The sequence below is a fragment of the Pocillopora verrucosa genome, chromosome 11, assembly GCF_036669915.1.
Source record: "Pocillopora verrucosa isolate sample1 chromosome 11, ASM3666991v2, whole genome shotgun sequence".
NCBI classification, from domain to species: Eukaryota; Metazoa; Cnidaria; class Anthozoa; order Scleractinia; family Pocilloporidae; genus Pocillopora; species Pocillopora verrucosa.
The window spans coordinates 9,531,559-9,586,075 of NC_089322.1; the positions used below are offsets into that span (position 1 = coordinate 9,531,559).

The following is a 54,517-nucleotide window of genomic DNA, read 5'->3' on the forward strand; positions in this document are numbered from 1 at the left end:
CGCTTCGCGTCATCGTGTGCAAAGTATTATTTTATTTCATATGCGCATATTTACAATTATGACCTTAAAAATTTATCTTGAAATTTAATTCACACGTATTAAATTGTGGTTTACCTAGCATACAATGGTTTAATTGGGATTTCGTTCTTCAATAGGTTTGCTGACTTATTAAATTCTGTTAAAAGGGTACATAAAATCTTCCTCCATGATTAAAATCCAATTCAAAATGTATGCTAATACCTTTCTGTCCGCATAATCCCTTAGATAAAAAAATTCAAAAAGTATTTCCGAAGCGCTTTTATAACAATTTGTTCCCGTTCTGTTAAAACTACGCGCCGTTATATTTGCAATAATTCAAGTTTGCAAGCTTTGACAAAAAATTATATTAACACAGAAAAAGGCTGATTTCAAGAACCGTTGAAATATTTCACTTTTTCCTTGGCAACTCTTTTATTCAAGCTGTTGAAGACTTTTATGCGACATATTTACTTTTAGCGGCTCATCTAAAGATTCTTTGGGTCATTTGATGGCACTAAAATATTCAAATATTACAGGTGTGTATTATATGCAGAACTGTCAAGTTATAAATACGTACCTAAATGTGAATTTAAAAAAAGAACTTAAATAATTTATCATTTTTTAAGTGATTAGATTGTCCTCGGCAATTATAATTGTGAGGTTTCCGCTCTTCCTAAATAATTAATATGTCACTTGAATCAATGTTTTCAGTAAACATGTTACAACTATCCTGCTAAAGGAGTCACTTGCTTCGGTATCGAGCACCAAATTTTTTCAAGGAAGGTGGACGAAAGAGGCACACAAAATAAGCTATTTGCAAGTAAAATACGAGCATTTTTTCCTTGTGCCAGTCAAATAATCCGACATTACATTACTCTTGCTTCATTTTGCTGATTGGTTTGGTCTCCGCCAATAACATTAAGGCTTTTTTCGATTGCACAACGGCCAATCGAAAAAATAGAAAATAACATCAAGAGCCACTGAGAACTCAAAGCGCGGGAAAGCGCGAGCGACCCAGTCGTGACTGGTTTTAGTTTGCATCTGATTGGTTGAGAGGGTGGCGCAAATTTTCTGGACCAATCCCAGAGCGAAGAAAGGCAAAACCATAGCAGTCCCGGATTACTTTAAACATTCAATTATGAAATGCTCAAGAGATCCGAACCAATCGCGGCATGGGTGTTATGTTCTCTCGCGCTCGAGGTTGTATACATGCACGATACTTTCTTACTGGCTCCTAATGATTTACCCTTGGTTCTGACTGGCTATGGTAATTGTTTGGTTTGGTTTCGCGACACTCGTGAAAAACTTACTTTTCGAAACATGATTCATGTGAAAATTCTCAGTGTAATCACTTTACATAAGTCAAAGCCCACTCTATTTTAACCCATTTTTCTGTTTTGTTGGTCAGCAGGAAATTTATAGTTTCAAAGTGGGCAAAATTGTGTCTTAGTCTAAGTTGAAATTATGCTCGATGGTGTTCATTAGAGACCTGGTAAGGAGCCACTGCGGAGGTAATAGGGACAACAATGACAGTTTTGATCTGAGGCCCACTCTACTTTTGCATGAAATGGAGGCTTAATATAACAGTGATGTTCGCGGGCTCAGTACCCTAATTTAGGCTGCCTTGAGAAGTATCATAATTTTCCCGTTCAGTTTTACTGCTCTTAAAGATGATCATAAATTTTTTTCGGAAGTAAATACTCATGACAAAAGTACAGGATAGTCTCTTTTTTATATTACGAGAACGAAAGGTTCAGGTCCTCATTTAGGAGATGTTTATTAGCTACTCCGTTTATATTTTCCCAAAACATTTCAGTGATTGAATCAAAATTCCCTGTGAGTGTTTTTTTTAATTTTATTCAAGTGCTAAGCAGCAGTAAAGATCTGTAGACGCCGGCGGAATCAGCTCAAAGTCTTATCGCAAAGAATTAAGAGCAAAATGTCAGTTGAACAAAAACCGCAACTCTATTACAACCCAAATGGCGACGACAAGTCCAGCGTTATAATGTTTAATACTCGATTTGTTGTCTCACGGGAGATTTTTGCATGTTTGAGTCTCTCTACGCCGGTCTTTACCAGACAAGATACGTTCTTTGAACACAAAGCATCGCAATGAAATGGTAAGAACATGATTTTTCTGAGTTCAATCAAAAACTTACGGCATTTAAAGATTCACCATTTATTGGCTTGACAATTTTCATTTACATAATTGTACAGAACAGCCGTGATATCGCACGAAATGCCAGTCCGTTTTAATCCTTGTTTTGCACGCGCGTCATGAAAATCTGAGAATGCATTTGTATCGAGTTAAATTCTAAGTGTTTTGTCAAAAATGGGTTAGTTTGAGTCGCTTCTTACCCATAAAATATCAAAACAATAGCATATTGTTTCAGATAACAGAGTTTGAAATCGCAATCTGCTTTTCGTCTCAAAGCCATTTGCGCGCTTTTTGTTAGTGAAATTATAGGGATTTTAGAAAAGAAGAAATGTCCACTACTGCATTTTAAACCGAATGATGTGAACTACAGTTTTTGTGAGAAGCTCAGAGTTAACCAAATGTTCGTGATGTTTACTTGAACAAAATATTTCGTAATGAATTTGTGGCCATTTTAAGTGAAATAGTCATCAGAATATCAAGTTGTATGAATATGTAGTCGCATAAATCCTGAAAAATATACTGGATGAAATGTCTCAATCACTGAGGTCCGTCAAGCTAGGAAGATATTTTCTCTTGGGTTTAATAAATAAGCAAGAAACACTCTTAAGCTGATAATAAAATAATATCGAAGCACCACAATCAGACAGGAAGAAGGTGGATTTTCCATAAGCTTAAAAAAAGCAAAGGAGTCCTTTTTTAAGGCGCCTTCGCTATCGGTTTTCTCATTATTTCTTCTTGGTTCAACATTTTTTCTGATCTGTTTTGCTCATGGAACCATGAAGCTGATATCATTGTGACTCGGTAGTTTTGAAAACTTGATTTTGTAGCAAGGCTAGTAAAAATGTTTTTCCCAGTTGATAATATTTTGATAAAAATTTTTTTTTTGTATTTTTAAAAACCAAGCTTTCTGATTCTGGAATGAAAGGAACCAAGAACGCCTACGGAAAATGACAAGGCAAGGATGGCTTTCTGTGCATGTTTGAGAAGTAATCGCCGAGGAGGTTGAAAAGCGAGCACGATTTTATGTCATTAAGAACACTGACAGATTGAGGTGTCTTATATTGAGTGTCGTAAAACCAAAAACCAAAGTAATTACAACGGCCAATCAGAGCCGAGGAAACTGTCACAAAAAGCCAATGAGCATTCAAAGGGTCCAAGCGCGGGAAAACGCGTACGACCAAGTCGCAATTCATAGTAGCTCTACATCTGATTGGTGAGGAGAATGACACAAGCCATTCAGGGCCAATGAAATTATGAACAATAAAAAAATTAAAGAGATCCCGAATAGATTTCGCTCTACAATCATATTATCTTAAGGGCGTGGTTGCGTGGTCAGGTTAAAATCGCTCCATTCAATGAAATGTTTCCTAGGTAATCACGCGTCGATAACGTTATGTCGCCGGATACTGCCACAAAGCTTTGTGCATAAAAAATATTGTAATGGTTAACATTACTATGCCAGCATTAGAACTTTTATGTCTCAGCGTAAGCCTTAGCTTACTTGGTCTGCGTCTTAGTTTTAATTTTAAATACCTCTCAAATCTTTATAACGATGTACCACTCTGTACTCCAAAACCTCGACCTATCTCAGACCTCAAAAAGTCAGTCATTTACCTAATGCGGTCGTGCCTTGAGATCTATGAAAGCTTAATTTCTAGAGGTGCAAGGCATCGGATTGCCTTGGAACTCGCTCTATGATTAGTCGCTTCTTCTGCTGCTGCTTGAGACTCCGATAATCTAGTTCCAGTCCGTAAATCATAAGCGTCGAGGTCACCGCCGGATTCAAACGAAAATGTGACCGTTCTGATTCTCCCTACTTGGATTCCGTCAAGCTTATTATTCCGCTTGCTGCTCCGATTTTTTATTTTCACCGGTGAAAACTGATCCTACAGACTATGCTCCGATGCTGTTGGTGAAAGAAACCAGATTTCTCTCTCCGACGTGGTTGAGCGCTAGCTTGGTTTGAATTTTGAAACGCTTATTTTCGTTTTAGCTTAAGCTTTACATCAGCATTGATGTCGAACGTTAGCAAAATTTATCTCTTAAATTCAGCTGGAGTGATACGATTTGGTTATTTCTTTGTCTTCTTCTACATTTGGGTAAAAAAAAACTTTAATATCCAATTGTAATTCCTTTGGAAACCTCACTGGCTTACTTCAGGTTATTAAATACAAAGCGTATTCTCGCAGTTTTTAGACCATAATGAAGAAGCCAAACCCTTTCGGAACTTACCCGACGTTCAGGGTAAGTAAAAAAAACAAAAACATTAAAACTATGTTTTTTCCGCCTATTGGTAAATTTCAGTTCTTTATGATCATTTGACGATCTTCTTGGCTGTCGTTCGCTTTTCAGGTATTCAATTATCTCTTCATAGCAATCTTTGTTGTGGTAAACAACAAAGAAATTGCGGTTCTCGTGGGATTGTTTTTTCAATAAAAACAGCTGGGTTTCTGGAATTCTCTTGGAACTATTCTACAAAATAGTTTATTGAATGGCCGTAAACGTATGTTTTGACGTAACTTGGGGCCATGAGCTCGAGGGAATTTTTACATAAACATGGCTGTCTTCCATTTTAAACTAAGAGAATGGGTTCTATGCTTTTACTTTTATTTCTAATTCATACTGATAACGTGCATCGAAACTGTCACTTTTGTTGGGTAAATTATGAGGATATTTATAATTAGCTGAGATTATCACTGATTAAGCGTGGTAAATCGTACTCAGAGATATGAGGCCACAGCCATACAGAATGATATCGTGCTTGTTTCAACCGCAGCGAGGAAGTTTAAGATGACACAACTAAACGAAAATGATATCAAAAACAAACCGAACGCGTCGTTGGAAATAAAAAAAAAATCGCCCATGCATAATTATTGAAATAAATAGGATTTGTGACTTCCAAATCGACTGCACGTACAGACCTCCTCGTAGCCTTCGTTTGGTTTCGTCGCAGTGAAATTAATGATCCTTCAAAACAAATTTTAAGTTTTATCGAGATACATCGCGTAGGGATGACGCTACTCACTGCATAATTTCTCACCAGCGAGATCTTTTACAACAACCTCTCTAAACAGTGTATAATATATACACCGCTAATTCTAGACACGAAGTAATACAACGTCGATATCTCAGGGCGGAAAATGTGTTACAGCAGATATATTCAGTGGTAAAATAAATGCCATATTTACTCACCGGCGCCAGGATCAATTTCAGACCATTTAAAGGACGGTTTGTAGCTATTAGCCAAATTCAATCCATTTGATTCAACCGCCATCATTGAGGACATGTGACCGTCATACTTCTTCTACGATTTCCAGCTAAAAAGTAATGAACCACCGTCATATTTCCGCTGTTTTGGTCCTTCTACGCATGCGTGAGATTCGGCCAGTATGAACCTTGCCCTTGTAACTTTGCACCGGCAGCTGTAGCCAGCCTTCAGACGTTTGTTGTTGTTTTCGTCATACTTCTCCGATTTCCAGCTAAAAACTAATGAGTCACTGGGGCAATATATATAATATATTTCCGCTGTTTTGGTCCTTCTACGCATGCGTGAGATTCGGCGGTTATAAACCTTACTCTTGTAACTTAGCACCGGCAGCTGTAGCCGGCCTTCAGACGTTTGTTGTTGTTTGCTAGGCTCAACTGAAACGAGAGCTTCCGTTCCGTTTCATTGAATACTAATAAATGAGTTGGTTTTCATAGCTTAGTTTTATGCCGATCAGTCTATATGATAGCAACAAAAGTCAACTGCGAATATTGATATTGATATAAGTGTCTGTGAACTATCCTATTTTTTATGAAAATAATAGTTATCCTTGCTTGTTTGTCTCACGATTTAGTCAATTCGAATGGAAATCACGACTTTTCTACTGTATATACTGGGTATACCTCACACTTCTCTCCGGCCCCATCGGTATATGTATCTCTTTACACTAAACGAGTTAGAGATCCATTCTGGAATTTACAAAACTAGTTTTTGAGTAAGTTACAAAACGAGTCATGAATCCGGCCGAGCGGAAAAAAGAGGTTCTGTAACTTACAGTAAGGACCTAGTAATACTATTTATCATATCAGGGCAAGAGAATATCAACGATTGATATTCTCTTAATCAGGGTAAGTATCTGAATTCAAATAGGGGTAAAATATTGCTATTCAAACAGACTTTTGAAATTAGCTTGCCGTGCAGTGAAATACAGCCCGCCAAACTGACAATTATGACGCTCCTACTATCTGTCAGTCACAGGGTACTTTGCCAATTGTTGATATAAAAGCAGATGGTGAATATCTTAATCTTTCGAAAAGTAAAACGATTTCAATCATTTTTATTATCGAAGTTATTTATTTTCCTTTTTTTTCCTAAATCAAGTCAAAATTGTCGATCTTAGAAAAAAATTAGCTGAAAATTTTACGTGAAAAAAATGGTTATTTCTCCTGACCTTAAAGTTTGATTCAGAAGTGATACGGTTAAGAAAAATTTGATGCTAGTCACTCTTAGAGGTTAAAGGGTTACGCGCGTAGATTCTCCTTTTCGACGCCTCAGGAAATGTATAGAGAACAGTATGGAGAATATGCATATTGATATTAGGATGTAAATACCAGAACGTGTTCGCACGCAGAACCAGTTTGATTATTTCATGCTGGAACGCTTCCTGTTACATTCTTCGTATCTACTTAAGCTGTAGCGAAATATCAACTAACTTGATAAATAATCAAACACAAGATACAAAAGAGAAGTCAATTTTGAGCATAGAAACTACGTTCATTGAAAATTATTAAAAACAAAATGCCGAAGCCGAAGTTCGTACACGGGTAGGGTGGTTGACTCAATTTCCGAGCTTTCGCGGTTTGTTTACATTAAAAGTCACGTGACACCACACGTGAAAAAGTGAATTCCGAATCTGTCAGAAAATTGATTATTTTATATTTACTTTTGACTGCAATGAGTAACTAATGAAGGCCTTCCATACAAAATATGTTTGTGTTACAGACATTACTTTGTGTTACGACCATCACTTTCTAATTGGACTTCGTCTGGATTTGTTTTGTTTCGTTTGGAATATCTAACATTGTTTAGCGCTTAAAAGGCATCTAGGCTATCTCTAATGTAAACCGGACCTGCGCTTAAGGAAAACATTATCAGTTACAGCCGATAATTGCACCTTTTATCTGGTTATCAGCAAGTAATTTCCTCGTTTATCAAGTATCCGAATTCCAAACTTGAAAAGGAAAGCGATATACCAAGTGATACTCGCTGGAACTCCAAGTTCATGATAACTGAGGGTATTTTGAATCAATCACGCCACGCAAACTGTCTGATAAACTCGTACTTGAAATCATGGTATCTCTATAGCCAATGGAAAGAAAGGAGAGAAATTATACCTAGAAAAATGTTCACATCTCGTGGGCGTTCGTGGAAGTTTTACTTTTTCCTTCCGTTTATATGATCATGATGACATAACTTAGCACTTTACACCGCAAAAATGAAATTAGGCGGCAGAGAGAGCCATTCGGTCAAAAACAGGCGAGATAATTTGACAGGGCTGAAAAATTGCCTGAAGGCTTAGCAATCGCTGTCAACAGACTGAAATAATTACCTCTTAAATTAGCACCTTTTACAAAAAAGTGATTTCTCTTTGTTTGACAGCCGACTTCATTCTAAACGAAAGTTTCCGGCGGAGACTGTTGTCATGGTGATCCGTGCTCGTACGACATCCATGCTCTTCTTCTTCTTCCAGTTTTCCTTCATTTTAATTTGTTCTTCGTTTTCTTTCTTGTTCGTAAAGGGGAAATATGCGAGTGCAGTTTAGGAGCAGGAATTCTACCATTTAGTATTCTTTCTCTAACGAGGCAACGGAGTTCCCACCTCCCCCCCTTGAAAAATGTAAAGTTTACATACCCTAAGGGGGGGGGGGATTTAGTCACTTGTATGTTTTACGCTTTATTTTTACCTATCTTTCTGAGAGGGTGGCAAAGGGTTCTTGCGTGACGCGTGATGGCCCCAAAATTTGCAAGGTGACGCGGGATTGAACCCAAATTATTCGCATGACGCGGGACCGGACATCACAACTTGATGCGTGATTTTCTATTTTACAAGTACGTGGCGTGTGATTTACAAGACTTACTTATTAGATTTCCGTGATAATGAACGCTCTTTGACCAAGAGGAAACCAATCATTCAAAGTAAATAGGGTCATAACAAAGATCGATAAACCGTGGCAGCCGTCACACTATATTCCGTTCTGTTCTTTTCCGTCCTTGGCTGACCTTCGCCTGACCTTTGATGTCTTTGATCTTCCTGGGTCCAAACAATCGTAACACAATGTGCATAAGTCAATGTAGTTAACATTTGCACAAGGACTATGATCTTCAGTGTTCTTTTTGTCGACCGCCTGGTTGTCTAGTTTCAACAAGTAAATCGTCTTTATTTGTATAACAAAAAGCAACATGACAAGTGAAACGCAATTCATTCCAGGATAAAATCGTTGCATGCAGTATAATTTTCAATAATACATCCGATAGGTTGAAATTTTACAGTGTTAGTTTAGTGTACCTACTCCTTTTTACATGACGCGTGATTGGTCAAAAAAATTACCCGTGATGCGTGATTTGATAGAGAAATTCAGCGTGATGTGTGATTAAATTAAATTTGCCACCCTTCTCTTACTTACTTATTTTTTTCGTTGTTGTCGAGCGTTTTATTCATGAACCTCGTTGCTCGGAAGATTGGGTGACTACTTCTCACGTCGTCGACAAGAAATAAATTATTACATTACGAGGTGTGGATTCCGTCACAAGTATCAGAAATTAACAGAAGGGTACCCCGTTATTTTAAGTAAGGAGACTGTTAGGAGACGGATAGAAAAATGAATTCATATCTCGAACTCCTCTCTCTCACCACCCATCTTCATTAGGACCTCCTTTTTTCCAGGACATGTGAGGAACCTGTGACGACAATACGATCTCTTTAAGGGCCTGTTTACATGGAGGTGGGGGACCCCAGGTAGGTGAGGTAACCCGCCTAGCCGTGGTCGAAAAATAAAACGCGTTTACTTACAATCTTACAACCCCGGGGTGCTGGGGTGAGGTTTCTTCAGGTTGTTGTTGCGCTTGCAATTAAGGAGTTTGAGCAGAGGCGTCCCAAGCTCACATCTCGAAAAAGACGAAAGATTAATTCTCGGACACACATGTATTTATTCATGAAAGCGTCACGCGTTGTGTTACGCGGTGTTTGGTTTCGCTAGAAACCGTTGACCTAATACGTTATACGGAATAGTTTGGAAAACCAAAAATGGTCGATTTACGACGCTAAATATTCCGAAATGTGAACATTTTACACTCCTTCTTTGTCCGTTGCGGTTTCTGGTGATTTCTGCCATGAGACGGTTGGGAAATGTACAGAGTTTTAAAACATATATGTTTCGCTTTTGAGCTTTTTGCCATGAACCGCGACCTCGGCTAGGCGGGTCACGCCACCTTGACACGTCTACATGGCAAATTGTCACCCCAGCTGACAGTGTTACCCTCCTTGGCAGACCGGGCAACCCGCCTAGGCGGTTCACCCCACCTATCATGTAAACGCGATCGAAATAAAACAAGAAATTATATGGACAGGCGGATTACCCCACCTAGGCGGGTTACCTCACCTACCTGGGGTCCCCCACATTCATGTAAACAGGCCCTAAAGACGAAGGGAGCAGAGACACAGGTGTGGCGCTTACTTGACAGGGGAGGACTTGACCTAGTTAAAGGCGCCGGAAACCAGACTGACCGAAATCCAATATGCCTCTCTTATGTTCAACATCTACTAAATGGGGTCACAAAATACCATTGTTCTGTTGTCATTTAAAACTGGTCGTTGACGGTTGACAATTTAATACAATTTAGGTAAGAGGCCTGCAGTAACCAACAGCGCTTACGCTGGACACGAAGGAGATGAACGCATCAAAGCTTGTTTACATCGCAGTGTTCTTGCTTCTGGCTGCAAAATTTGGTAAGTATGTTTTCTATCACGCTGTGTTCACCCTATTAAAAACGTGGCAGTCTTGTCCCGATTTGGTGTATTCGAGCGTTGCTTATATGATAAAACCTGTAAGCGTAATACTTCGCCTCTCTGCGACAGAGCTGTCCGTAGCGAAAACATTCGTTTCAGCACACAGAGAAGACTTTATAGCGGTAAAGAAATTCTCGGGTTTTCGAAGAATCACGACAAGACGGTATGAGAAACTTTTGAAGAAACGCGGACGCCATGAAGCGTGAATCAGCAGGGACGATAATACGTAAAAAATAAATATGCGTAGGTTATTACAAAATGTTGACCTCTACTCATTAATGTAATTAATTTGTGGCGTCTTAAAGTGGCCGTTTCGCAGTTTCAACCAGTAAAACTGATGCATTTTTAAACAGAACAGGAGTTAAGCGAACCTGCTTTCTTCCTTTCGTGATGTCGTGTACAGTTATCTGTTCTGTAATCTGGGTGCAGTTACAAGCTGAATTCACTGAAGTCTTACTTGTAATACCACAGTCGCCACTTGTTTATCCTCAGTCATCTGAGTAGATTAAAGTGTTTCTTTTTGACCAATTCCAGAAATTTCTTGATCGATAGTGGTCCACATTACTCACTAGGGGGTTTAAAAGTTATCTGATAAGATATTTTGATATAGCGAAATAAAAATTCACTGATCGGATAGTGCCACTTTACTCTCAATTCATTCTCTCAGTGGGCTTTGAGTGTGACTCTTGGAAGAAATATTTTTGTGGTTAGAACTGCGAAACGATCACCCACGCTTCTCTGTTGAAACAATTAGTGTGTTTTAATTTATCACTTGGAGCTTCAAAAGTGTCAAGTTGATATCTTCGTGATAAATTCTTAGACTATCGACCACAAACCGCATTCGAGTCATGTTTCCTCTGATTGACGAACTCACTACCCGATAGGCCGTTTAATAAATCGATCATCGGATCGTTGATGTACGTTGTTTTGCCGCTGATGCCTATCGATATCACCGCGCGGAAAAAATTTGTCATTTGAAGATAGGTGTTTGGAAGCGTAGGCAGCGAAAAATCTTGAGTTCGTGTTGGGTCGAGCTCCGAACAGATTAGATGCAATGTCTACTAAGCGCGTTGGTTAACGGGTTCATAAGTCCCAATGTGACAAGTGCCCTGCATAGTACTATCAGGAATGTGATCAGTATGCTGATTATTTCCAAGAGAGACACTTTGTACTTACATCCGTGCTCTGATGTCAAAATTCAAGGTACAGGCGCGTTGAACCAAAAACATTTAGTGAGAGTCATTAATTTAGTACGGATAACAGGTGATAAATTGAAATCGACATCCGCGAAAAGATGTTCCATTTACTTAAGTTTGAGGTACCGTAAACAATCTATCAATGACGACATTACTGGTCATGTGTCCGGATAACTGTCGGAGCGCGAGATAAATCCTTGGCTGCAATTCCATCCAGGAGCTTTATGCAATTCACAGTCACGCTATGGAAACTTCGAGGATTTTCTCTGGAACTGATAGCCAAGCATCATTCACGTGGTTAGGGTTTTACCGCCCAAAAGTCTGACAGTCCCAAAGCAGCTATCTCGTTATCGTACGTCTGCGCGCCTTCGCGAAATGGCTTTGCGTGTACTTACAAAATGTGTAAAACTCTTATAAATTAATCTCTCGCGTAAATCACTTCTCGCTAATTGCATAACGAGCATAGGATGTTCCAGTTGACCCGGGAAAGTCGTCCAAAAAAAATTCCAAAAACATAATAAAAAAAGGAAAAGGAAAAACAAAGATTAACATTCCTTTAGGGAATTTCGGTGTTGATAACGAGTTGGCCACGTGGAGGAACTTACTTCGCGCGTAACTCTCGCGCGCAATTATGAGAAAATATCGCAAACTCTTAAGCATGTGTTTTCGTTTCGTGCTGAAAGAAAAGGTAAAAATTAAGTTTTGAATTCGGATTAGACTCTTTTTAAATATCCGTGCCGATCGTGTAGTTTACAGAGTGAAATTTTGAACACATTTTGACCTTCCTACCCCAAACGCCTTGCTTCTGAAAGATTAACGAGGATGTTATCAAATCCTGCTTTAAGGAGCCCCCATGGATTCCCAATCCCTGTCTTTTCTTTATCAAAATCCTATGGAGTCTCATGATGTTTTCTGGCTTTATTATAACCTTTTTACTACAAGGGGTGATCAGTTTTAAACTTTCTCAACAATTTTAATATACCATCTTTGATGTAACACTAAATTCTCTGTGACAACTCACAAAGAAATGCCTCTTCATCATTTGGGAGAATTGACTTTCAGCTCTTAGGAGTGAGAAGGTTAAACCCTCTTAAGGTATCATTATAATCCTTAAGTGACCCAAGGTGGAGAATTACTGAGCTGTAAGATCTTGTAATGTAAGAAGTTAGCTTCCTTGAGGATTAAATCTTGGGAATGTGGACGAAAAAGTTTCGCCGGAAAAAAGGCTCCTATTTGTTTAGGCTTGGAGCAGAAATCTTCATCGTGGATTCTGGAGAGAAATTTAAATGGTAGAAACAATCTCTATTGGCGCTTCTTGATAATCCTGTTTTCCTTTTCTTATTTTCAGTCGGGCAGTTAGAAATGCGCTTTGAATTTAATATCGAAGTCTTGATTTTTTTTCTTTGATTGATTTCTTCCGTGAGGCAAATCACAAACATGATTAAAGGCCATTTTTTGGAAGCCTGATGATCTTTTCCATAAAAAACACCCGTGCATTTGTAGGAATGTGCATACCGATGGCTAATTTGGTGAATTTTCGACAATTTTGGGAGTAAAATATCATGAAAGATTTTTTGCAATTATTTAAAATTTTAACATATGATAAATGACTCTACAAAAAATCTGAGAAAAAAAATATGGCGCAAGGTGTCTTGGAAAATTGTGGAATTTCATAGAATTAAGGGTTGTGTCCAAAAGGTAATTTTGGAGAAAAAGTTCTCCAAATCTGAGCCAATTCAATGTTACTCAGAATGGTTTGGCGCATGTACAAAGATAACAGTAATAAAGTTTCTTAGCGCAGTCCGCCTAGTAATACTTTATTTCGACAATTTCATCCTCAAAAAATAAACAAAAAATAAGGTTGAGATCCAATACCTTCTCGTCTCGGACCGTGCCGGAATACACTGCGCTGTGAATTTTCCTCATCATGTGTGGTTTTGGTTTTCTAATTTTCACATTAAAAGAAAAAATCTTCTCCGAGATAATGCTGTAGCAGTGTCATGACACGATGTAGCTACACTAATCAAACTTCGAAAAGCGGCAATATCTTTGACAAAATTCGTCACAGAATCCATGTTTACTTTCTTTTCTTCGGTCTCCATCTTATGTAAGCCGTTGATACACGGCTGCAGCGGTGAAACGCGAAAGAGCGCGATATCGCCATATTCGTCTTGCAATTTTTTCCGCGAAACTACTTAGAACATGAGACCATACAGATTTGCATCATCCTGGGCAACGACACCTATCATACGTTATTGAAATAATCCTGCATCAGCGAGAGATAGAAAAGCAAAACGAAAGTAGTTCTCGCAGTGAATTTTCTAGGCTGTCTCTTTCTTGAAGAAATTGGCGTCGCTTGGCTTAGAAGTGAAGAGAAGGGATGTGCATCATCAAGAACGTGGTAAGGGCATTTGAAAGTCACAACTTACAATCGATTAAACGTGGCGCGACAGCATAGAATTCATGATTAAGTTGCTCACTCGCTTAGGGTTGTGACGCGTTCCGAAAATTAGAAATATCATCGAAAATTTTTAGAATGAAAATGCTAACGAGAACATATTTGTGTTTTCGTTTCCGGGAAAATATACGCAGTCAGCTGCTGGGCATGTTCAAAATTGTCACGCAATCGCGTGAATGTCACATAAATCCCTCTTTCAAGAGGCGTTAGGTTACGAAATTTAAAATTGTCACGCAATCACGTGAATGTCACATAAGTCTTCCATTTACGGGACGTTAATTGGGTGACCGCTTGATACAGGAGCCACAGAATAGGAAAATATATGGACAAAAAAAAAAAAGGCACACAAACCATCGTCTGTCATCTACCTTGTACCGTCTATCGTCTTTCATTTACCGCCTATCGTCTACGCTTTAGTACATGCATTACCCATCCATGGTCCAAAAAGCGCTTTGTATTTCTCTGTTTTTCTTTACCGAATGGTTACTTATGAAATAGATGTGTAAGAAATGTCATCTGATAGAAATATCGGGTAAACCACAAACACCAATAGACCAGGATCGTATTTCTACTTTGCCGCGAGATTCGTCTTTCGAAACAGAACTTCTATCGCATGTATTTCGAAAACGGCACATTTCCCAATCGTCAAATTTTGCGAATAGGCTACTTCAATAATAATCTTTAATTTTTAAGAAGGTGAAAGCATTCCGAAAAGGCCGAGTTGGCCTGGGTGGGGGTGAGGGGGTGGTGGGGGGAGATTGTGGAAGATGTCACCACCAGATTTACCTGATCCCCCTAAGGCTTTGTAGTATCCCAATGACCCCCCCCCTCCCCTGAATTATCCATATTCCCACCTTTATACTCTGTAGGCAACGGCTAATCTCCCTCCTTTTCATCCGACTACCATGTGATCTCCCTCAAAATCCCCCTATCCCCGATTCCCCACCCCCAGGGGACAAATAAATCAAGGTTTACAATCAGTTGATCTTCGTTCTTTCCACTGAATTGAATCTTTGAATTGAATCTTTATTAAGTCATAAGATAAATAATCACATATCCTATGTTACAACATTAAAAGAAGGCATATATATAAATTACAGAGAAAATCAAGATAAAAATTATAAGACTAGATTATGTTTAAAAATTAAGCGATTAACAAACGTGTTTTTGAACCTATCAGTGTTTATTTTAGGATGGTGACTTGTCTCTTTCCTCAGATTGTACTTGGTTAATTTCTTTTTTGGCATTATAGCTCTTAAAGGGTGTATTGTATTATTAAAAACATTCTTGAAGATACGCGTGTCCTGTTGAACTAACAATTCATAAACATTAATGTGATCGGATGTATACTTACTTGCACTCGGCGGTAGTGAAACGTTAAGTCTACGTAGGAAGACTCCAGGGATGCAGGTTTTGGAAGGATCTTAGGTATCAGTACAAACTGAAATTTCCCAAATTTGTGGCTCGTGTTTACTTCAATCGTTTCCTTTTCTGCATTCCTTCCTCAGGGCAGTCAATCCATTGTTATTCATGTCATCCTTTTGAATCAGATGTAGCCAATTCATCGAATAACTGTGAGACGCATTCAAGAGTCACGGACTGCTCAGAACATTCTGATCTTGGAGAGCATTTTGATTCTTGTTTCACTAAGGTGATTTACAAAAACGGCAAGGCAATTGCCAATATTAAAGAATGCGCTATTTTAAGCGGTTGTGAGGAGCTGGAGCAAATTCTATGCGAGGATAGCGAGGATGGATCGGGAAATCCTTCACCCCAAAATTGTTGGGTTGATTGTTGTCAAGATAACTTTTGTAACACAGATCCCGTCGACAGCCCAGGATACGTTAGACGCAGGCAAGCTGAGAGAACTAAAGATGCATATGTGCGTTCTGGAGGCAATTTTGTTTTGAAGTCAGCGACGTTCGGTCCTATTGTAACAATCACTTTCGTGACTTTTCTTTATGTGTTGATCCTTCGGTGAGGCCTGGTCTGTGTTGAAGTGAAATGTGGATGGAAAGAATGCTACGACAGAGTGTTGACTTCAAAATAGAAGTTTCCTTACTCAGGTTAAAAGTTGTAAACTAAATGGTAATTTCATGAATGAATTCTATAACTTCACGCAGAAAATTACGATTGATGATTCAGTGCGGTGCGCACAGAGATTGTAGGTCACGTGGCCCGCACGCGTGGTCAGTGGCTCGCACGTGAGGTCACGTGGCGTCATGTTATATCGACCCGAAGATTTGACCTGAAGTGGATTGTGAGAACTGTAGACTTTGTATATTCTCTCAGCTGATATAGCTTTATGCGGAATGATAGAACAGCCTTTACAACCGTGTGTATATGGCGTAAGATCAAACACTAACTTTAGTGTTTTTCAAATTAAATGCTTTTATTGGTTTAATTAAAAAGAAGAAGTACGATTTTATAAGAATTTTTGTAATGATCGAGATTACTTTGACGAGCGTTTCATTAAGTGGATCAACTCGCAATAAGTTTAGGGGCGACGTGACTGCTCTTAGAGGCGAAGTCATTCATCTCGGGGGCGACGTGACTGAGGGGGCCGTGGAAGACATGATTTGTTTCAATGCAAAGATCGCGGCGGTTGCAAACTTATGGCATGCGCCGATTAAAAAAAATGTAGAACGCGAAGTTTATGGCTGTATCATTTTGTAGTATCAAAGTAAATTTTGCGTGAACACAAATGTGACGGAAATGTTTTTCTTATACTTAATTACTTGGGGGTCATGACGTTTCCCAGAGGGGTTGAGCTATTTTTGACAAAAATATTTATTGCTCATGATAAAACTCGATCCTTAAATGGTGCTAGAAACAAATCGTAATTGTAACTCAATTTAGTTTAAGTTCTAAAATGGTAAATCGTTAGTGCTAAGCTTCAATCGCCCGTGTTGTTGCACTAAACGTCGTTGTAAGACTTCAGTGAAGTGCTAATCTTAAATCGCTGACGTTCTGAGGCAGATCGATAGCACTAAATATCAACTGTGTGCTATTTTAAAATAAACAAAATAAAGCAACCATAACGTCAATCGTCAGCGTTGTCACCGATCGTACGTAATAAGTAAAAATCGCTACTGCAGAACGTCTATCGTAATTGATATTATCGATTTGTTCTTGATTCTGCCATCGATTGTATCTATCCCTCCATACGAAGAGGTAAAAATTTTAGTACTGATTTAGATCAATGAAAATCTATAAAGTCGACTTTGGGTAAGGTCTGTCCTCGAACCAAGTCTTCCACCCGGCTGGAACTTATCCTGGTTTCCAGGTCTCTAGAAAGCGACTAGAAGTATTAAGTCGAACCCTCGCTAACTCGACCTCGCGCTAACTCGAACCAAACTAGGTTCCCATGGATTTCCGTCATACATTTTCAGTCATTTTATCCCCGGTAACTCGAACCCTCGAACCCTCATACTGTTTCTTCCCAAGACACATAGGTGATTAACAAAGCCACTTTCCGTGAAAGATTCAACATTTTCTTCCCCGATGCCATCTCCGATTGTTGAGAAATTGTTAGTGAAGATTTTCGCTGTCATGTCTTAACCCTTGAGATTGAGACCGGAGATTTTCGAAGGAGCATTCGAGATTAAGAAAGGCATAAAAGTTCTATAAAGTCTGCAGGGTTTTCCTTGAGAGGATTTGATTTATCCTTCCAGCATGATTTGATTGCCATCCGTCCCTGTCTTTTGGCTCAATTTCGTCATTTACACAGCTACTCTCAGCTGGATTCCTACTTACAATTATGAAAACTCGCAAAATTAGTATCAAACGCATTTTTCTTTCTTTAGCGTATGCTACGCTCAATAATCTCTGGAGTGAGTGACGAACGATCGGGTCAACCTCGGGTGAAGTTCGGCATTCTATCGTTATCCTCACTCGATCTTACCCTCTTACATACTGGCCTTGCCTCCTTATAGAGGAGGAAGTAGCAACTCTAAAGCGAAAAATCTCGAGGGTCTTTAGGTTTTTAAGTATTTTAAGTTCTATCCTTAAGGGCTTTTTTTCGGAATGAACAGCTCTGGCTTTTCTTTACGAACAAACGAGCGTCAAAAGAGATTGAACTTGATGAAACGCCCATGAAAGGGGAAACAACCGACATTACTGACTTACAGGTCGTGCGTGGAGAACTGCGCGCTGTGGCCTTTCTTTCATCAATTGTGGCTGAAGAAAGATTAATTGTTTAACTTTTAGACTTAAATCTGCAATATATTGCCAGCTGAGAGCAAAGTGACTTTTTGAAAAAGCACTCATGATTTGTCCCTCCCGCTGACAAGACAAAATAAAGTCGAGGACCCACCCTCCCTACGGTGCTCTTTGCCCCGGGTAGACACGTGACCGCCCGCAACCAGGATCCTTTCTCGAGGGAGGAGGAAAGTAAACTCTGGGGACGAGGTTGTTTGAACAGCTGAAAAGCAAGAGCTTCAGTGTTTACAGAAGATAAAGATAGCTGTGCTAACTGATTAACAACACACATCAAAAATGCGCCAGTATCATGCAAAAATGACACACAAAGATAAAACGAAAACTCAGAACTTAGAAAAACAAGACCATGATTCTGTTCTCATTTTCTCTTAATTCTTCTGTGTTAACCCCCTTTCCCATGGGAACGTGGTCGACAACGTGACGTCATTTACGTAACGTCATTGTCCTGTGATTCCATTGAGTGGCTTCCAAGACGTGATTAGATCAGCTACAGTGGTAAATAAGACGAAAATCTGAGGTACATTATTAAGCTCTTGTTTACTTTTAAATCCAGTATTAATTCATGTGAACTCAAGTGGAACAATTTGCTGTCTTACACATATCAATGATACGGTTTCATTACCAAGACGAGCGAGAAAATTTAAAATGCGCATTTGAAATTTGCACACAAAGTCTAAAGAGGGACAGTTTTGTTTCCGCTCAGTTTTGAAAGAAAACAAAGACATCAAGTTACCATCGTAAGAAAAGAAAAAAAAAGTTTTCACCTAATTGTTTTAGACAAATTGTTGAAATACCGGAGAGCAATTTACGTGAGGGATGAAAAAATTTTATTAACAATTACATTGCCTTGGGATAGTTCCGCCTGAATTCTTCTGAACAATTAGACAATTCAATGACCTATACAACACTAGCTTGAAGTTGCGCTTTGATGTAAAGCGCTACCTGTTAGAGGACAACACGAGATTAACACTCTAACAAAAAGTTTGGATTAACTGATGACACCACGACATTTACCGTGACCGCTCAAGAACAAGCAGGAGAAATCTCGATTGTGAGTTGTTTTCAGGGTCAAATATGAGTGCTCAATTGGGGAGAGAGAGATCGAGAAGTCTAAAATCTGCGGTGCTGAGTGGAAGTTTCGAGCGTAAAATGCGAGCCGAGACCTTAAACGCACAAGAAAATGCACGACTCGAAAAACAGCAGCGCGATATCGATCTGTTTAAGAACAACACAGAGAAAATACACATGGCGGAAAAAAACAAGGTGCAATCACGAATGCAAAGTTTGCGGAAAATTGTTCTTAGCAGAACACAATCGAGTGAGAGTACGTCATCTTCGACAGTCAGCTCCAAGATGTATGGTGAATGTGTTCGCTTTCCGAGGCTTCCAAACTCGACAGATACTAACGGGAAATTGTCAATAGAAACCTGTACGGAAAATTATCGATCTGCTCCTGAGTTGCATTTGGTCTGTGAAGAAAATGGAAAAGTAGCGACTCATCTTCCCTCAATAAAAGATGCTATCAGTGCAGGCGCTCGAGCTAAGCGAAGGACTCTTGTCACGGTGGACAATGAAAGTTTGAATATAATTGCTGACCGTAGACGAAGCAGAACTCAGTCACATAGTGTAGTGGAAGATTTAAAACTTCCATCAAACAGGGTCGCTCTTAAATCAACAGTACAAGATTGTTACGGGACACCCTTAGCTAGCCGCAGAGATCTCATAGCGGTAAATTCTTTCCAGCCAAAAGAACTTAGCAACTTGAATTCGCGGAGGCGAAGTCTTAGTACGGGTGATATGACATTAACGGAGAGAGTCAACTCGTTTTTGGAAAGTATCGAAACTTCTCCCCTTGTTGATCAATCGAGGGGTAGTTGTAGTAGCTCTTGTTCAGATGATGAAAATGACGCTATTTAAAATATGAAATCACTGGAGTAAAGTATAAATTATGGACTTTTTTTCCTCATCGATTTACATGAATTGTTCAATTGCATAGCATGTATGCATCGGAAACCGAAGTATAGCAGTGAATTTCAACAGTCCGTTCGTCTGAGTTTCCAATCACTTTAAACATTAGAATCTATAGCTGTCAAATAAAATACTTCTCATGGTATCAAAGCTCTATTTTTGTGGTAATATATATTGTTCTTTTTTTTATTATTGTTATGAAAACGGTATTTCTACAGGTTTAACCTTCGTATAGAAGCAGAGAGGAATAACTGACAATACTGCAATGCTAAGAACCGGTGGAAATACATTTGGCAGAATCTTGCTTATCTGTTTCTTATCTCTCCGAAAAATATCTAACGGAAATTATTTGAATTTAAATGAAGACCTAAGAAAAAGCAACAATAACCAAATGTAAGCATGTCATATAAAACAGTGGAAATGAAGAAATTTGCAAAATCTTCTCCAAACACGATTTCAAACAGTAAAAAAGCTAAATGTTTTTAACCTTTTTAGACTAACAGTCCTAAAAAAACAGCAGGGCCATTTTAGTATCGCGTGTCGACGACACAATGAGGTGTTAAGATTCTACTGAAATCAATTTCAAAGCAGCGCGTGTTTACAAAGGATTATCTTTCTACGTTAGAGCAACATAAGTGTCTGCAACTAATCCTTCGCGTCTTTTCGCTGTTTTCGGGGCTATATCAAATCTCAGACTTCTTGATTTTTTATTTTGCTTGTTTAATTTCTTTCCTTCTTTGGAACTTTAAAAATTGTTTGGGAAGCTCGGATGCGGTTGCAGAGAGCGAAAATCCCTAGAACGCTTTTCCTTATCTAAAGTTCCTGTGGTCATGTATAACTTGTTCAATGGCATAATATACTTAAGTAATAGACCGCCCTTTCTATCGGTTTATCGGGGAAATAACCCACTCAGGATATTGGGAGAACATGAGACAAGTTTGAAAATCGCGAACCGGATGCGAGTGAGTTATAATCAATTCGGGTGTTCTCACAACAACGCAAATGGTAATACCGGTAAACCGATAGAAAGTGCTGTCTTTTGTTTTAACAAAATAAATCATGGCTTTACTACTGCAATAAATTATAGCTTATTGATAAATAAGGGCGCTTGTAATCTCACAATTATTTTATGTACTTATATAACATTTTCAAATGACGTCACTCTTGGCTTATCCAACACTTCATTTCCTACGCATTAACATGTCAATCACTTTACGTCGGTGAGATATTTCTTTCGGTGGATGTTTCCTTTAATTGTAACATGAGTAAGACTTTAGTTTGAGTAAAGTATTTCAAGAGAGTTTTCATTGGTTAATGGATAGCAAAGCTAAGATGTCTGATCTTCAATTTTTAATAAGAATCGTTAAGTTGTATCCGTTGAAAACGACACGAAGTCATATTAAGTATGCTTTAATTGTAATTCGGATATAAATGTTTATTAGTTCCATATATAACATTAAGTGAAGGCGTCTGTTAGTCTCGTGTCGCAAAAAAATTGATATGACTTAGAGAAACACAAGAAAATAACAAAAGCAGCAGGAGCCCATTACTTGGAGCCTTCAACTTCTATACTGACCCTTGTCACGGCATTTTCACCGGAATGTAGGCTACTCGAGCTCACCTAGGTAATACGATCCATGAAACGCGAAGAAAAAAAAAAGGCGGCCTTATGCGGGGACGTCTTCCTATCAAAAGTACGCAAATTCCGCCTTTCTTTTGCTTTTATTCCAGTATTCCAATCCTTCCTTTCCTAACATATCCCACTATCCTTTGCAAATTTTTTCACACTTGCGAAAAAAGATTAGCAGGAGTGCGGATTATATCGTTGTATTTTATTTATTATTATTTTTTTTAATTTTCGTGTGTATCAAAGGTTACCCGTCCTCTGATTCTGGCCCCTCTAAGGAAAATTTCATGAAAAGAGTCCAAATTCAAGACGATGAAGAGGCGAAATGCCAGCGATGATGGAGAGCGCGGAAACAAGCAATTGCGTGAGCAAGCTGTGTGCGAGTCGTCTTCATCTCAAGAATCTTCATCCACACCGTCCGTAAAGGACATGGGCTCCTGAAGCAGTCAATGAGAACTCAAAGTTAAAACTAGGATATTATCGAAAGTGTTAGAGCAGTTGTCAATTGACTGTCGAAAAGCCAAAACCAAAGAAAATCCAACGACCAATCGGAACATAGGTTTACATAATCATTAGCCAATGAGAACTCAAAGCTGCTTGAAGCGCGGGAAAACTTGGGAAAACGCGGATGATCATGTCGCGACTGTTCTTAGTTTTGCATTTGATTGATTCACAGGAAGGCGCTAGTTGTCTGGACCAATCACAGAGTAAAGTTAAGTATAATTAAAAGCTAGAGCCATCCTGGTTACTTCGTCGCTCTTACGAGGGGCTAACGCTCGAAACGTAAGCTCCAGAAACTCTTTACGTTGGCCAATTTACATTATCAACTCAGTTGACTAAACAAAATTAAATTCTGGGCTAGTACCTCTTCCCTTTGCTCCTCACCCAACGGCGTGTTCCCTGACTGGCGCATGGCCACTCTTGAGCCTTTATGTAGGCATGATCAGCGGTGATACACGCATGACAATTAAGAGCTTTTAAAACAAAATGGCGGCTGCAGTTGAAATGAGGACATGTGGATCATGTTGTCTTCAGTTGAAGGAACTCGTGAACAGCTACGAAAAAGAGCTTGGATTAAGAGGCAAAGAGTTTGATGGCACTAAAAGTGAGTATTAATTGAAGTGGCGATCAACGAAAACGTCTAAAATCAGAGGGCTAACAAGAACCATAACGATCGATATGATGTTTCGAGGATTGTTTGGGAATACTTTGACGCGTCGTCCCTTGTTTTTCTTTTTTGTTGCTACAATGATGAAATACTTAGCACTTAGCACTGAGGTGTAGGATTGTCTTCCAAATATTTTTCTTGTAAACATTAAGATGGATCAGTACAATAATTACTTCCCGGAAGTAAACATTACTGGTCCACCACCATTGATTTGCGGAACTCCGATCCGCAGAACCCTTCAACTCACATTTTCGTCCTTATTTTTTGTCCCTTTGATTTTTGTACAGATCGTACAAAATTTACGTCAGATTGTTCCTCTTATACATAAAGAGATTGATGGATGTATTGATATAGACAGATGGATTGATTGTGGAACAATTATAAAATGCGAGAGCGATCAGAACAGTGTAAAGTGTGTAATAGCAGTGGCGTGCTTTGAACCTTGAACCCCTGACAGAGACAGACATATAATTTCTCCCTACAATATCACCCCAGAATCAAAGATTAAGGTAACGGGAATAGAGGAAAAGATCACCAACTAAAGAAGCTCTTGATTGTTAAGCAAATTCTCCTTGTCAGCACCTTAGGAAATGTAAGGAGAACAGTATAGAGAATATGCATACTGGTGGTAGGGTGGATTTCTAGGCTCAGGTTAGGCTCAAGACATTTTTTTGTAAATAAGGCAAAGTGTTTCTTTTTGAAAACACTTTGTTGTCTTTCAGTTCATGCCTTTGGATCACTAAACTTTTACTTGGAGCACAGTAAGTTTAATGACTTACTGAACAGTATTAGATCAAAGTGTAAGAGCTGCACAAGTTGGCCTGATCCTGCCAAAGCCATTCGAGCTTCTCAGGTAAGTCATCCTAAATTTCACTTTATTATTAGTAAGATATGTCTTTATTATCTTTAGTAAGATATGTCTTATTCAGCATTTATGAATGTTATGACAGCCCCATAATCAAGATTTAAATCACTACACTTATCATTGTCATACAAGACACAGCTGCTTAATGACTTGCCCCTCAGACTCTTGGTTGGGAAATCCTTGTGCAACACATGGCTGGGACATTGCATTGTGTTCTTTCACACAGGATACTTTAAATTTACTCTCATGCCTCTGTCTGCCCAGGTTCCCATTTAAACCAGCTTTAAGCTTAACTGGGCTAGCCTGTTTAAATCTGGCCAACAAACAGATAAATAAATAAATGTCAAAGTAGAAGTGGGGTTAGCAGTTTTCTTCTTCCTTTGGTATCATGGAGACCACTATAAGCTCCATTCCCTTGTAAGCAGTCGCAGCTTACTTACAACCTCTCGCATTGCGGTTAGCACATTTTACTCCAGATCATGATATCCTGTTGTAAGCATCAGTCAGCTCACTACATTATGTTCGTGGGCAATAGACTTTACTCTCAAAGAGTCTCTCTCCATTTAGGAGTAGAAAAAGGAAATATATAGATTTAGGCAAGCCTAAAAGCAGAGCTCGCATTTTTTTTTCCGCACTTCTCTTCAACAAAACTAAAGCCCCTACTATGGATAAAACTGCGTGGTAATATTAATGGATTTTCATTTGAAACTTCTCCATGTCCGTGTAGAGGACTGATTATAAGATAGTGCCTGTGGTACAGTTGGCTGTGCTTGCTAAAAGTAGCACCTTGTATGGTCGGTCACACAGTTGTACATCCAAATTTTTTCAGCTTGATAGGTTACTACTATTTTGTATAATTATGGGGCCACCCTCTGCAAGCTCCACTATTAGTGTAGAACTTTGATGGGGAAACCAATAAAAAGGATTTTTCTTTTTTGAAGAGGGAGAGGGGGAGGCAGAGGGGTTGAGCCTGTCACGGAGCAACATCTTGGCACTCAAGGAGAGTGGCAGTATTCCTAATTGGTTGATAATACAAAAACTTGAGGGCAGGGGGGGAAGGGGGGCAGCCTGTCTATAACCAACAACCTGGCACTCCTGGGACTGTGACAACACTCCAAATTGGTTATTACCCTTTAACTGCTATAAGTCACTTGCACCTAATTTATCTCTACGATATCACCCCCGAGTCACACATTAAGGTCATGAGAATAAAGGAAATGATCATTAACTAAAGTTCTCCTACCAGCACCTTAGGAAATGTATAGAGAACAGTATGGAGAATATGCATACTGATGTTAAGGTGGCAAAGGGCTTATGCTGCAGAAACTTTGATGCAAACCAGATCCCTCTGTCACAAAGAATTGAAGTATTTGGTTAACCTCAGTCTCTCTTTTCTCAAACCAGGAAAGACAACAACAAGTTGAAAACCTTGCACCAGTAAAAAATTACATCTCAGAATGTTTAGACAAGTTGCAAAATGCCATGAAAGACAAATCAATAAAGGTTGTTGCACAGAGACTTGAAGCCATCACAAGAAAAGTTGGGTAAGAAACTTTTTGTTCTCAAAGTTCATTGAAATCTGATTCATGGATTTAAAAATAAGGTTCCCTGCTGCAGTATGTCTGTTTAGTAATAGATCACATGTGACATTAAACAGGGGCTGGAACTAAAAGGCACACAAGGGGTGGTGTGGTGGTGTGGTGTGGTGGGTGGTGTGGGGTGGGGTGTGTTCCTGATGTTCTTACCACACTGTGATGTCTTCTGTGATCAATATGCATGTATAATTCAGCCTATCATATAATGTGTCAATTAATTTATTGCCTTACCATGCCCCCCCCTCCTCCCAGAGCAACCCACTGGCATTTGACTGTCATCTTTACCTGGGGGGGGGGGGGGGGGGAACTTTGGACCTTGCCTGGAAGGGGTTGGATATTTGAACTGGCATTTGAACTCAATGTTGGTTTTCGGGAGCAGGAATTGGAATGAACCAGTCTTCAAAAGTTCAAATGCTTGGGAGGTTACCTGGGAAGGAGACATTGAAGTTTTATATTGATTAATGCATGTTATGTAGACTAACATTTCTGATATTACCATGACTTTTTACCAGGTTGAAGTTTATAGAAAGTGGCAGAGAATGCTTCATAAATTCTGACATGTTTTATGTTGAGGTGTGTTTAAAGGGAATGTCTGTTTTATAATACAATGTAACCTACTTAACCCTTTAACTCCCATGAGTGACCAAGACAGAATTTCTCCTCACTTTATCTATAGATTATCATGCAAATAAGTGATGAGAATAAAGAAAAATATAAATTATGGGATTACTAATTGATCCGATACCAAATTCTCCAAACTAACATAATGAGAATCATTTGGCAGACAGTTAGGAGAATTACTAATGAGATCATGAGAGTTAAAGAGTTATGGTATTTAAGGCTGTGATAGTGTAATAAAATTATCTTCTCTCAGTTATTTGCGCATGTTAATCCTTTCATGCCGAGGAGTGACCTAAAGAAAATTTCTCCTTAAAAGGTTAATACATTTTCCAGTCAAAAGGCAATGAGAAGAAAGGAAAAAAAAAAGGGAATATTGTTTGATTTTACACTAAATTCTCAAAGCCAAAATTATAAGAAATGTATGAAGCATAGTGCAAAGAATTGATATTTTGATCTTGGGAGTTAAAGAGTCAATTAGGGTGTGGAGAAAATTTTAAAGAGGTTATTGTCAAGAAGAGATTCTATTCCTTGCAGTCAGAAGCCAAATGTGTTTTAGATTATCATATTAATATTTTTTTTATTTACCACTTAAAAAAGCCTTTCCTTGTTGATAGACAAAGCTAGGTTATGAAAGTGCTCAAAACTTGCTGAGTAAATCTTTCCTCATGTCTTTGGAAAATGCAGGTTCGAATGGCAGCTGATGGTACAGTTTCAGACGTGAAAGTGGCACACACCGAGATCCTGAGGCAAGAGACAGAGGCTTTGTTTGGTTTTAGTTGAAAATAGTTTTGGTCAATTTAAATGATGAAGATTGCTCTCTCTTGTTTGTTTTGACTGGTGTTTAATTCTCAACTTTTTCCACAGAGTTGCCCTGAGCTAACAAGAGTTTTAAGGTAGAAAAATAAGTTCAACTTCTTAATTTAATGATGTAAATAATAATTGTATCAGGCGGAAGGGTTTCAATAAAGTCAGTAAAAAGCAGTCTTCCTCTGCCTGTAAAACCTCTGACTGCAATCTGGTTCTGGTGTTTCGTTTTCACCTTATGACACAGTGGCCCATTACACTGTTTGCAGCTGCTTATGGAGCCCTTGCTAACACAAAAAAATCAAGATGCTCTGATTCTTCAGTAGAGGCTACTAACTTAATGATGATCTTCACTCTGCTAAGTCTGTTATCTTCTTATCTTTATGTATTAGGTATCTTTTTAAATGTTGTCATCTGCTAATTGGAAGTTTCTTACCTTTTCATTTTAACCCTTCAACTCCCAGATCAAATTTGTAATTCTCCTTACTCCCAACCATACAATTCTAATAATGTCAGTTCAGAGAATTATTATTGGATCAACTAATTTATCCCCAAATTATATGTTTCTTTACTCTCATCACTTGTCTGGTTGATATTGTGTTGATGTTGTAAGGAGAAATTATGTCTTGGTCACTCATGGGATTAAAGGGTTAATTACCCATGGATCACACATTAAGGACATAAGAATAAAGAAATGATCACAAACTAAAGAGGCTCTTGATTGTTAAACAAATTCTCCTTGTCAGCACCTTAGGAAATGTATAGAGAAACAGTATGGAGAATATGCATACTGATGTTAGGCTATGAAAGGGTTTACTATTTATTTATCTATTTTGCAGGGAGGGAGATTATAATGAATTTTTGTGCCATTTACAAGGATTATGTGATCTTTATCAGCTCTCTCGTGACACGTGAGTTGTATATACAGTTAAATTAACATTTTCTCTCTCAAGATCTCAATGCCAATTTTCACCTGCATGTGCTGTCTGCTGCATGTTCCCTTTAAATTTAGCTTTAAAAATAATGTTGAATCATGGTGGTTTTCCTGGGTTAGTTGATATTTTTATTTCCTCTCGTCCCCTTTCTGCTTGACATTGTACTGGAACCTTGAGTTCCATTGAAAATTGCACAGTTATTATTATCATTATTATTATTTTAATTGTTTGATTATATCACTCTTCAGATTTCAAAAACCAAAGGTTCTTGCAGCCCTCAAAGCAGTGGAAACCGATATTAATACAATGGCAGCATTCTTTGGGTAATTATAATTTCTTATCACTTATAATAGTAATAGGACCCAATGGATTCTAATTTAGGCTGTGGTCATTCCAAGCGGATTTCAATTTTTTAATACCAGTATGACCACTGATTGAATTGAAGAAGCCAAATCCTGTGACCCGTTTATCCAAAACTACAACTAAAACTTTAGAGAAAGAACATCCGTCATAGAGGTTTAATTGTGGAATGGTCATGGAAAAATGAGCTGTAAAACGTGTTTATTGTGAAAGTAAAACAGGAGAAAAAATGCTTTCAATTACGTGATCGTCTTCAAGTTATACCAAAATTATCTTGATTGTTAACAATGCAAAACACACAAAAAGGTCTTAGAAAAAAGTCTTGAAACGTCGTGGAATTCAAAGATTTTGTAACAAGGTACAAACGTAAATAATTTAATTTTCGAACCCTTAAAACTTTCAACTAAATTTCCCCCATGCTAACTCTATTTGCCGTTTTTCTCTATCAGCACAGACGTGACTTCCGCGAAGCCAGCACACAATGTTCCTGTTCGGCTTTATCACCCCGAGACAAGGAGGTTCGTACAACATTTCCGATTCAAGTCTGACCAACTTCTTATCGTAAGTGGTCGAAAAACAGCATGTTTGAGAGATAACTCTGCGATACATGGTTTGTATTTCAGTTGAAATATCGTAAGTGGTCGAAAAATAGCATGTTTGAGAGATAAATCTGCGCATCACAGTTACAGGATGTCTTCGGAACGTTTTCGGCCATTTTCGAATGACATCGGATAAGTATCAACATTTTCGGAACGCACCGGAGTATCTTCGGCAATTTTTCGGCCTTACCAGGGTTTGGGAAATCAGGGATATGAAGAAGGGAATTATGCTGGAATCTTTTGTTAGAAAGTGAATTTTAATATTGATACTATGATTCATGAAGATTACTCGCATGTCTTTCCATAGGCCGTCGAATGCGCCTCTGTTATTTTGCTTCCCCATATGAGTTACTGGATGTCAACAGGCCTGGACAGGATCGACATTTTACAAGAGAAGGTAAAGATAAAATTAGACTACAAGCGCTATTGGTAGCCTTTAAAATATCGAGACGTGTGTGTCCCGCCAGAGGTGTAGTTAACTATGACCTGTGCGTTAATTTTTGCCTTCAGATTTAGTATGGTGACAAAAGTGTTTGTTGAGTGAACACTTTTAAAAGCAAGATGGAAATTTGAGATCATAATGCGAATTTTGACGAAGCTTTCGAGATGGAAATTTGAGATCATAATGCGAATTTTGGCGAAGCTTCTAATATTGAACCAGAGCGACTCCCAATGACCAATCAGAACAAAGGTTTAAAACACAACGAGCCAATGAGAATTGGTCGTAATTGCGCGTGATCGACCTCAAGCGAGGGAAAACGCGTTTGACCAAGGCGCAGTTGGTTTAGTCTTGCGTGTTATTGATGTAAGAGCGGTGTGTGGCGTGATTTCTCTTGACCCATCACAGAGCATGATGAAGCAACGCCAATGCAGTCTTGCGACACTTTCGACAGTCAGTTGGAAATTTTTCAAATTTAAAATGCCTCTTTTGATTTGACAAATGGAATTAACCGAGCACTTTTTTGACAGAACCCCCTCCAAGAGACTTTGGTTATCAAGTTTACGTGTCGCTGGAGCAATCCCAGGACACATCTCTTCCAATCAGTCCACTTATTACCGAGCCTTGCTACAGCATGTTGGGACTGGATGCGAGGTGAGTTTACGGGTCTTAACCCTTTAGCCCTCAAGAGTGACTAGCATCTAATTTCTCCTTACCATATCACCCCTGAATCACACTTGAAAGTCATGAGAATAGAGGAGTTGATCGCCAACTAAAGCAGCTCTTGATCGTTAAACAGATTCTCCTCGTCAGCCCATTTGGAAGTGTACGGAGAACAATATGGAGAATATCCATACTGATGTTAAGGTGTAAAGGGCTCAAACGAGCTGTGTGTCCGAATTTTTTGTGTTTTCTTTTCTCTCTCTTTTGCCCTCCTCTGGGTTGTTTAACATTACTGTCGGTGGGAAAAAAATCTCGAAGTAATAGTTTTCAGTGTAAGTAAATTATAAAAGGGCAAGAATAAATCTAAAGAGACACGGACAGCTGGTAAAGGAGAAAATTAAATTGTGCTACGGATTAAAAAAAGACTAGGAAAAATTAGTATGAGCAAGAAACAAAATTACAAAAGAGGCACTAATGAATCATTAAAAAACAAGAATTATAAGGGATGGCGATTGATGCGGGTCGTAAATGAATTAAAAAATATTAGTTTCGTAAGATAGAAGAGCATGCACAAAATAGGCAGTAGCAAACAATGGCTTAGGATGCACGGATTGTAAATGATTACGCAACATTAGTTCGCTAAGATAAAAAAATACAAAAGGCACAAGGATGGTTTCGTTTGGAGAAGATTGACACAGATTGCGAATTACGAACTTGAAAAGGTTACGATAAAACCATGGTAAGCCTTGAAGTAGATGAGACTGTGTCCAGGGAGGGGGGAGCCATAAATGTACCTTGGCGATATACATGTACCCCGCCACACAGAACGGATGAATGCTACTTAAGTAGTGCATCCAACAAAATCACATTAAAACTGATCACTAAAAATTTCACGAACGTGACTTAAAGCAGTTCGGTATCCCTCCTGAAAGGTAAGGGTAACCCCTCCCTCTCACTCTGTCGAAGTGCGAGGGAGAAGCACGGATTGCCAATAAGTCAACAGAAAAGGCAGAGTTGAGTTGGGGCGGAGTGACTTTCTCTTAAGCTGACCGTTACGAACCAACACCCTTTAACAAATTTAATGCGAATTACGTCATTACGTCTTCTTGCATAATCAATGGAGTTCGAATACTAGGCTTCCAAACGAAACTTTACTCGACTCTGATGATGACCTTTGACCTCTCTTTTACCCCTTCATCCCTTAGAGGATCTGGGTTCTAATTTCTCCTTTCAGTGTCACCCTTCAAATGAAAAAGTCATGTGAATGACTGAAATCACTAATTGAAGATTCTTATTTTTGAAAATAATCATTTTCTTGATCATCCAAAATATTTAAAAGATATGTTTCCCTTACGCTCTAGCTCCTATTTTAGTAGAGGACATAATATTTTTTCTTTGCCTAAACCATCTACCACTTCTTACGGCATCGATTTCTTCAGTCACATGGCAGAAAGATCGTGGTACTTTCTTCCTGTTATCTACTTATAACTTTGATGGGAACCAATAAGTAGAATTTCAATCATGTATTGCAGTATAAAGTACACTAATTAATGTGGCAAGTTAGTTGTTCAGGTAGTTTGTTATTTTACTCGTTTTATAGAATTGACTCGTAGTTGTATCAGTCATTAATGTAGTTAGCTCAAAGATATATCAGCATCTGTGTGCTACTCTGTAAATTCAAGGCAAAATATAGTTTATGTATATATGTAATAAGCTGCCGTTGTCGAAAATAATCCTCCTAGTCAGTATCAAAGGATATTTGAAGACAACAGTGTGGAAAATTTGAATTCTAATGTTTGAGTGGAAAGGGTTCAGGTCATTTGTCAGGATTATGGAGGTTTCCGTCACTCTTATTGGATACTATTTCAGGACTATGATCCTCTCAGGTATAGCACCATAATGTCGATTGATTAACTCCCTTTGTTGCAGCATCAAGTACCAGCCGCTGAATGACAACAACAGTGAGGAGTTCCAAGCATCGTTTGTGCTGGAGTTTTGTAAGCCGTTACCAGCAGCGGTAGAGATCGTTCAGAAGATTCACGAAGTTATCAATAAAACAGGTACAAATTCAGTGGAGATACCTAATGAGGTGTACATAATATATAGATTAAGCCAAGCCTATAAGCGGAGCTCGCGTTTTTTTTCCTGCACGTCTCAAGGGCTTAATGCCTTGCCCCGGCCAGGACTAGAACCCGTGTCGTCCGACTCGGAGCCCAGTGCACTGACCACTGGACTACTGGACAAAGCCGTAGCATTGGTGTGCCCGCGGTACAGTTGACCACGCATGTTAAAAGTAGCTCCTTGTACGGTCTTACGGTCGTACATCCAAAATTTTTTCGGCTTAATGGGTTACTACTATTTTGTATAATTATGGGGCTACGCTCTGCGAGCTCTGCTATGATGATGTTAAGACGATAGCTGTGAGGCTGAAATGTCTCACCCAGGAACACAGCACGACGACCACCTTTGAGTCGTCTCCAGTCTTCTCTCTATTTTAAGATATTAACAAGGGAAGTGCACGCGAGGTGCGCACAGAGAAAGATGGGAATGGAAAAAGGAAAGTCTCTTTTCTCTCTCTCTCTCTCTCTCTTCTTCCTTCCCTTCGTCCCATTGGTCGTAGTATTGCAAGGCCCTCGCGACCGCACGTCCGCGTTGTTTAGGGACTTGTTAGCGGTGACCCGGCCAGGGTTGTGCACAGACCTCTAAATTGGAAGGTCAGCTCGCCGAGCGCTAATCTACCACATGGGCCCTCCTTTTACGCCCCAGGTTGGCTTTTCGGGGAACGGGATCCTTCACCCAAAGATCTATTCGATGAATTTTCATATTCTAGAGATGATTGTTGAGAACTGAAGAGAGAAATCGAGGAACAGTGCAGCTACTTTGTTGAATATAAATACGCTTTTCTCTTCTCTTCTTTTGAAAGGTTCGTTTACCCATTCTTCAACGGTGCCAATTGACAGCCTTATAATAAGAGAGGTAAGAGCAGTTTGTGCCGCCATTAGAACAAAACAAAAAGAAACAAACAGACGAAACAAAACTCAAGGAAGTCTTTTTTTGTGGGTCGTTTATAACGATAAAAAAATACCTTGCCATAGCCTATGCGCGAAAACAAAGAAACAAATGTAAGAAGTAAAAAGAGCACACCAATTCGTTCAAATAATTTCCCATCTTCACTTAAGGTCCTAAAATAGGTTAGAAGTAACGATTGTGTTTTACACACATTTTCGAACAGTTTTTGGATTTTAAGTACAGTTTCTTGGTAGAGTCAACTCTCTCATAAGCGGACAGTCATGGGGACTGGAAAAAAGTGTCTGTTGGTAAAGTAGTCCGTCTACGAGAATTATGCGCAGAAGCGGACGCCAGCCGTTTACGGGAGAAACAAGAACGAAAGTAGACCATGGCGAATGCGGGCATAACGTGACTCTACAAGTGTTTTGTGATAGCTTGCTTATACGTACACAATTGGAGATTTGACAAAACCGATCGCTGCTGTTCTGTTGCTCAGTCAAAGGTCATATTTTTTTTATTTGCAAATTTTGTGTTGACAAATTTAATTACCAAGAGTCAATTATCATGCATAAGGTGTCTGCTTACGAGAGAGCGTACACAGAAGAAAAAATTCCAATCCTCACTTTTGTACAAGTGCCTGCGTCCGCTTACGAGAGAGTGTCTACTAACGGGAATGTGTAAATGAAGAGTTTGACAAGGAGACATCAAGGGGTATAAGGTAGAGACGTAGACACCTTTCATTGTCTAAAGATCTTTCCACAGTAGCTCGCGAGTTGACTAACCGCTTCCTTTGACGATGAAATGCTCCTCATATATTTTGTCATTATTTTATTATTATCTTGCAGTGGTTAAAAGATAGAGGCGTTTCATCAAGTGACCATGGGAATAATTATTACGCAGTAAGTGAGCAAATTTGTAGCTGTTTGAAATTTGCACAGGAAGTAATACGACCCGTGCCGTAGGGGAGGGGCGGGGGGTTTGGTAGGAAACAAAACAATCTGCGTTAAGGCCAGGAAATCAAACAACCTCTGCCAAGCGCCAGGAGATTTGTCATCTGTGAAAAGCGCAGAAAAAAACTTATATTCTCTGCCATCATCTGGCAATCATGTAAGCTTTGAATTTAAAGGAAAATACATGTTATCTCTCGGTGTGTTTTAATTTTTCCCCATTTCTCTCACGTTTCAGAGCTTACCACAGCATTACCACGTGTATCATGTCACAGAGAACCAATCATCAGCAGAGGAGCTAGTGCAGCCTTCTGGGATGGGTCTGTTGCTGTATAGGATCGGATTTACACACCCCAGTCATATCCCGGAAATAATACCGGTACGGTTTTGAGCACCTTAAACCTTGAACCCCCATCCCCTTCGCCCCCACCCCTCATACCTCCTCTTAAATCCCACTGTCTCCCTTCCGATCCCTCTTGGGATTAAATATAGCCTCTCAGGTAAATGTGAAGGTTGAGAGGGTGCAGTTTTTGTACTTGTACTTGGTGGAGATTCCATCTGGATGGTGTAGCTGTATGTGCAATTTTTATTAGAGCAGTTGCTAAAAACCTTTCTGACGTTAGGTGACGTCATTGCTGGAAGGGTATTTTCTTTAATGGACAGACAAACTCTGAGTTTATCTCTAATAAATTTGACGTTTTCAAGATGTTTATTTTTTGCTAGTTGGGAGCCGGTCATTATATCTCATTATTATATCGCCTTTTATAGAGCCCCTTTATACGTTGTTAGTGACGATTTATCTCAAATAGCTGATTTTTTTTTTCTTCTCCAGTTGCTTCGACGTCAAGCCATGTTCAACACTCTATTCACGAGCGCATTAAGAAGCCACAAGCCACTCAAGAAAAGTAAGTGTTCAGATTTCGCGAGACGGTAAGCCTTTGAGGCTTTACACCCTTACATTAATACTCTTATTTTCACACTGTTGTCTTTACATTGCCTTTTGTACTGACAAAAAGAAATATTTTGGCAATCAGGAGCTTCTTAAATTGGTGATCATTCGGTTTATTCTCATGACCTTTACACTTGATTCGAGTGCAACTGTAAGGAGAAATTAGACGCCAGTCACTGTTAGGGGTTAAAGGTTTAAGTTGTAAATCGTATCTATCATATGCATAAATGTTTGTTACCCAGTTGCCTCTTTGGATGTGCTTGACCACTTGATTAAACATCTTTGTACTGGGTGTCGATAGTAAGTTGATTTTATGTATTGATTTTACTTAGAAATTTGTCAAAAACATTCGTGCCAACTTTTCACCCACCTGATGGATAAATGAATTGGGTCTTGAGCAGGTCACTCGCGTTTTCCCGTGCTTCAGACCTGTTTGCGCTCATTTAGTTTGAGTTCTCTTTTCCCCTTTGTCAAGTTTACCTTTTGCTGTGGCCATTGCCTTTAGCGTGCTTCTGGTTTTTCGACAGCTAGAGCACTTAAACCAAAACCAATATAATCACAACCGGCTATTAAAGTAAAGGAAAATTCCTTTTAGAGCCAAGGACAACTCAAAGTGAAACCAACCCAACTGCCTAAAGCGCGGGAAAACGCGGGCAATCAAGTCAGCGCAGGAAAACGCGGGCAACTAAGTCAGCGCGGGAAAACGCGGGCAATCAAGTCAACGCGGGAAAACGCGGGTAACCAAGTCAACGCGGGAAAACGTGGGCAACCAAGTCAGCGTGGGAAAATGCGGGCAATCATGTCAGCGTGGGAAAACGCGGGCAATCAAGTCCGCGTGAGAAAACGCGGGCAATCAAGTCCGCGTGAGAAAACGCGGGCAATCAAGTCAGCGCGGGAAAACGCGGGCAACCAAGTCAGAGCGGGAAAACGCGGGCAACCAAGTCAGCGCGGGAAAACGCGAGCAACCAAGTCAGCGCGAAAAAACGCGGGCAACCAAGTCAGGATTGCTTTTAGTTCTGTATGTGACTGGTTGAAAGAGTGGCGCGAGTTTTCTAGACCAATCGCAGAGCGGAGTAATGCAAAACCATTGCAATCTCGGATTATTTTGGACACAATTGAAAATTTCCCAAATCTAAAATGTTCTCAATCAACTTTAAAAGTTAACAGTTCATGTATGCGTTTTTTTCTAGAACCCAACAGCGAAGACTACCTGTTTGAGTTAAGATCATCTGAGCCATTCACCTTAACAGTTACTTTTGAACATCCGTGTACATCCAGCATGGCGTCAAGTAAGTCCACGAACTAAAACTCCCCTTAAATACATTTTCAGGCTAACACCCAAACCCTTTACACCCTAACATCTCTATTCATATTCTCCATACTGTTTTCAGTACATTTCCCACGGTGCTGACGAGGAGAATTTGTTTAACAATCAAGAATCCTACTTCCCGTATTTCTTCACCTGTAAGCTGAGCGATTTTTACAGTATTTGACGCAAAAGTTTGGGAGATTTTTTGAACAAACCTAATTTTTGCGCTGAATTTGTGAAGTATAATTTTCGGTGGTCTTGTATTCTTTTAGCCGTTGTATACGAGGAGCAGCGTGCTTTTGGCGTGATGAGAAAAATAACAGCGACGAAAGAGATACTCGATTGAAACGCTTGTCAAGTTACAGTAACTGAGTATTGTTGTGTTTCTGCAGTCGCGTGGTAGTATTTACATCTTCACCGACTCGCTTTTTTCCATTTCCCAATGTTTTCCTTGAGGTTCGCTCACTCAAATGACCGGTTACAATCAAGAATTTCGCTCTCGGCTTAGCCGATGGTTTTGCTTTTTTTTGGACAACACGAGTCTGTTGGAAGGTCTCTAACTTGTAGGGTCTCGGCTTATAAGTGAAGAAATACGGTAATGAATATGAAAGCCATATTAAGCAGTAGAGCAAATAAGGCCTCCAAAAAATTCAGGGATTTTGAACCCATGACTTCTGCGGTATCCGTGCATTGCTCTACCAACTGAGCTAAGAAGCCAACTGGGAGCTCGTCATTATGGTCGTTCATAATAAACTCGTGAAGTGATGAATAACTGACTGGGAATACAGGCCTGAATGTTTTTCAGGCCTGATTTTCAATACTGCTTAAGTAGTGTTCATTACTGTGAAGATCACTTTCACTGAAGAAATGTAAAATGGTTTCCGTGTTTACATAGCCTGATGTAAACACTTGGGAGGTTGGGAGAACACGTATTAAGCGTAGGAAACCACGACGCGAAGCGGAGTAGTTTCCAGCTTATTTACATGTCATGCTCATGTAAAATGGTTTTATGGCCGATCAGAGCGCGCTTACTATTTGAATTATTTTATAAATTCATTTCTTAACCCGCAATTTGCATAAATGATTTTTCCTCCCACAAGAGAATGATCCTCTCTAAGAACAAACTAAATTGACCCTTAAAAGCACGTAAACCTGGACATGTAACCTGGCTTTTTGTTATTAACCTTTAGAGTACCATGCACCTCACAAGAACAAAGTTCCTCAATAATTCCGTTCAAAATTTTTCACCGCTCTCCCCCTTTTTGATTCCAGTTGATTTTTTCGTCTCTGAGGATGACATGATCAAAGCTACCCTCACAACAGTGCCTGGAAAACCACTGTTCTGTTCGAATGATTACATTTCCAGAGTCACTCAGAGGTAAGAGAAAAGTAGATACATGATTCTTAAAGGTTTATACTTCACAGGAAAATTCCAACATGAGCGCTTTAAAACTACAGCCAAATGCGACTTTCCCGCGCTCAAGGCAGTTGACGTTATTTAATCCTTTACACCCTAATTTCTATACGTTTCTTTTGATACTGACGAGAGGAATTCGTTAAACAGTCAAAGCTTCTTAGGTTGGTGATCATTTCCTTTTTTCTCATGATCTTAATGAATAATTTAGCAGTATTATTGCGAGGAGAAATAAGATGTTGGTCACTCTTTAGGGATTAAAGGTTTGAGTCTTCATTGGCTCCAAGTGATATTTTGTTTTGTTCTGATTCACCGTTGAGATAACTTTGGTGATGGTTTTAAGGAGATTGAATGGAAATGAGCTGAAAATGCTAGTCGATATTTTGGACATTGAAGGGGCGTGCCAAATGGGGAAGGGGTGGGACAGTCTAAATGTCACGTAGACCCTCCCCTGCTTTATAGACATCACTGCTATTTTAGCATTGTTTTGAATTAAATGTTTCCCGTTATTTACAGGTGTCTCTCAATCCCAGCTGCGATGCGATGCATCATCAGAAAAGCACAAAGCGTCAAACTAGAGGAACTTCCGGTTAAGGCAAGCGAGGAACTACTTCTTCCTGTCGGTGGGGGGCAACCATCTACCAAGTTAGCAAGTCTGTCACTCCCTTCCAGTGCCGCTCTGTTCGGTGCGGCGGTTGGAACTCCGTCCAACCCCAACACGCCAGTGTTTCTGGGAACTTCACCGTCGTTTACAGGTTTTAACCTGGAAACACCCTCGCCGACTTTCAGTGCGTTCACGTTTTCTTCAATATCTCCTACGTTTTCTTTTAATACAACGGATATTACAGCCGCTGCGGCAGATTCTCTGACCACGACGGCCGCAAAACAACCCGAGAAGAAGCCTGAAGCCGCAAAAACACCGAACTTGAAGATAACTCTTAAACGAAAGCGAGACGATGAATATGTCATTGAGAACTTTCAATTGCCCGATGAAGTCCCAAAGAGCGCGGTAAGAACGCCAGTTGGGCAAACGCCATCGAAAAGCAAAGAAACGCCCGATCCGGAGTCAATGGAAGGAGACAACTTCCCTTTTGATCTCGCTGCTGTCTCCGGAGCTAACTTCACTATGGGGACCACATTCCCGGATGTAAGTGCTGGGTTAGATGGTTCAGTGGTCGTGGCTGCAGGTAGTTCCACCGCTGGTCAACATGTTGGTTTGGCGGGCGCAGACTCTTTAGCTGCTGCAAGCGGGCTAGGGATCGTTTCCGCGGGAATTGAGGGATTATCCGCCACCGCCGATTTGTTCGATATAGGGGGCGCCGGTGCTGACGGGACAGATTTAGAGGGAATTCTTCAGAATCTTTCTGGAGCATCTCATCTTCCACCAGGGATCGTGTCAGGTGCTACAGCTTTGGATTTTGAAACAGGATTAGGTACGATTACAATTGTTACTTCGATGTATGCGGTTGATGAAAACAAAACAAAACAACAAAAGTAGTCATTGTAGGAAGAAGCGCGCCGTATTTTGACTCCAAAGGATCGAGCCTTTTTTGCGAGCGCTATTTTGTTTTGCCCCAGTGGAATTCTGCGGTCAATCAGCGGTCGACACATACGTGGTGTAAAAGGTAGCTATAGGATCCACACGTCATTTCGCGTTGTGTTCACTAAATGTGTGCGTAAGTTCTCTATTTTAGATCTCCGTAAAATGCAAAAGCAAGTAAAATCTCTATAAAGATGACCTTTTCAAGAGTTAATCCAAGTGTTGCTATATTTGTTTCCCGTTCAGGAGCTGGAGTACCAGGACTGGACGTATCAGATCCTGGTTTCGACATCGACGCGGCCCTTGATGCCAGTGCTGTCGCAGACCCGAGTATTGCGGGCACTGCCGGTAAGTAAATCGCGTGATATTCTTTAAAGTGACGTCATCAGCCAATCTTTCTGACGTCAAGTTACGGCTCTTATAGAGTGTTTATCGGAAATGGAAACCTGCTTTGATGTTTTTCATCCGATGGAACTTGCTAAGCCATTTTTAATTTGAAAGCGAAAAAATGTATCCATTACCACAGATAAGGCCCTAGTGCTGGATACTGATATATTTCAACGTATTGTTCGCGCTAAGGAATGGAAGGATTAAATTTCAGTAGAGGCACTTTTAGAAGATGATTACATGTAAATCACGATTTTCATCCTCAGGAGCCTTTGATGTCGACTCCACGCTGGGCTTTGACCTCGATAATATCGCCGGTGTAGGAGGTCTCCCTCCTGAAGTTACAGGTGCAGCGGACCTGCTGGCCGTTAGTGGACTGAGCGGGAGTGACGTGTCCGTTGATATCGATATGCCCGGGACATCGCATTCGAAGATATGAGCTAGATTTGCGGACTTCTTTTAAGACAGCTACCAGGCAACTCTTACGTGAAGCGCCTACAGGGTTGAATGCCGTCTGAGGTGCGATGATGGAGAGTAACAAATGTCAATGAGCGAAGACTGCGATCGAAGATCGAGCAGACACAGTTCTTACGCATTGGTCGTGCTCTCGAAACTTCCCAAGTGCTTCAAATATCGATGAACGCAGACTGACGCATGAACCAATTGTTAAACAAAGGCTACATAAATGCCCCTATTTCAGTTACTCTAGGTTAAATGCTAAAAAGAACAATTTTTAATGAAGAGTCAAAAGTTTTCCGGAATTGCATCGATTTTACTTTGCCCTCTGCCCAGTTTCACTCTCGCCAGCTCGTTCAATCGCTTTTTTGCGCGCTTAGGGTATTTGACGTATTTTTTTCTAGTTTTCATCGGCTGCTTGTGATACTAAACTTCGCTGTGATTGGCTGCTGTGATAACTTCGGTTTTGAGTTCTCGTTTTAGAACTTGCGAAATGCGCTGCTACTCTCAAAACCAAACAGCAATAATGTCACTGTAGACGAGTTTATTGACCCTGGGTTGCAAAGGTTTACAAGATATACAACACGAATGAAGGGTAGATACACAAAACAACAACTTTCACGGGTTTCACTCGATTTGTTAAAAAAGAGATGTCTCAGAAAAAATAGAAGAACATTTACAGACTGATTTGGTTTCTAAGTATAAATACAATAGTACAGATTAAATTTATGGTGCGACGTTTTAAAATGCTAAGTGTGCTTTATTAAACGTCCTTGCCACATGGCATCTGAACGCACTTTCTATCGAAAAACTCTTCCATGCCTTTGCTGCGTTTTATTTTGAATCGAAGTCGGAGAAAAAAAAAAACATTTCAGAAACTCCTGGATGTTAAATTCTCTAGCTTAAAAAATTGCATGTGAACAGGTGTGCTATCGTATCGTACGGATTAGCTGCCATAAGATTTATTTTCAGTGGAAGGAAATATATTTTGTTGGAAGCCCTCTAAACTGTATCTGAGCTACATCCAATTTGAAATCGATCCAATTGGAACAACTAGCGAGATATCTAACAAACAACGACAATAAAAACAGCTTCTAAACAAATCCATTTTCCTCTAGTTCGCGTTCATCGATGTCTTCAACTTCATTGTCGCTGTCCTCGTCATCCTCGACTTCGTTACCATTCGCGTTGACTCCCTGATCTTCGTCATTGTTGTCGGCATCTCCGTAACTATCGTCGTCGTCGTCGGAGTCCCGCGAGTCACCCCTTTGTACTTGGTCTCGGTGAATTATAGCCCGTTCGTAGGCTTGCATGACAGATTTCCTCATGGACGTCTTCCGACCCTCCTGTAACTTGTTCTCGTCTCTCTCTCCGTGTTGGCCCAGTGGTTCAAGTTTGTGACGCGGTAGCCATTGCCTTAAGTCAGAAAAACCCAACTATGAATTCAATCGAATAATCGTGTAATCTGTGATCGAACTGATTCTCCTTCACTACGCTCTGTGATTGGTCTGGAAAACACGCACCCCTTTGATCTAACCAAATGCAAGAATTAACTTACCCAAGCCTTACTCAATTCACGATAAATAAAAGTCTTATGATGGACTAACATCCCATCCAGAGGGAAGAAGAAATACTTCAAGTCGCTTCATGTTAAGGGGACCGGGGTAAGCTCCAGCTAGATGGGACACTTGACTCGAGTACTGACTTTGTTTTTGGTAGACAAAAACAGATTTAATTTTTAGCGGGCTGTGTCAAATAAACTCACCCATCCCAGAGTGCGATGTAAACGGGAGATAACACTGGTATAGCAAGTAATATCGAATTTTTTCTTACGAGTCACACTTACGTAGGGATATTGCGCTTCGACTCATAACTCTTACCAAGTTCGCCTTGCGTCGAAAAACAGCACAAGATAGAGATGCTCGTCAGTAATAGCCCTCTCCTTCAACACATCTTCAGGTGGTACAGGAATAGGCACGCCATGGTGAAGGAAACCTTTCTTCGTTCGAGGATCTATTATCTATTGATGAAAGAATCAACGAAATGAGCCTGTAATACCGTTCACTACCACCGACCCTACCCTCACATCCATCATCACCACCCCTAAAGGTGAAATCGTCAGTTCTCCAGCCGAGAACTGTACAAAAGTCGGAAATTCCGACGAAGTGGAACAACGCAGAAAGTGATTAATTAAATACATTTGATGCAAGAGCATGACAATAAATAAATAACGAAAATTACTTATAATGAAAATTAACAGTAAAACATACCTAAAAAAGTTATGTTCGAATATATTTAAAATCATTCTCAAAACAGGCATTCACGAGGCTGTAAAAATTGAAATTGAAACTGAAGGGAACCTCAACAGAAGCTCTTGATTATTAAACAGCCTTATCAGTAACATGAGAATTGTCTATAGAACGGTGTAACGAATATACACACTGATGTTCAGGTGTGCTGGCAGTTCTCTATAATACTCGTACTAGCTTAAAAGAAAACGTGTTCAAGGCAGTCAGTAAAACGAAGCGCGATGGTGAAGAGTGCCACTTTCACCGCGCTTAGTTAGCTCATGTTTCACAGCACCGGATTACCGTGCGGGAGGTCGAGTTCAAGCCCCAGACTGGACCAACACTCAGGGACTTAAAATAACTCAGGAGAATGGGCTGTAAATGGTTCGTCATTCTAGACCTCTCGGATGAGGACGTCTCTAAAAATTCCCTCTGTACTGGTTAGCAGGGGACGCTGAACAACCCATGCACTTCTCGCAAAGAGTAGGGAACGTAGCTCCTAGTGTTGTGGTCTGACGTCCTTTCATACACTCCTGGGCCAGGCTAAATATCCCGAATACGTACATACACAATAGCAGATTAGTGACGAGGGAGGCCTGGGTCAGGTTGCGTAATGACCCGACCCAAGCCTCCCCCCATTTTTTTACTCCTCCGCTCGGATTTACCAACTGAACGCCTGGAACAGGATACTAAACTCATCGCAATGTGACTCCCTTGAAAATATAAGGACTGTAAAACTGCCTGAGGACAGTACTTACCAGCGCAGGATAGGATGGGTATCCTCGACACTTTGCCCAAACTAAATCCAGCGGTTGCAGAGGAGGGAGATCAGCAATCTCTGAATCTGACGTCGTCTTTCGAGGTCTTGCCGCGGGTTTCTTTTTCTTTCTCCCGTCTACTGGTCCGTTCATAACCCGATTTTCAGCAGAACTGTTTTCCGTATCGGTGCTCTGTTCATCATCTTCGGAAAATACCGACAACTTTCGACACAGTTCTCGGGAAGCGCGAGTGCCGTTCATTCTCACATTCTCGCTGATGTCCGACTCGGATCCGCTGGTGTACGACCGATACGATCGCTGCCGCAGACCATTCGCGCACGCAAAGTGGTTATGGCCTCTGTCGGACGGATGCGTGTCAAACATGGGTAGGGTAGCGTCTTCGATCAGCTTACCGAGTTCTGTTTTATAAGTTTTCTTGGGTACATAAAAAGTATCATTGTCTGTTGAGTGTCGTTTGTGAGGTCTCTTTTCCTCTTGGGGAGCTGGCTGATGTCTGTCCTCGAACACAGTATCTTCTTCACCGACTTCATCCGTATGCAAATTCTCAGTCACTTGGCACTCCGTGGCAACAGGATCAAGCGTTCTATCCGAGTCTGTTGTCTTTAACGCGTGATTCGCTGGTGGCAGAATATCGAAAGGGAACTTGTCGGCGCCCGACGAAAGATTCCTCCTGGCCCTGTGCCTTCCCTTGTTGAACAAGATTCCACTGCGCCGGCTCGTACCAGGACTAGGATTGGCAGTAGCTCTACTGTTAAGGAGACTGTCCCCTGCCAAACGATGGTCTTCAGTGTCCAGATTTTTGGTGGTCTGCGGGCCGTTCAGAGTGTCATTCTCGTCAATGGGTCTAAACTTCTTTAGTGGCTGTTCGTCTTCGAGTGGTGACAGACAGGTCTCGCTGAGGTTACATCCGTCCAGGCCACCAGCTATACACAACAACAAATACTAGATCAAAATTTAAAAAATCCCTGTCCACCTTTCTATCACTTTTCTTAAGTATTTCCTCCAGGAAATTTTTCGCTTGAAATCAAATTTCAAAACCCTTGTTCCAAACTCGACAAAAGATACCGCTTGGGAAGAGAGACATCATTAAAACGTTCAAGTTCTTACAATTAGTTTGCCCCAATAAAGCCCTGGTTAAAAAAAAAAAAAAAGGAAAATCAAGCACACCAGATACAAACTCTACGCAACAGACAAGACACCCTTGATGAACATTTATTTTTCTCTGATACAGTTACGATATCTTTGCCACGAATATTTTATTATGAAATGCCAAAATTAACGCAGTCTAAACGTTCGACCCTTAACTCGCAAGATTTAATTGCGAATTCCCCGATCTAGCTGCTGCGCATTTCCTTAAATTAGCGTTAGATCAAAACAACAACTTCTACCAGATAAGTTTGAATATTTTCATAACCTGTTTGCATGTTAATGTATGGATATCATAGGGAAGAGTTACATGTTAATCACCTCTTGGGAGTAAAGAGTTAAAAGGATAAAATGATTGCTGTACAACCGAAACATAAATCCTAAAAAAAAATGATAGTTGATGACAAGAAGCTTGCTCTGCGTCAACGAATAAACAACAGATAAGAAAATCACAAACCACTTGATTCTGAAAGATGTCTCTTCTCCTGGTTAAGTTTCCTCCTGACCAGAGCGATCTCTTTACGTAACATTCGAACCCTTGTAGCTCTGACTCCTGGAAAAAAAAAAAGATAGCTTATTTGTACTAAAAGTTTTAAAACTCTTTCCATAGTCATACAAAGAAAGTAATAAAGAAAAGTCTTATCTAACTTTCACTCAGTTATGCTCTGAAAAGAATCGCGAGGTGCTTGAACGCTCTTGTCAGAAATCTGGGGTATCTTGTTTCTCAAAAGCTTTCATAAACGCAAAGTAGAACAGGCGACCCAGACTCATAAGCTTATCGCCTGCTAGTCACAGCCTTAGGCCCGTTTGTCCAAATGGCGGATAACACTAACCAACAGAATAATGCGCTATCCACCGGATTGGGATTTTTCAAGAGGATAGCATTACCCATCCTCCGAACAACCAGGTAATGAGCTATTACGTAAATGAGTGAGTTGCCAGCAATCGGATCCTTTTGTTTGCGCAAAGGTTTCTGGGGTCGCCTGGGAGCAAACACTGCAGCAACATATCACAAATCTGACCTCCATGTTTAATAGCCTGAGTCATGTCCAGTTTCTCCTGCAGATCTTTTAACTGCTCCTCCAGAGTCATGTCCCTCCTCTGCTCCTCTGTCAGGACGAAATCTAAACCAACCAAGAAAATGTTGTTAAGAACTCTATCATGCTACAAGTGCACCTAACTGCTATTAAAGGTTCACGATCTATACAATACATCGCGGTTGATGCAAAGTCCTAGACTCTCTTCTTGTTCCAATGAAACTGAAGTTTCAGTACCTGAACAAAAGGCGCACTGGTCGCGATCTGAAGTACCTCACAAACTACACATCTTCAGCCAGAGAAAAGATACGTTCAAGACATTTAACGTGAAGAGTAAGACTGTGGTAAGACATCAGCGTGAAACGAACCAATACGGGAATGTCATGCACCGCAAAAATGAAAAAAATTGAAAGAAGCTTTGTAGCATGCGTAGATCACGACTAAAAAAGTGGCAATGGCTGGGTAAAGAAATGCGTTGAAGAGCTGCTCGATATTTTCGCAAAGGATGATAATTTATAGCCACAGGCCCTTTGTAGTTATGTTGACGGGCATGTAGAGAATGAGGAGAAGCCCGCTGATGTGATTACTGCAAATAAAACGTTATTTCCTATTGCACTTGTTAGTAAAATATTGCATTGAGGTAATGATTGAGAAATTCCAAGGGGTAAAAACTCATTAAACTTTGCGTGGAAGGAGGTCTGCCATTTTAATTACTGCTGAATGTGCAAAAATCCATCTGGGCATAATTTGTAAGGAAGAAAAATCTACTCCTTAAAGTGCTGTCATGTTCTTTTCGACACCACTTGCTGCTACTAGAAAGTAGTCATCATCATCAACACCGTCACCAACATCATCATCTGCAGCATCCAAAAAATCAACATATTTCTCCACAAAGTAAACATTGTACATTGTACATTGTACATTGCATAAGATGCCATGATTTTTGCTGGTATGTCAACCACTTTATCCAACTCCATTGCTGTTTGGTGCTTTCGAAACATTGTTTTCAACATCCTCAAACTTTTATGTATAACCACTCTTGTGAAAATAAAGCGTTTTATAATAATATAATAATAATAATAATAATAATAATAATAATAATAACAACAACAATAATAATTATTATTATTATTATTATTATCATTATTAGTTTCTTTATAGTTATCATCGTCATCATAATCACCACTATTGTTGTTATCATTATTTTCATTACTATTATCACTTCTATTAATTATTTTTTCAATACCTTCTTCAGTAGGTTCCCTATCTGCCAGTGTTGGTGGCTCCTCTGTATGAAGACCTGTTACTGGGTCTATACCAGCCCTCTCCACTTGCCGCCTGGCGGCACGTACAATGGGACGTCCTTGATCTCGCATTTTGAGCGCTGCACGGTAGTAAATGGTGTCTGGAGCATTATATCTTAAACAATTGCCGATGACCAGATTGAAGTCTCGTTCAAACTGCTCCATTGTGGTGTAGTGATTGTCATCAATACGCTTTGATATTGTCGAGAAGTCCATAGGTTCATCTATAACTTCCAGGTAGTCAGTGACCTAAGGATTGAAGAAAACTTAGCAATGCCACTCACACGAACCTTACAGTATTTCTAATCCTTGCAGTATGCAGGATATTTGTCAGAAATGATTCTAGTAATTGTCTACCTCACCAAAGAATTTCCTGTTACTTAGAGGTGGAGCATAGATTGTTATGAAGACTGAGAGTTTTTTTCTCTGTCTAATGTTAACGACAAGATGGATAACGCATATTCCTTTAATACCAAGATTGTATGAAAATCCTTCACAGCAGACCTGCCTCTTAGATTTGATAAGTACATCTCCTTTCAAGAGCCAAATATTTCCTTGTGAAATCAGTTAACTTTTTAACTACCACTATTGACTAAGACAGAATTTCTCTTTACAATATCTATACAAAATCATGCAAGCAAGTGATGAGAATTAAGAAAAATACCTATTAACCCTTTATCTCCCATGAGTGACCAAGACAGAATTTTTCCTCACAATATCAATACAATAACAACCAGTTAAGTGATGAGAATAAGAAAAATATCAATTTGGGATAATAACTTGATCCAATACTTAATTCTCTGAACTAGCATTATAAGAATTGTATGGTTGACAGTAAGGAGAATGAAACATTTGATCTGGGAGTTAAAGGGTTAAGGGATAGTAAGTTGATCAAATACCAAATTCTCAAAACAAATTTAATGAGATCTTAGGAGTAAAAGGGTTAAGAAAATGGGCATAGTATCAAAACAGGAACCGGGATGAAGCCTTGAGAATGGCTACTGTACAGAATTTATTGAAGGAATTTCAATTATTGCACAATTTTTATCAGCAATTAAATCTAAATTAGGTAAGTAAAGCTTGCTGAAGATGGCAGACTAGCCAGCGATTTTGACTGGCCACTGGCTCCTGTTGAATGCTAGGTGGGGAAATTTGTACAACAGGGAGTCAAACTGGGTATACAAGAAAATACTATGAAGTGAAGCATTTCATTTATTTGTTTCCTGATTCTGTGTCCATACCTCATCAGTATCAACAGGTTCAGCAAAGATTTCTCCAGGATCTTTTGTCTGCAAGAGCTCCAGGGTTTTCCTGAGAACAATGTTCAGTGGCTGCAACTGCAGGTCCACCACGTGCTGTTTGACTTTCACCTGATCAGTCAGGAGATAGAAATATTTAAAATAAAATGTTATTTTATGGTTTGTAAGGGTCTGCTTGTCATGTTGATTATCAAAACTGCTGAGCTTATTCCTGTATGGGTCTACATGTAGACCTTTTTGCAAGGTGATTTTATGATTATTCCAACTGCTCATGTATTTCTGCATTTCTCAGAGCTCCACTTTGGTTTCCTCAGTGAGTGAAAAATATATTTGGTGACTTAACTCTGGAGAAAAGTTGCCAATTGGCAACCAACAGGTTTGAAAAAAAAATTATCCAAAGCAATCAACATTTTTTTAATGGCTTCATTAAAACAAAAAATGAAATAGGAGCCCTTTTTCTTTGTTTGTAAGTTCCCTATCCCTTTAACTCCCAAGATCTCATTAGTAATTCTCCTTACTGTCTGCAATACAGTTCTTGTGATGTTAGTTTGAAGAATTTGGTAATGGATCAACTAATCATCCCCTAATCAAGATTTTTCTTTATTCTCATCCCTTGTCTGCATGATATTGTATTAATATTGTAAGGAGAAGTTCTGTCTTGGTCACTCATGGGAGTTAAAGGGCTATACATCAGAAATCAAATGGAGTGCTGTATACAAATTTAAGAAATTTCCAATAATAAAAACCTTTTTTCCGGACTAAGCATTATGAGTAAAACCTGGCAAGAGTTTTCTGAACTCTTTTCCCAAGACCAAATATTGGCAACATAGAAGATTACTGGAATAACTAATTTTGATCCAGAGATTGAGAAAACAAGGCTGAAGTATATAAAAGAACCTACAAGCCACAGGGAACCTACTTTTACCTGAGGGTAACTAACAGTTTAAAAATGTCTGGACACCCTGACTTCTAAGACCAAATACATGTACTTCTGGCAATGATTTCCGTAAGAGGGATTATGGCTTTTCATGCAGAACTGGTATGAAACCCTGGAGAAACTTACTTGTTCCCGTTTAAGCTTCTCTCTCTTTCTGATCAACTCCACCAACAAACGTGCTCTCTCCAAGTCATGCCGCAGTCGTTGCCAGAAGTGTAGCTGCTCTTTCATAGCTTTGATCCTCAGTGACCTTTCACTTGACTGGGGAGAAAATTCAAAGCATTTAGCACTGAAGATTGTTAAATTCTCCAAAATCAGAATAAAAAATCTGTATCAGAAATACTAATAGGAACTACATACTTCATCAGCACCAGCTTTCTGACTTTGATGGCTGGCCTGAAGTCTTCTCAACAGTGGAACTCCATTCCTGGACTGTCGTTTCAACATCCAATAGCTTTGAAGACTCTGAATAAACTGAGCCTTTCGTGCCATGGCAACTCGTCCCACAATCTTACTGAGTCTGAAGGTAATGCAAAAAAAAAAAAACAACCAAGAACCATTAGTATTAACCCCTCACACCATAACAGTGGTATGCATATTCTCCTTGCTGTTCTCTAGAAATTTCCTTTGATGCTGATGTGGAGCATTTGCTTGATCCTTTAACTCCCAAGATCTCATCAGTAATTCTCCTTACTGTCTGCCATATAGTTTTTGCGAGGTTAGCTTGGAGAATTTGGTATTGGATCAACTAATAATCTCCTAATTAACATTTTTCTTTATTCTCATTACTTGTCTGCCTGATATTGTATTAATATTGTAAGGAGAAATTCTGTCTTGGTCACTAATGGGAGTTAGAGGGTTCACAATCAAGGCGTTTCTTAAGTTAGTGATCATATCCTTATTCCCATGACATTAATGTGTGACTCAGGGGTGATATTGTGAGGAGAAAATGGATACGAGTCACTCTTTGAGGTTAAAGGGTTAAGAGTGTCATTAAAATCCCTAACACAAATACTAACTGAAAAGAACTTAAAAAATTTCAAACTTTTCAATAATAATTATCTAGTGAAAAATAATAGTACAATATTACCATTAATTGATAGAAACTATTCACTGTTGAAAACTTTCATTTAAGGAAAGTCAAAAACAGTAAATTTGTTACCTACTGTGGATAGTGACTGCACAAATTTTCACAAACAAAGTTTTTAATCATGGCTTAAATAAGAAAGAAATACTTTAGATCAAATAGATCCAGAGTAAAATATTCATTATCAGTCTAAGTTCCACACTAGGGGGCTAATATTAGATGCATAATTGTTGTTTTGGACCGAAAAATTTCCATAACAACGAACAAAAGTGGTGCACATATTGTTAATGACTGCAAGACAGCTGTACTTGATATGTTGTTTTAAAGGCAACCTGCTCCTCTGACAAAATTCCCACTCAAAAATGACAACCTTCAGACAAATTGCTGGTGCAATAGTTAAAAAATTCATGAACACCTATTCAGTAAGAATCATTATGCCTTGTAACCTGAGATTTGAATGAATTATTAACTATTATCAGTTGGAAGCCCCATTTAATGAAGTGTGCAAAACTTTATATTCACAATAAAAAAAATTTATATATGCATACATGTGTATATAAATCATATGGGGCAAATATAATCTGAACAGTCTAAATGAAAACTAAACCAGTATGTGAAATACTCATGCAGTATGATCATTGGTTGTGTTCTTCATTACAGTTGATTATAAACTGGTGATACACTCCAAAGCCATTTGCTTTAACATTTTCCTACTTTTGTGTTGCCAAAACAAGGTACAGAAAATGAAAGCTACAGTAAATTAAGTCAAATTAAACAAAAATTCTTATCAATACAGGTGTCCAATCTGATCGATTATAGAGCTTAATGCCTAGTGTGGGTGACTTTTTCCTTATTCAACATGGTCATCACCACAGACAGAAGAAAAGGTAAAATAAACAGTCATGTTCCCAAAGCTTTTCCACGCACATGCAAGACAAAGCCAAAATCTATATGTATATTTTCCTAAGCAGCTTGAAAAAAAACCTGGTCTTTTGCTGCAGTAATTCAAAGAATGATTCTCATTCAACATGAAAATAAAAAATAAAAATAAATAAAAAACTATGGCAGTAGTAGATCATCGATAGTTGCTACGCAACAGCTGTGTTGAATTACAACTTTCAAAAGAAAATTTCAGATTTCTGTGATTACATTTTCACACATCTATTAGGTGTCAGAACATTACATAGGAAACTTACCTGTGAGCTGGTATAAAAGGAATATTAACAATCGGAACTGCAGTGGTTTTCTTCTCTGCCAAAAGTTTCCTAAACTTTTTGATGCTGCGTTTGGACTTTGCTGATTTTGCAGACTTGCTGGTTATTTTTGCAGGAGTCTTGCTTGGGGTCTTGCTCTTAGAAATGTTTGTTTTTTCTTTAATTTCATCTTCGCTGTTCTCCTCCTCTCTTCCTGCTTCAGAGTTTGTTGGTGTGTGAACATCACAAAAAGCTGTCTTTCGGACCGTCACTTGACCATTCTCACCTTTTACAGGTTCAATTTTCATGTACAAGCCTGCTTGTTGTGCACATGTAACATGAAATGCTGTATAGCAGTTTGTTTTGAAACACTGGATGCATGCACCATGTCTACGCTTGCAAATGTAACAAGTGAGCTTCCAGCGAGCTTGAGGAATATTTTCAATTGAGTCTATAGGTTCCAAGAAAACTGTGTTTGCAAAACAAACCTCTGGTATCCACAATGCACATACAACATGCCCCCATTTTCCAGTGTCTGTCTGTTTAAAAGCACCAGTCTTGTTTGGGCACAGAACACAGTCCACAGCTCTAGATGGTGACTGCAGACATCGACGACACAGCCACTGTCCCTCAGGAATGTAAGGCACACCATAACATTCTTGATGGACAGCTAAGTTACACATGTCACAAAACAGGATTGCGTTACTGTTTTGACACTCTCCATCGTTACAAATACAACACACAGCATCTTCATCGATGTACTGGTTTGGATCACAGTTAGTTTGACTTTCGAAGTAAGACTCTTTTTCCAACCTGTCCATAAGAGTTTCAAATATTTCTTGAGAGACCGGCGCGATTCCTTCAGCTTTTCGCTTGTCGTTAATTGTATCTAACCAAACATAGTCTTCTTCATCCATATCATATTCAACCATTTCGTCTAGTTCTTCCGTGGTCTGCTCAATAAATCGGAAGTAAGCGGTAGGTCTCGTAGGTGCATCGGGTTGCCTGAATCCTGATTCCATTTTCTCACTGTACTCCGCACTCGGCAAGCTTATTCTGTTATTGTTCTCGTTTGACTGTTCATTCTTCGATTTTGAACTGGTAAGCGGCTTGATCAGCATTGTTTCAAAAGCATCCTCTGGTTTTTCTGGCTCCGGTTGAGAAATTTCCTCACTATCCACAACATCCAATTGATCATTTATGTGGATTCTATGAGGAAAACCTTCGATTTCCACCTCAACAATTTTCTGCGCTTGAGCGTAAGTTAGCGTCTCTCTCGGAACACTTAGCGTCGGTGGCGATGGCGGCGGTTTCTTGTTTTTAACACTTTTTCTACCTCGACCTTTTCCCTTTTTCGAAGTAGTCGGCGTAGTTCCTACAACATCAGTGCCATCGTGTTTAAAAACACGCAAATGATATTCTATTCCACTATAACTCTTGTAAATCTTCTGGCAAAGAGGACATTCGTACGGCGGTTTAGTCGCCCGAAGGTTGTCGATAAGTTCTCTCACGTTTACCATGGTTCGTCCGTTATATCAAAACATAATTCGCCGAGACGAAAACGTTAAGGAGAAGTCTTGAGGTATATTAACTATTCTTTCACAAAAGACGCTTACAGCGGTATTTCTTGTTCGTAAAGAAGGCCCGCACGCTAACATTCAAATGCCAAGTTTTCAAAAGTGAAGTCCTCCAATTTCGTCGCACGATTTAAACCTCTGGTCTAGTGAAATGTGTATTTTTCCTCCCGTATAAAAGACGTCTTCTCAACCACACAGAAAAGGCAGCGATTTCGAAATGCAGTGAACTACGAAGCAATCTGACCACACCAAGCCCGTTCGTTAAAATGGCGACACCGAACACGACAGCGTTGGGTGAATTCGCTTTGCCGTTAAAACAGTGAAACCCAAAATGGAATCAACACTGGCGAGGAAAATTTTCTTGCCGATGTTTTCTAGTAAAAATCATCCACTTAGATCGTAGATCTTCTTTCGATCCAAATGCAATTGTTTTCATACCAACACGGCAACGGTATGAACTAAATCCGGCTTCGTGAACAATAGCCAAGCGATGATGGCGTACTAGATAACTGGAGTTGTTGAATTTCTCAAAGTTCATCCGACGTAAAACCACTTAAAACCACTCTGTACGCCTACTTTCGAAACGTAAACAGAAGCGCTTGGTATCGTTCTAAATATTTCGTGGAGAGCAGACCTTCTGTATCCAAAGCTAAGCCGTTTCTCGTCTGTTAAATGAACCCGCCTTCGAAATAAACGCTTTCACTACTCCACCGGCAGTACGAAGACAAAGGAAGGCATTCAGAAGAAAAAATCTCTGTGTTCCACGTTGGTTATTGGCGAAAGCTCAACTAAGTGGCTAGATGAGGTCTCCTCCTTAAACTTCTGATTTTCTAAGATCCCTAGAAACAAAAAACGAAGCCGTAAATGAGAACCAACTTTCAGAAAGTTAAATTCGAAACGAAGAAGATGGCGCCAGTTACTCTCGTGGATAGATTCGCCCCTGATATTTTCCCGCCACGCAGGGACGCCCCCGCAGATTATGTAACTTTTAATTTTGGCAAAACATGCGACCTGTCTTATCCGATCTTGGAAAAATACCGATTAATTACCGCCTAAAGGACACTTAGCTCGGCAGAATATGATAAGAACATTTTATTTTCAATCGGATATGATTCCAGCACACGAACACTTAAAATTAGCATGGTTTTGATCATATATCATTGGTCTTTTCATTTCAGCTGATGCGATCGAAAACACCTAATCCATTTATCTTCTCAAACTGAAGTATTTTAAACGTATAGAGAGGATTTCTTTACAAAGATAGTTTTGATTAACTCATAAAAATTCCTCCAAATCGTCTTGCCTTCCTGGGAGAAAAGTCTATGTTCGTTTAGATTATCAACCCAACCATCGACGAAAACAATAGAAAAGTTACAAATCTTGTGAGAAGTCCTATCTGCTATTAGACATTGGATTGAAGAATATCTAAAGCTGATATTCAATTTGGAATTATGGTCGAAAGGTACCTTTTTTCTCGAGAACAGTTTTCCGAGCAGCATTTAATAACTTTTACAAGCATCGGTGGTTCTATGAAAGAGCAGAGCTACCGAAATAAACGTGTCTGAAAATTTTCTTGGGAGGAAAATGTCCTGATGCACTGAATTTCACGGCTACAGGAAGGAGAACACAGAATTCAGTTTTCAAGTTCATTTTCCAGTTCATGGTCAAATGATAGATTTACATAAAAGTTATAAATGTAGGAGTACATCGATGAAAACAGATAAATTACAAGGAAAAATGCTGATAATAATAAATAAATAAATAAAAACGCTCGCGTCGCTGGACCGTAGTCGCAGACCAAACCGGATGAGATAATTGTGAAAAAGTTTATAATGCGTTTATCAATGGAAATTATCTCTTATTCTGGCGGCATTTTGACTCGAGAACTAGCTTGCCAAGATTTGTTATTTTCACAGTCCAGCTTGAGACAAACTGGCACCAATTTGCAGTTTTTTTAGTGCGATCCCGCAGGTCTCAATGCATAGAAAACGCAAGTTTGTACCGTCTTGTGTTTTATTGACATTCATTTATTTACAACACAAGTGGTTGAAAAAAAGTTTTCACTTGGATCAGTGAGGCCGTTATAAGGTTCAGATTTAGCTTTCCCAATGTAACTAATGACACAAACCAAAAATTAAAAATTTGTTTCGCGGG

The 54,517-nt window shown here is 39.5% G+C and overlaps 4 protein-coding genes across 4 annotated transcripts; 3 read left to right on the forward strand and 1 right to left on the reverse strand.

The window, feature by feature from the left end:
• Positions 1 to 10,078: 10,078 nt before the first annotated feature.
• Positions 10,079 to 16,906, forward strand: LOC131786409 (uncharacterized; the record flags this gene model as incomplete). Its single annotated transcript, XM_059103463.2, has 2 exons — positions 10,079 to 10,166; positions 15,389 to 16,906. Coding segments are annotated over 2 exons (561 nt in total), but the record flags the coding sequence as incomplete, so codon positions are not given.
• A 2,088-nt stretch (positions 16,907 to 18,994) lies between these two features.
• LOC131786407 (uncharacterized) lies at positions 18,995 to 20,202 on the forward strand. Its single transcript, XM_059103461.2, has one exon. The coding sequence runs from the start codon at positions 19,176 to 19,178 to the stop codon at positions 20,016 to 20,018; it is 843 nt and encodes a 280-aa protein (XP_058959444.1). The 5' UTR covers positions 18,995 to 19,175; the 3' UTR covers positions 20,019 to 20,202.
• A 2,481-nt stretch (positions 20,203 to 22,683) lies between these two features.
• On the forward strand, positions 22,684 to 40,680 carry LOC131786401 (mediator of RNA polymerase II transcription subunit 1). Its single transcript, XM_066174097.1, is given in 22 exon segments — positions 22,684 to 22,801; positions 23,587 to 23,717; positions 25,134 to 25,273; positions 25,837 to 25,897; positions 26,630 to 26,682; positions 26,800 to 26,838; positions 27,589 to 27,660; positions 27,933 to 28,007; positions 28,494 to 28,536; positions 28,538 to 28,562; positions 28,951 to 29,040; positions 29,613 to 29,736; positions 31,675 to 31,805; positions 32,669 to 32,721; positions 33,600 to 33,653; positions 33,940 to 34,080; positions 34,534 to 34,606; positions 35,841 to 35,939; positions 37,232 to 37,337; positions 37,890 to 38,806; positions 39,160 to 39,261; positions 39,567 to 40,680. Coding segments are annotated over 22 exon segments (2,820 nt in total). The 3' UTR covers positions 39,740 to 40,680.
• Positions 40,281 to 53,274, reverse strand: LOC131786400 (peregrin). The gene is made up of 10 exons (XM_059103454.2): positions 50,790 to 53,274; positions 48,867 to 49,026; positions 48,633 to 48,767; positions 47,552 to 47,680; positions 46,253 to 46,559; positions 44,992 to 45,093; positions 44,427 to 44,522; positions 42,803 to 43,746; positions 41,637 to 41,776; positions 40,281 to 41,172 (listed from the first exon to the last, which is right to left on the reverse strand). Exons 1-10 carry the CDS (start codon positions 52,304 to 52,306, stop codon positions 40,851 to 40,853), a joined length of 3,852 nt encoding a protein of 1,283 aa, XP_058959437.1. The 5' UTR covers positions 52,307 to 53,274; the 3' UTR covers positions 40,281 to 40,850.
• Positions 53,275 to 54,517: the final 1,243 nt, after the last annotated feature.

Excerpts from the sequence above, each read along its gene's own strand:
- LOC131786407 (XM_059103461.2), top strand. The coding sequence starts at position 19,176 with ATGAGTGCTCAATTGGGGAGAGAGAGATCGAGAAGTCTAAAATCTGCG.
- LOC131786400 (XM_059103454.2), bottom strand. The coding sequence starts at position 52,306 with ATGGTAAACGTGAGAGAACTTATCGACAACCTTCGGGCGACTAAACCG. Across the intron at positions 48,768-48,866 it reads AGAAAGCTGGTGCTGATGAA|TCAAGTGAAAGGTCACTGAG; the intron begins GTATGTAGTTCC and ends TTTTCTCCCCAG. Across the intron at positions 43,747-44,426 it reads ACATCTTTCAGAATCAAGTG|CTGGTGGCCTGGACGGATGT; the intron begins GTTTGTGATTTT and ends TGTTGTGTATAG.